The sequence below is a fragment of the Limanda limanda genome, chromosome 2 (assembly GCF_963576545.1).
Source record: "Limanda limanda chromosome 2, fLimLim1.1, whole genome shotgun sequence".
Lineage (NCBI taxonomy): Eukaryota > Metazoa > Chordata > Actinopteri > Pleuronectiformes > Pleuronectidae > Limanda > Limanda limanda.
Genome location: NC_083637.1, coordinates 26,095,705 through 26,167,644, shown reverse-complemented (window position 1 = coordinate 26,167,644; position 71,940 = coordinate 26,095,705). Strand labels below are relative to the sequence as shown.

General features: G+C 40.5%; 3 protein-coding genes across 4 annotated transcripts in view; 2 read left to right on the top strand and 1 right to left on the bottom strand.

The window, feature by feature from the left end:
* The window catches only part of c2h4orf33 (chromosome 2 C4orf33 homolog), a 5,690-nt gene extending 5,468 nt beyond the window's left edge, over positions 1 to 222 (bottom strand). The window contains exon 1 of one of the 2 annotated variants that reach the window (XM_061089219.1): positions 167 to 222. The gene's annotated coding sequence lies outside the window, so the exon portion shown is untranslated. Of the gene's footprint in view, positions 55 to 166 lie in introns of those variants that run through there. The other variant, XM_061089226.1, reaches the window with a different exon arrangement.
* Positions 223 to 306: 84 nt separating this feature from the next.
* On the top strand, positions 307 to 12,999 carry sclt1 (sodium channel and clathrin linker 1). The gene is made up of 22 exons (XM_061090794.1): positions 307 to 394; positions 739 to 808; positions 1,454 to 1,521; positions 1,837 to 1,889; positions 2,036 to 2,108; positions 2,653 to 2,708; positions 3,015 to 3,150; positions 3,881 to 4,003; positions 4,180 to 4,245; positions 5,026 to 5,096; positions 5,207 to 5,297; positions 5,877 to 5,968; positions 6,284 to 6,461; positions 6,663 to 6,761; positions 9,008 to 9,079; positions 9,232 to 9,306; positions 9,441 to 9,583; positions 9,783 to 9,975; positions 10,817 to 11,013; positions 11,690 to 11,768; positions 12,462 to 12,557; positions 12,690 to 12,999. The coding sequence occupies exons 1-22, from the start codon at positions 347 to 349 to the stop codon at positions 12,747 to 12,749; spliced, it is 2,139 nt and encodes a 712-aa protein (XP_060946777.1). The 5' UTR covers positions 307 to 346; the 3' UTR covers positions 12,750 to 12,999.
* Positions 13,000 to 16,579: 3,580 nt separating this feature from the next.
* dnah6 (dynein, axonemal, heavy chain 6) lies at positions 16,580 to 71,639 on the top strand. Its single transcript, XM_061085463.1, has 83 exons — positions 16,580 to 16,589; positions 16,674 to 16,753; positions 17,056 to 17,128; positions 17,258 to 17,343; positions 17,505 to 17,675; positions 18,040 to 18,387; positions 19,103 to 19,237; positions 19,350 to 19,452; positions 19,545 to 19,611; positions 19,878 to 20,064; positions 20,201 to 20,302; positions 20,418 to 20,525; positions 21,220 to 21,309; positions 21,414 to 21,534; positions 22,312 to 22,463; positions 22,744 to 22,896; positions 23,129 to 23,380; positions 23,518 to 23,646; positions 23,780 to 23,893; positions 24,015 to 24,158; positions 24,308 to 24,463; positions 24,559 to 24,609; positions 25,298 to 25,390; positions 25,481 to 25,600; positions 25,917 to 26,097; positions 26,194 to 26,290; positions 26,491 to 26,713; positions 27,189 to 27,353; positions 27,731 to 27,841; positions 27,997 to 28,122; positions 28,296 to 28,451; positions 28,714 to 28,875; positions 30,080 to 30,217; positions 30,602 to 30,769; positions 30,871 to 31,019; positions 32,057 to 32,164; positions 32,307 to 32,433; positions 33,031 to 33,243; positions 33,330 to 33,551; positions 33,725 to 33,847; positions 34,887 to 35,069; positions 35,518 to 35,661; positions 37,270 to 37,491; positions 38,044 to 38,191; positions 38,672 to 38,829; positions 40,629 to 40,760; positions 40,902 to 41,073; positions 47,877 to 48,023; positions 48,172 to 48,245; positions 48,369 to 48,523; positions 49,111 to 49,342; positions 49,436 to 49,588; positions 50,027 to 50,167; positions 51,137 to 51,379; positions 51,517 to 51,684; positions 51,806 to 52,041; positions 53,045 to 53,189; positions 53,465 to 53,581; positions 54,340 to 54,463; positions 54,643 to 54,839; positions 55,119 to 55,322; positions 55,853 to 55,978; positions 56,132 to 56,296; positions 56,912 to 56,979; positions 57,170 to 57,350; positions 57,919 to 58,098; positions 58,270 to 58,503; positions 61,497 to 61,632; positions 61,843 to 62,015; positions 62,402 to 62,592; positions 63,084 to 63,244; positions 63,943 to 64,031; positions 65,404 to 65,550; positions 65,693 to 65,831; positions 68,028 to 68,147; positions 68,263 to 68,384; positions 68,669 to 68,798; positions 68,921 to 69,048; positions 69,271 to 69,456; positions 69,963 to 70,035; positions 70,278 to 70,429; positions 70,924 to 71,146; positions 71,536 to 71,639. Exons 1-83 carry the CDS (start codon positions 16,580 to 16,582, stop codon positions 71,637 to 71,639), a joined length of 12,237 nt encoding a protein of 4,078 aa, XP_060941446.1.
* The last annotated feature ends 301 nt before the right edge of the window (positions 71,640 to 71,940 follow it).

Here is a 71,940-nt window from a genome sequence, read left to right as displayed (position 1 = left end):
ATAATTTATCAGGAAATCATAACAGAGAGCTGCCCGGCGCGTCTGATCCGAAAAGCGTTGTTCCTATCGAATCTAACCGTGTTTAAAAGCACATACTTTCACTTCCCAACAAGTCACATGTGATAACGTGACTAAAAGTGGAATTAAAATGAAGCAGCTGACTCACCTATCTACACAGACATGTCCAATGTATCCGACTGGGGCTATCCTGCTCAGAGCGGAACTTTTCTTCTGCCACTGCTGCACAAACGGAACTGCTTTAGCGAAGCACACCCTCATTGCCATTGGTTGCTGTTTGTTGCCTTCAAAACGGACGGCGCAACCGAGGAGAACAACAAACCCTCCCATGTCTCCGTGTTTCCCTCTATCTACACATAACACGCTCATACAACTCGTAAGTGTCACTTTACCCTCATGTAATTGTTGTGTCTTGCAAGTCGGACATTTAAACAACACTTTACAGGGTTTAGTAAGCCAAGCTTTAGCCGAGATTGATTAGCTGCGCCTGCTAATGCTAACAGCGACACCTAACAACACCATCTCATACACTAAGCAGCTTTATGTCGTCGTTAGCTCAAGTCACGTATTACCGACACACGGTTTGAAATCCTCCACTGAACTGAAAACAGCCACTGACTCATCGAGTGGGAGAGGTCGTACTTGTCTCTGCTTTAAATAAAAGGTTTATAGTGCTGATCGTTTTCAACCTGTCAACGACAACTGTCTGCTTCTGTTCAGAGCCCACCACCACTCACCATCACTCACCAGCACTCACCATCACTCACCATGGATGCAGACGTGGATCAAGGTAAGAACAAACCAGGCAGGGTAGTATTTATAAGTTGCCAAACGAAAACGACCCTATAGTGTTCAGATGGAGAGAATAAGATACCTTGATATGTATGAGACCATAGGACACCTCTCTTAGGACCTAACAGATCATAACTGCATGGATTCTAGTAACACAAACACACACACACACATTATATAAACTGATACTGCAGTAGTTATTTGTTGTCATCCAAGCTCTTCATTACACAGACAGATCTTCCATCAAACACACCTGCCTAATCATAGAACTGGTTGTTCATGTGCTCAAACTTTTGCTTTGGTTAAGATCAATGCTCCACGAAAGCTTATTGAATATGAACCCATCATATTTTCTATTTGTGTTTTTCCCTTCATGTGCTTAGTTGCTCACATGCATCTCAATCTCTTTCCTCACAAAGTGCTCATGTCACTCATGGATGACATATACTTAATCTGTCATACTTTAAAACGTCTTAATAAGATACATTTCTAACTTGTATTTTGGTTGTGCTGGCAAAGGCTCAATATGCCCAAGATGTTTCCAAGATGTTTGTGATTGCCTTACTCTGCTTTCACTAAACTTAATTAGTGAATGATACAATTTAAAAGTGCTGAAAAGTTGTAACTGTTTCTTTGTTTTCAGACCAAGGGTTAAATTCTGCTCTCAGTCAGCATCAGTACGGACACCACTTTCAGTCCACATCATCTCAGGTATAGAGGAATCACCAAAAACTTGTATCAAATGTCAAATATTTGACTTAACCAAAATGATTTTCTGGCATTTTTTGGTGTGTTGTATTTATATTATTATCAGTATGCTTTTCAATAAGACATACAGTATATATATATACTGTATACTGTATATATATATATACATACATATATGGGTATATATCAATGAACTATCTGTTCTCTGTAACCTTTTCAGTCGATATTTAGTTTTTTTTCATGAAGGAAACTAAATTAAGTGAATAGAAAACACCATGGGACTAACCTTTTGACCCCTGCATATCTTATGTCCATCAGGTTGAGGATGAAAGAAGAACGGGGTCTCCTTCTCACCGGATCTCAGACAGAAGGTCAGGCCTGACAAAAGTCTTTCTTGTATAGCAATGCACACATGACTGTTCTTAAGTCTGAGATACAGGGAAACAACCTTTTAGTGATTTCAACTCACTCTTGATGATTTTTTCCCTAAAGTGATTACCATTAATCTGTGTTACAGCATGATGGCTCCTCTGATCGCAGAGTATGATCGGCACATGGATGAAATGAATGAACAGTTACAGAGATATCAGGTAAAACACACTTTTAAAATAGGGTTCAGTTATGATTCAGTTATGACATTGATAATAAAATAGGGCCCTTTTAGTCAGACTGCTAGGTTGTTAATAAACATGGATAAATGCTAGTTTTATGATAAATGGGTAGAGAATGACAAGCACTTATGAAGGAAACTGCACTGTCTTTTAAACTTGGGACAATGGAGATCAAGGCAGTACAGTCAGATGGACACATTGCTTTGCATGGAACAAGTATATTTTCAATTCTGTTGTGTATTTCTATCAAAACTTTGGTTATAAATTAGATTTCAATTGGTATTCATACAGTCTTGCATTTAACTGCCCCAGACAAAAAAAATAAACCTGTGTGATGAATTTGTTATGATCTTGAAATTTCTCTTTTTCTCATGAATACTAAACCACTCATTTTTATTTATCAATTGTTACTTTCAAATGTAAAAACCTGAGCTCGGATTTGATTGCGGGGGCTCTAAAATCTACCAGCATGTCTGAACTGATTAATACTAGACAATTTCCCTCTTGTTTTTAAAATAAACAGGCGCTGATGACAGATGTCAAAGTGAAGTTGGAGAGGGTTGTCAAAGAGAACGAAAGGTAGCTATTGTCTACTGGTGTCAACATAGGAAGAATGGTGACACACCAGGAGACATTAGTGTGGATGTATCACAGCAATCAACAAGTTGTTATTAGACAGCATCAGATATTATGTTGTTTTCTTAGTTGGATTATTTTGCACTCATAAGATAAGGTTACAGCTAGTTGTTGAAACATTTACCTCACATCCTAGATCAAGATTGTGATATTTGATTGATAATCACAAGCTATTCACACATTTTTAACGTTTTTCTATGAATGACCCCTTAAATCAGATTCCTACGTATCAACACCTGTCTTTTCCAGGCTGCATGCCGAGCTAAGGGAGTCTGTAGAGAAGCAGCTGCATGGTCTTCCCGTGGCTCCAGGAGCGGAGGGCAGCACACTGGAGGAGGAGGCATTCATCAGGAACCTCCAAGAACAGATCCAGCTGTCGGAGCAGGTCTGCATAATTCCATATGTGACATCTAAATCTTTATAAATTAAGTCCACGATTGCAATTATGTGTTTATATAATCTGCATATTACTCGTCACAAAATAATGCTGGGGAAGGCGGTTGTTTGCTGTCTCGCAGCCCATGTACACACCATCTGGCTGCAGCATTGCATTCTGGCTCCGTCACGGCCATTGGAGACTTTCAAGCTCCGTTTTTCCTCATTCTGCTATCTTCACACAGCACGTCTTTTTTTTCAAGGGGTTGCAAGCTGCTCTAATTTTTTATGATACACTGCATTTGTACCTAACTTCGTCGTGACATGTCCACGGCAAACAACTACTGTTTTTGTGTTTGTAGTTAGTGTAAGAGCGAGACAGAGACGAAAAGCAAACAAAGGAAGGACGGAGACAGTTTTATCAGAAAAGACTCCATTTGAAGATTGAACAAATTTATTGCCATGCACAATAAGCATGCATGTTCCCACACTTGCTCACTTGCCAAGAAGAATCCATCTGAAAATAACACCAATTTGGAACTGGTTAGAAGACATTATTACTCTTTGAATGAGTCCAGCTGTTTACTATGCTTTGTCTTTCTGTCTTTGCTGAATGCACAAATGCTTTGGTTGCGTTCTTCTCATCTAACTCTAAGGAGGAAAGCAACAATTTCCTCAGCTTGAATGAATGCCTCTTGAGTGTGTGTATAAATGTGTGTGTTTGTGTTTATGTGCGTCAGGAGCGGCTGCAGGCCATGGAGCTGTGGCAGACGGCAGCCCAGGAGCTGGACCACCTCCAGCAGGTCTACCAGAAATCCAACTCGGATGGTCAGGTCCACGATGCTCACAGACGGCAGCTCAAGGTTCAGTTGTCGTACAATAACATGCAAAACAATTTTGGTTATTAGAACGTCATCGTTTCACCACTAGATGGCGCTTTTATTAATTAATTGCTGTAATTACAGTTAATGCTTGATATAGGCATGAGGTAATTACATGTAGTTACATTTTAGTGATGTCCCCTTTCCATTTGCCACAGGATCAGCTTGTTCAGTTCCAGCAGCACTCACACAAACTCGAAGTCACCAATCAGAAGCTGGAATCGGTAAGTGACGGTTAATTAAAAGTGTGTTAAATTATTGCCTCCTAATTAGCCATGGGATCGAAATGGTGTGGATTTCTCCGAAGTGAGCCCTGCTCTAATAATTACTCTTGCAACTAAGTGAATTGGTTTCTAAATCACTCTGGTAGTCAGCCAGAACTGTCTTGGTTGCATAATGGACTGTCATCTCGCTTGGTAATCCTCTAACTACCTTAGATTTTTCTTTTCCAAGCACTAGTATCTGTCTCTCTCCCTCACACACACACACACACACACACACACACACACACACACACACACACACACACACACACACACACACACACACACACACACACACACACACACACACACACACACACACACACACACACACACACACACACACACACACACACACACACACACACACACACACACACACACCTACACATACAACCCCCCCCCCACTTTCACACACACAGAGGTACGTATGCCTGGTGGTTATTTTGGAGCTAATACAACATGTGCAGGCAGAGTAATACTATATCCCTCTAATGCATTTTTAATGAGAGGACAACCCTTTTACTCCCCCCCTCTCTTCACTTATCACACATGCTGCCTTTTTCAGTCCCTGCATGTAGGAACAAGTGACTATGTAGCTGTGAATGACAGAGGCTCCATGGGGTTTGTTCTAAAAGTACATACAAAGCTCTGAGAGAAGTTTTGGGGAAAGTTGGTTTTGAGGTAAAGTTTGAAGTCATGCCGCATAAATGGCAGTCTTGTATTTGTTGCCACACTCAGACCAACCATCAGTTGCTGAAGACGGTGACAGAGCAGAGCACGGAGATGGAGGAGCAACACAGTCAGCTCAGGTGACGGAGCTCGCCGAATAAGGCGACTGTAAATTGGAAATGGCAGCCAGTTTTCTGTGTTGTTATATGTTTCGACTGTTGCTGTTTTTTCTCTCTCCTTCCTTCTGTAGACAAGCCAAAGCTGAACTGAGGACGGCCACAGCCAAAGTGGATGAGATGACCAAATTGCTGCAGAATGTCCAGAACCAGATGCAGAGACGGGTCAGGGAAGAAAAAAGTGCAAAAGAAAATTTGTTGTTAGTGTCCACCTAATGACAGTGGAATGGAATTCTGGTTTTTGGTTGCTTCCTCCGCCATGGAGGCTATGTTTTCATCCCTGTCCGCTTATTTACTAGTTGTTTGGTTTGTTTGTAAACAAGATTATACAGAAACACGATTTTTTTTTTATTACTTTCTTTAACTTTGCGCTTTTCAACATTTTCCTTAATTTCTCAAAGATTAATCAATGGATCTTGATGTAAATTATTCTGTGCATTATGGAGACTGATATATTTGAGTGTGTGGTGTAGATCCAAATATAAATACAGATCTAGTGAATTGTTAGGTTATTTTATAAGAACCTTACAATTTGCGCCTTGGCAGACTTATCCAGTCTCCTGAGTACCAATTTTAGATTTGGCTGATTGGCATCACTTTGGGCTTTCATAGCCACCTTTTTTCATTATATTGGAAATTTATTCTAAACATAACAACAAATTAGTTGTGTTACCCTGCAACGGAAATCCTGGTTTCCTGCAGCTCTGCTCTGACAGCCGCATCTGTGTGTTTGCGTGTATCTAGGAGGAGGATGTGGCAGAGGCTCAGGGCCGCGAAGATGCGGCCGACAGACGGCTCCATCAGCTCCAGGCAGCCTTGAGCCAGCTAGAGGCCAGGTGATTATTTTTAACTGTCAAGTATTTCAATTATTTCTCACATTTATGTTTCATAGAACTCTCAGATGTAGATTCCAGACTGATGAGGGGAGAAAACTGTGCATGTTATAGTGTAATTTAATGAATCACAATGGGCCTTAGAAGTCAGTCACAAGATATGATAATTTAAGTGACTTTAAATACATAACAGCAGCACAACAACATCAACAACAGTACAGAGAATATAGAGCGGCTTTGTGTTTGAACCTCAAAAGTCATGGTATTTCACATCAGAGATACAAGATTCTGTCTCTCACCCCTTTTCTGCGCTGCTAGGCTGAAGGCATCATCTCAGGAGGCAGAGTCCTTTCGCAGAGAGCAAACTGTGTGGGAGAGAAAGTTGGGGGAACTCCAGGGACGTTGCAGCACCCTAGAAGAGGAGAAGTATGAGGCCCTGGCCAAAGTTCGAGAGAGCGTTCAGGTGGCGGAGGAGGCTGCACTGCAGAAGGACCAGGTAACTGCTGTCGCTCGCTCTTTTTCTCTTCTTTTATCACGCTATCTCTTCTCCCTCTCTTTTAGTCTACTTCACTCGCCAAGCCTCCCCCTCAGTCTATTAAGCTCTACTATCCGCTGACAAGTGTCCAAATTCTTTCAGCAATAGAGAACTTTTCCACTGAAAAGTGAGTCTGTGTCTGCCTTTGCCCTCTCCCCTCAGGCCTTGTTAAGAGAGAAACAGAGGATGGAGGATCTAGAGAAGACGAAGGAGGCCATCAAACAGTTGATCCAGGACGCTGCGGTCCGCACCAGAAAAGAGGTTTGGAGGTTTGCATGGTTCTCAAGAGAAGAACACGAGCAAAGATTACAAACATCCTCCACAATAACACTGAAGAAAGAGAGGACAGAAAACAAAAGAAATACAGCTCAGAAAAATCTCTATCTCTTAAAAGCTTTGGATGATATAAAGCTATTTGTGCCAAACCTGTATATTAAAAAGAAATACGGTCGTACAAATCAAATATATTGAGAACAGCATGTTGCCTACGTTAAAATGAGGAATGTGGAGCATCTTGTTAAGTTACCATTTAATAAACTGTAGGTCCACAAATAACGCAATACCTCATATTTTGGCTCATCAGCCACACATTTTTGTGGTATCAGGACTTTGAAATGATTGTGTAAGACACTGAGTCTATTGCATAAAATAATCACACTCTCTTGAAGGAAAATGCCTCTTTTGTGGAGGTAGAAATGTGATATTCAAAGGGATTTCACAGTTTCACAATGAGGTTGGTTCAAGATTTGGATCCAGGAGGGAAACTCTGAGCATGTTTTTTTTTAGTTGTTTTTTCCTCATAAATTTGCTACATTTCCTCATCATATTACAATTTAAAAAAAAAACATGGTCAGAATACTCGTTGCACACATTAAACCAAAACCTCTAGCTGTACCATTTCCACAGCTCCAGTCTTTTTTTACCCAATAAGCCAAAAGCAAATTGCTCTTTCCTCCTGCCTAACCTCGGTTAGAGACATGGTGATTAATGCTCTATTAATGGGTCTTCTTCATCAAGCCCTTCAACTGTTTAATCCTGTTAATGAAGCCTTGAATAACTTCGGTGCTGGCTGTCATTTTAGGGTCTATCTAGCCTTCAACACAAGATGAAAATTTAGAGATTAACCATTGGTGCATACAACTTTCAGTAAATTATAAACCAGACCTTGGCTTTGATTTTTTTTTTTTACCTTCCAGGGTAGCAGGTAATTTGTCATATAGTTGGTGGTTAAAGTTGAACAATGCAGCCAAAGTGTTTTGAGCTTAATTTCCACTCGCCCTCAATTTCATTTAAAGCCAATCAATGTTGAGAATAAGCACGTGATTAAGAGTTAATCCCCAAACTGCTCCAGTCAGACCTCAGACTTACCTGAAGATTTGAGAACCACTCAGACGTTTATGCACGAGGGTTGAAGTCTCAAATAAATACCTGACAGTAGCATGGTGTTACTATGTATTTCCAAACTGGCCCCATTTTTGTTTGGATCTTGTAAACCTAAACAAGAGCACACAATCGTTCTTCCCGATTCCACGTCGTTGGTTGTAGTGGCATACATAGTTGTATTGTCAGTGAGTGTTGTAGTTTATTCTCAAAGTTAAAATGCTTTAATTAAGCTACAAGCAAGACCCATGTGTAACTTATAACTGAGTTTACCAACATCCTGGTCAGTACACTTTGCTTGGCTGCGAGAAACTATGGATACTTATATACTGTTACTTTTGTAGTTTGAGAGATAATGTTTAATGTCAAGGTTTATTCTCTTCTAGGCTACTCAACTTAATTTTCAGTTGTTGGGGAGTGCTATTTGATCATATCTGTCATAGTCGAAATGTCGTAAATTGAATTAATTGTGGTCTAAAGAATATTTTTATTTTAATTGTAACCAGTACAAACCTTTTTTTAGGACAGTGTAATGCTCTACAACAATAACAATATTTTAAATATAATGTTAAGATAACAGAGACTTCTGTGGGCTCATTCTAGGGTAAAGAATTATTAAATAAAGATAATTTGTGCAATTTAGATGAAGCACACTAGTGAAAACACCACCAAGATTATTTTATACACCAGCAATCTGCGGATTGACCCCTTTACACACTGAACCTTTAAGACTTTCTGCTTTTTTTTATTTCTCTGAATCTTTAGTATTAAGACATGTGCTCGCCTGGCACATTGAAGTAGCTCTTTCCTAAAAGCATGGTCCACAGTAGAAAATGATCAAAGCCTCAAAGGTGTCTCCTAGTAATTTTCTGATGATTTATATAATTTGTATGTGCTGCCCAGTCAAAGCAGAAGTCTGGAAATTGATCAATTACCTCACTCTCTTTATGCCTCAATTCAACTTTTGAACTTACGCTGCTGAGTTCAGTCTCCAAGTCAAGTGTCTGCTTCTTTGTTGGATAAAAGTTACCGTCTATCGAACTGAAAGAAGAATGCAAAGCAATTACACGTCTCAGATCCCTGCGGTCATTGCCCATATTTGAGCTGTGTGACTTTATCTTTAACAGGTAGAAAATGTGCGCAAGCAGTGCAACGCTCAAATCCACCGTATGGCCGAGGAGCTGTCTGCACTGCAGCTGGTAAGACCCCGTCCTCTAAGGACAAATTCCTTTCATAATCACACAAAATCCTTTTTTTTCAATCTCTACCTGACTACTCATCTTTTTTCATTCTATCTCCAACCCTCCCCTCTCCCCGACTCTCCTTGTTCTCTCTCTCCGCCTCTCTGTAGGAGTGTGCAGATAAAGAGTCTCAGATTGAAAGATCCCTGCGAGAGAGAAAAGCTGCAGAGGAGGAACTGGAGAAGGTTATTTCAATAAAAACCTTAAAACCATAGAAAAGCATCTGCTGAATCTTGGCCCAGAGTTTAGTGTTTGATTAGGTGGTTTCGTGAATTGGTTTAGGCAATACTATTGCTTGTTTTCATGTTCTTTGCTTCAGGTGTATAAGGAGGGCAGGGCAGAGCCAGAATACAGGAAGATTGAGGCTCTTCATCAGAGGTGTCTGAATGCAGAGAGGATGAAGGAAGACATGAGCTTGACTCTACAAAGCACCAAGAACAAATTAAAAACGATGGACATGGAGTAAGTGCAGTAGTTAATACTTTGTATTTAAGGCAGGAAGTTGAGTTCTCCACCTTTAATCACTTCCATCCCCGCACATCCACTGGCACTCAGAATGACAGCCGGTGTTGCTCCTGTGGCTCTATCTGCTGCCAATAATAATGGTAGTTGTCTCTTGTCTTTCTCCTCTTTCTCTCTCGATCTCTCGGTCCATCTGCAGCTACAGCGAGGAGCTGTCCCGGTGCCAAGAGGAGGTGAGGCGGCTGCAGGTCTCCCTGGCTGCAGCCCGGGACGACAGCGTTAATGTCAGTGAGGAGCGGCTCCAACTGCAACAGGAGAACTTGCAGCTCCGGAGGGAGATGGATGAGCTCCGCAAAGCCACCCTGCTGCTTCAAAAGAAGGCCAAACAACAGGTGACTTAATAATGGATAGTAACAGAAATGGTTGAAGGATTAGGTGCTTTCTACAAGAACAGCCAGAGGGTTTTAGATATATATAGCATATATATCCTTTAAAGTCATGTGACCTGATGACATTTTGTAGCGCTGGATGCAGTGGGATCAGTCAACTTCTTTCCAGCATGCATTGTGTGAGCAGAGCCGCATAAAGTCGAATGCACCTAATGGCTCCAAATGATCTAAATACCTGTCTTTGTATCTGGGAGATTTTGGCTTCATTTTTTGACAGTTGGAGTAAGTGGAGACATGTCGTCCATCTTTACATTGAGTCCCTGGAAAGCTAATTCTGAAACCAATATGGCACCCTGTAGAGTGCATACCTAGGCCAAGACTCAATAGTTGAAGTAAAATTAAATCAAGATGCACAAAATGTCACACTCATAGATCAGTTCGTTTTGTTATGCCTGACTTTTTCAACATTGGAAAAAATTACTGGATGTGCCCCTAACCCTGATCTGCAGTAATACTTTTTTTCCCTGACCCATACCACATCTCTCCACTAAGTTTCATGATAATCTACCCTGTACTCTTTGGGTAATCTTGCTAAATAAAGGAATAAATACTTGCATAGGGGGCATGGGGAAGTTAACACAGGTTAAAAACAGAGAGATGATGAATGAAAGACATGGTTGACACACAAGTCATGCTTGCTTAAAGTCAACCGGTAATGAAGAATTCACTTTTATTAGTTCACACAAGGTTGGATCGTGAGGAGTCTGCATCTATTTAAATGAATGTTGGATCAGAAGAGTGAACTCATGTCTTCTCACCTCCTCACTCCGCTGCCCTGCTCCAGGTGTCACAGGTGGAGCACGAGTACAGCCTGAAGGAACAGGGGCTCGACGCTCGGGTGAGGGAGCTGGAGGAGAGCAGCCGCAGCTCCACCATTGATCTGACGCGCCTCCTCACAGCACAGCAGAAGAGCACTCAGCGCTGGAAGGAAGAGGCCAAGAACCTAGTCCAGGCCTTTGAGTCTAAAATAACAGGCCTTAAGTAAGAGCCCATGAAAAGAGATGTAACATGACAAAAGAAAGGAAAGATGGATAGAAAATAGGATAAACTTCAAATAGATGTGGAACCTGAATGGATTTTTTTGTGCATACTCTGACAACAATTGTTAGTGTGGATTTAATGTGTACATAAATGTGAAGCAGTTTGGTGCTCAAAGAGAATAAGCAGGCTTAGCAAATGTTTACTGGTTTAATAAACAGCCCTTACATAACCAGTCTCATGGAAACCTGTGATTAAATGACAGACTGTTCAGACAACCGACGTAATGCTTCCCAAGATGAGACTATTTTAAAATACATGAAATATTAATTAACTTATAAGGGAGTGCTCTTTAAAGTTGGCATTAACTGTCTTTATTGAATAAGAAAACAATGCTTCTGATACTTTAGTGCCTGGAGACTTTTTTTTATTGTGAGTTTTATCAAAAAACAATGGATCAAAGATAAAACAACAGCTAAGGTGGCGAACCAAAACAAAAATTGACTTAGCACTTGAAGTTGTTTTGCCCTCAGCAACAGCTGTACAGTGCTGAGATTTATTGGAAATATTGAACCTTCTGAGACACTTGAAAATAAAGCTTTATAAATGTATTTTTTTGTCTATGAAAGGCCGTTCTGCTCTTATCTTTTTTTGGAAATTCTTTATACGTTTGTTTCAGGGGAGAGCTGAATCGGCAGAAGCAGCGTTCACACGATCTTGAGATGCAGCTGGAAACCGATCACAACACCATTACTGAGGTATGTGTCACAAAGTGTACCAATATGAGATGGTCACCATGAAAAAAAATGGTGATCTTATAAGGAGAAATGTAAGATGTTTGTCCTTCAGTGTAGGACACTGTCTTTTACCTGATGGGAAGAGCTGCCCTTTGCTGTCCAGGCCTTTTCAGCTGATCTTCGTCTCCGCAAATGTCAGGCCTCCTTTGTAATTGCACTCCTCAGACCAGCAGCTAAAAAAGGCAAGAAGCAGGAGGCATTTTACCAGAAACCTGCAAGATTAGCATGAAGTGGGGAGCATCTGGCAGCCTGACAGGGGGAGTTTGAAAAAGTTCAACTTCACACTGTCCATTCTATCTAGTTTACCTATTCGAGAAATACGACATAATTAGTTCAAAAGGTGGTTAAGTTAATGTGACAAGAATAATTGGAGCTCACACAGACGTCTGAGAGGTTAATTCTTAGGTTCAGAGAATGTATTATGATGCACAAGCACAAGACTGAGGCCAATTAATAATATGAAGATTCACAGTTTCCTGCATGTTTTCCACATCTGTAAATAACCGCCAGGAAAGCATGTCCACCATGATAGATGCCGATAATTGCACCATGTGTTCTCTCGTTGCTTGAGGACGTTGAAAACAAAAACTTCAACTCTGTAACTTTTGTGCACTTGACTTCATGGAACTAATTGATATGCGTGTGTTTGTGCAGTACGAGAGGCAGCTCGCAGAGTATCAAGAGAAGTCGAGTCGTCTCCAGAGACGACTGACACATGCGGAACAAAGGGCAACTACTGCAACACAGCAGGTATGGGTAACTACTGAGAGAAGTGGTGACATGGTGCGACTCATACACGGAGAGATCTATATTTTTCCTGTTCTCTTGTTATCCGATTGAACAATGAAGTTATTTATCACTTGCATTTTTTTTTTTTTACAGCTGAGTATGCTGGCATCGCAACGAAGGAAATTGGCCGTGGTGGATCCAGAGACTTTGTGATGTTTACTGGTCACTGTTTAGTAGGGGGGGAAATGTAGCCATGTTTTAGAGCACTTTGTTTTTTCTTTTTAAAATATGATATTAATGTACTGGCCAAAGGCATAAAACAGACATGCTGTTATTAATGCCCTGGTGGTGATATGACTACAATATGTCTTAATTTTAATAACCAATGTGTTTCCAATGGTTTTTTATCAAGCATTATTTAAATATATATGTCTGATACAGGTGCATCTAATAAAAATTGGATAACGTGGAAAAGTTTCAATATTTGTATTTCCGTATTTGATTTTTTTTTTTACTATTAATACAGTTTACAGTATATACTATCTCTTGGTCTAAATCAGTACACATAACCATAGTCATGAGGGAAACTGCTGATTATCGACAGCCTCCACAAAGAGGGTGAACCACAGCTGACTTAAAGCAATGGCTGTTGGCAGAGTCCTGCATCGATGCATATTCATGGAGGTGACTGGAAGGGATATGTATGGTAGGAAAGGGTGCACAACCAACAGGGATGACTGCAGCCTTGAGTAGTTTGTTAATCAAAGCCGAGTGGGAGAGCTTCACAAGGAGTTTTCTGAGGCTGGAGTCAGCATCGAGAGCCACCAGGCACAGGAAATCGTCCAAAGTCCTCTTTTCAGATGAATATAAGTTTTGCATTTCATTTGGAAATTAAGGTTCCAGGAACTGAAGGAGAAGTGGGGAGGCACAGAATCCCAGCTGCGTTAAGACCAGTGTATAGTTCTGCAGTCTGTGAGGATTTGGGATGCCATGTCCTCTGCTGCTGTTGGTACACCAGGTTTTAACAAGTCCAAAGTCGATGCCTGTCTACCAGAAGCTTTTAGAGCACTTCATACTTCCTCCTGTTTACAAGTTGAATGATCGACTCCATGCATTGATTCAGTAATTTGAGCTAAAGGAGCCCCGACCAAGTATTGAGTGAAGAAATGAAGATAGTTTTCAGAAGGTCGACATTTTGATTGATCCTAGGAAATATTATAATATTCTTTGTGATACAACAAAATATCCTTCAGGGATAAAAAATAAATAAATAAATAACCATTTCTTGACTTGATACAGGAGTTTTGACTTCCATGAGCTGTAAGCCGCAATCATAGAAATTAAAACATAGAATACTTATTTATTTAAGATGTATTTATTTATTTTATGTCAAATGGAACGAATATATGGAAGGTTCACGTTTTCAATTAAATTACTAAAAATACAACTTTTCCACAATATTGAATTGTTTTAAATGCACCAATATTATGTGATATTTTTTAGAATTTCAAAATAAACACCTATGAAATTAAGTGTGGTTTTTATTGTGTCCTCTCTTTGATGTGCTTTGTTGTTGTTGAACAAAAAATTCAAAATATAAGTTTTTATTAAACTCGGGGTGAAACCGGTGAAACCAACGTAAAACCAGCCACGTGCTCTTGTTTGGTTGCGGTGCATGCAGGGAAAGAGTGTTGTTGCTAGGAAACCGCAGACCCGAGCACTGCAACAGTAACTCCTGGACAAACAGAAGAGATGATTTAATGAAGTTTAAACCTTAAAGCTTGATTAACCCTACATTTTGGAGCTGGATATGATTCGGTCAGCAGGTCTGTACCGTTCTAATACAATGTTTACTCAATGACTAGATGTTCACAGACGTGAAACAAGTTGAGAAGGTTTGCGGGAGACAGAAGCTCAAAACTTGGCAGCGGCAGCTCGTAGAGGCACTTCCGGTGGCAGCAGAAACTGTCACTGATATGTAAAGGCAGATGCCACAGTTGCCACAGCTGTTTGGGGGAAACAACCGCTTTTTTTGACCTACACCCTAAATTCATAAATATTTTCTCTACTAAATATCCAGATATATTGGTTTTCATCTGAAAATGGGTTTAAGGGGTTTAGTTAAACTTTAATAAGATGTATTAAGACTTTTATGGGGCCAAGTATTGTGTCCTCATATTGCTGAGTAATTGTGTTTTTTTAACTGCATTTAAAAATTAAGTGATTTTACTGTTGGATACATGTATTAGATGTTCTGCTGTCAAATAACCTTTGAGGCCAGCATTATTACGTTGCACTGTAACAATGTGCAACAAGTGACAAGTGGACACTTCACTGCATTACCATCTGTACATTTTGGTATTTCCATATGAATATTTATGTAGCCTATAGTCAATAGAACATGATGCTTAATGACTGAAATTGGAACCCTGCTTTTATTTTAATGAGTTACATAAAAAGAGTAAATTTTGCTATGACTTTACTCCTCTGTCTGAATTGAAGATGGTGAGAAGCTGTTATAAGTCTATCATTAGCCAATTAATGTTTGTGCCTTGTGAAGATTTTTTTATATTAAAGTCACCTCAAACCCAGTCCTTACTACAATACCAGTAGCTGTTCTTCCAGATTGGGTGTAATGTTCATTTTGAGAGGAAATTTCTGGAAGGAGCCATACTTTTTATAACTTGCTCCCACTGTCACATTTTTTGATTTTAACCATAAAAAATATCTGTAGGTTCGAGAAAGTCTTGGGATTCTCACTGTGCTTTTATTTCACAGATTTATAGTTCTTGACTAATTGCACTTTGTTCGAGGGGTTTGCTAGAGGTTAACCTTTTCTTTACCAGTGTGTTAAGCCAGGAAAGATTCCAATGATGAGTCAGACGTAAACATAGAAAAATAAAACACATTTTGAATGTCTGTCATCAAAAGCAAGAAAAAACATATTTGTCAAGTTGTACTTGGTAACCTTGGTGGAGATCTACTTGGTTAGCCAGGAAAGTATAAATAACAGTTTGCTGTAATATCAGTACATTTCACTTTATTTTAACAGGATAAGCCAGCCTGTATCACTATTGCTGTTCATGGAGTCATTGTCAGTTAACTGAATTCATATAAATACTGAAGACATGAGAAAACTTGGTTAAAAAGCAACAGGTCAGTAGCTGTTCTTTGTGTACAGCTTCGTTCGTCATTTGTCTAGTATACATGCACTGATGCTTTTACACCAAAGAAGTTCGTCACTTATAAAAAATATTGAAGGAGTGACAAGAAGTCCAATTTGAATGTTCCTATGGATGTGGGTGTATTTAACTAAGAGTTCTTGGAGAATCCTTATGAGATCCTGTCATAAGGAAAACATTTGGGCCAAAGTCAACTTATGATAGTAAAAGTGTAAGTGTAAATGGAGAGTGAGCCTGTTCCTACCGTTACTAAACACTTTGTTGTGTTGAGGTATTTCCCTCTACTTTGGTCAAGTTGTAGTCAATACATAGCTACATGAGCAGTGGAATCTCTGTGCATCATTGCTTTCATGGAGTTATTCACCATCTTATGCAGAATTTGAGGCAAGGATAAAAATGTTAATTTCTCCTTTGGTTTATCACAGTCTACTAGTCCCACGTAGCTGATACTGGGAATACAGTCTTTGAGTTCCCACCTATCCATAGACACCAAGATCATGCTTATGGATCTGATAGATGTGCAACTCTTCTTGATTCATTTTGAGTCCAACCCCCCGAGAGCTATCAAGCTATCTAATAAACTTTCATAATCCAGTATATATCTCATGGAATAAAATCGGCCTCTCAAAAGTGTTGCATCAAAGGCAGCTAGGGTGGCTGCTTCCAAACAATGCAGCGTCAAAGCCTCTATGCCTCTAAACAGTGTAGCACAGTCTGGCATCAAAGGCAACTGCCTTTACATATCAGAAACCTGTTGCCACTGCCACGATTAGAGTTTGCCCTTACTGAAGTTTGCTGCTTTCACCGTTTAAAAATAACGTTAGACAGTTAACTTAGCTAACGTTAAGCAAGGTAACGCGAATGCCTGCATGTATTGTTTGCATCAATGTGTGGAAAACTATTTAAATGTAGAATAATTATGTATTAATGTACTTAAATTCCTTTTGACAAACAGACCCTGAGCGGCCTCACAAGCTCCCCAAACTGAGTGGCTCCACTGTCCCAAGGTCTACACTCCATGTTGAAGACCCAAAGGTATGACTTTAAAATAATACAACTCAACTTTAGTTAGGTACATGTGTCTTTTTGCTAAAACCCAGTGACTTTACTCTGATGTTACCACTGCACTTTAGCTTAGTCTCAGACCCGTGATTGTTTTTAAAGGACATTTTTAAAAGATAAAGTGAAATAATCTTCTGGAACAAAATCACAAAATAGACATCATACCTAGTTAGCAAAACATAACAACATAACGTGAGTATTCAGTAACATTAATTTACTTTCATTAACATGTCATTTCCACTGTGTTGTACTGCTCATCTGTCTCTGTCCCACAGCTTCGGTCAACCATGGCCTCTTCTTCTCCCAGAGACTCCCTGCAAAGTCCAAGCAAGGGAAATATGTCCAGCGGTAGGTCCGGCTAATACAAGCCTTTTTGATTTTATGGAAATGTGGTAATCAAGTCAAATAGTGTATAATCCAAAATTCTTGGTACGTCAACTCTTAAGTGTTAATGTACTTACATTCCTTTTGACACAGACGTCCCTGGACCGCCTCACAAGCTCCCTAAACTGGGCAACTCCTCCGTCTTCCCAAAGCCCCCACTCCATATTAAAGACCCAGAGGTATGACTTGGCAAACAAAGATGTAACTCAATGAGATATCATCCACTTAAAATTTGGTACCTCTCATATTATTAACATATATTAACCTTGTCTCAGACTCAGATTTGAAAGTATACAGGTATGAATCTTTTGTTAATGTCAGTTTCCTCTCCTCAATGTAGGCTGTGCTGAAGAGACATGTGAAACGAAAAGAACCCAGTCGCAAACACTTAGACAACCTAGAGCGGATGCATTTTCCGGGCTGGGCACCTTCACCTAAACAAATAGGGCAGCCACGTAGGCCCAAGAAACCGTCGTCTGTCCAGCTACCTCCTCTGCCTTCCACTTCGAAGGTCAGTGACTTGCAGGCACAAGAAGAAAATCAGCATTGCTTAAAAATGCCAATAGTATATATGAATGAACATGTCCCTGAAAAGTATATCTGCTCTGAATTAATTTCATAAATCAAAATCAGCGCTAAAACCTGTTAAATGAAAGCATTTTTCGTCATGTGATTTGTAATCAAGTTTTAATGCGTATCTTTTCGACTGCTTGAACAGTTGAAACAACATAGTATTAATCAAAATGGTTTTCAGAAAATCAAGCTTTTTCATGCAAATGGTTGAATTTTGTTAAAGGCATAAAGAATGTGGAGTTAATTTCCCTAAAATGAGCTGAATTCATCTTTCCTTGTACCTCTCAACTGCTCCTTCTCAGGCGCCGCAGGATGTGGCATCAACACCCAGTCTCCCCAGACGACCCTTTTCCATTAAGGATGGTAAACATGTGGTTCCTGGCGAAGTTAAACTTTATGAGTACAGCAAAGATGACTTCATGATGATCGATGAAGATGGTGTGGTAGTCGTACTTGGAGATGAGTATGAACATGTGACCCTCGACCGCTGGGAGGTGGAGAACAACTTCCACTGCAAGATGAGCGCCATCCGTTTCTTTGCCCTCTTCGAAAAATGGAAACCTTTCTATGTCTGGCGCACAAAAGTCCGCGCCAAGAAGTTCCATTTGGCCCGGGAGTCCCTGCAAAACCGCCTGTTCTTTGTCAATCCGGTATGTCACTGGGTTTATAAACCAAGGTCTACATCTAGTCACAAACTGCTTTAATGATTTGAATAAGGAACAGCATGTATTGCATATAGAGAAACAACAAACTCACTCTTTATCAACTTAAAACCCTAAAATGTAAGGATCTGGTTGACTTCAAAACTATCCAAATTGTATAAATCAAAAAAAAAAGATTATTAACCATCAGCATCCACAAGTTGTGTCAGGTGAGGGAAAATCAGCATGATCAAATAATTAGTGATAACCAACCAAAGTATCACTGTAAAATAATTCAAATTATGGAGTTATTGCACAGTGGAATGGAAAACATGCTGTACATTGAATAAGTTGAAATGAATGGTTAAAATTTACATTCTGAATGAATATATATAATAGAACAGGATGTTTAGTTTGTCCTGTTGCAAGTATGTCACATTTTTTCTTTATTTGGATTGCCCTTTTTTCTATTTGCTCGAAATGCTCTATTTCTTACTCTGTAGCTTTATTTGACTGACTTGTTTTGAGTGGTGAATGGTAACTGAAGCAGAAAGCTGTATTTTTCACATACATTTCGAAGACAAATTATAAAGTCTAATGCATAGATACACTTCAGAATCATTCATTCACTGTAAATATGGTCACTTCGATAAACAATCTTGGAATGAACATAAGAAGTATGGATATGATGTTTAATCTGTTAACATGTGTGTATCTCTTACAGTCTTTAAGTCCTGCACTGATAGACATCAGGAAAATGTCTCACCAAATCAGCCACACGAGCTTGTGTCACATGGAGAAAAAACACACTTACACACTCCAGGAGTTCCAGGAAACCCAGCTCAAACAACTGCAAAAGGTGCAATACTACATTCATACAGCACTTGGCTTAAATATTTGTCATATGTAAGTGCATTTTGTTTGCACGTGTCCTCAGGAACCCGTTGACTTCATGTTTTTATTCCCGTCAGATTTTGAATGACTTGGAGAAGTTTGAAATCCTGGTTAAGGAGGTGACACTAAGTGCCTGTCTCAACTTCTCGTTGGAACCTCAATCCAAGACGGATGACCCAAGTGCGTGTATACAGTGTACACATATGAACATGATTCAATGTACATACAAAGACTTCAGTATTGAATGTTTGATACAATTCTCTTTTTGACAGATGATCAAATAGACAAGAAACTGCTTATGGGAATCAACAAGACGTTTCTCTCTGGCCGCCTTGTCTGGTGCGTTATTTAATGAATTTACTTCCCTTTTATACTTCTTACTCTCTGTCTCTATTCATGTACAAGGCATACCCACTTCTCCTTTTTCCAAAATGATGAAAGATGTTTTGACATGTTGTTGGTGGAAAACAGGTTTCATGGAATTAATGACAACTAAATTCCACTTACCATTCTTCCTAACTAGCCTGGCAGATGATGTGCTCTTCTTAAATTGACATGTATATACCATGAACCCAGTCCAACCCGTCTGTCTCTCACATTCTCAGCTTCATCCGTCTTGTTGACTATATGGTCGTCAAGACCTTGCACTCCTTGGTGGTGAATGCAGTGGCCAAGCTTCTGGCTGTGCTCCAGGAGCAGGTAGATCTAACACCCGGCAGCGGCGTCAATCAGAACTTGAGTCAGCACTCTGAGACCACCACTGACCCTGTGGATCAAGAGATGGATGGGAAGGTAGGGTGTCGTTTCAGTGTTTTCACCAGTTGAACCATCACTTTTAGCAGACGTAGAGCATTTTCAGTTCTGTCTTGATGTGTGTGTGTGTGTGTGTGTGTGTGTGTGTGTGTGTGTGTGTGTGTGTCTTTAATAGTCTGCTGAGTCAGAAACCCCTCATGTCCAACCTTTGTTCATCTCTGAGTTGATGTTGGACACAAACGCTTTGACCTTCAAACCCAGTGAAGATAACTTTCAGGTGTGTTTCCCAAATTATCATGAATAATTATACTTTGGTTTATTTATGGACTCCCATATACAGCTACTCCTGTACAGATAGTGAATGTGTTTGTCCCTGTTTTTATATTTCAAAGGAGACTATTGCAGAGGTCATTGGGGAGTTTCAGAAGACAGTGCTGTCGGTTAATACATTTGCGACAGATCCTGATTTTGATTCAGTGACACAACCTGGAGAGTTTGAGGTAAGAAGAACTATGTATATTGAGAGTAACTTAGTTTGTATTTGAATGTTTATATTTGAAAATATTTCAATGTTATTTGATATGACACATTCTTGTGGTCTTATGCTTTCACTCAAAATCCTGCACTCACATGTAAGTGGCTCCTACTTTGGCTAAGATTTGCGCTGCTTGTGCTCAAATTCTGAGCTTGTACTCAGATTTCCTGCGCTCCATCTGCCAAGTGTAATGTTGACAAATTAAATGGTCTTACCCTCATTTTGGATGTTATACTTTTTCTTCTCTTAAAGTACTGTAGAGCTGCTTACTTTCATCAGGTCCATGCACTCCTACCCTCCATGGCTCTATTATAACACCGTCATGAAGCAGGAGTCCAGTAGATCCCTTGTCAACATGGGGCAGCAAAATCTATTATGTTATAACATTGTTGCTAACAACAACTATGACAACAAAATAGACGCTGCCCTGTTTTTTTGGGGAACGGTACCATCAGCAAAAGTAACCACAACAAGGGGTGGGACAATTAAATTTGTCCACGGTCCAAAGCGTTTTGATTGAAAGCATCACAAAATCTGAGCCTGAAAGCAATAAGTCCTGCTCTTAAACTGAAAGACATTGCTCTTGAATAAAGAGGCAGAAACCCATAGTAATAAGTGTGTAATCTCATCTCTGTGTCTGTGCGTTTGTTAACTTACAGATACTGGAGAACAAATATGAAGAAGGCCCCAGTTTGGAATTCATCATGGAAACTGACAGCTACCTTCAAAGCATCATCCGACAAATCATGGTAAACTTTAATTTTTCCTTGTGCTCCATCAATGCACAATGTACTTTGTCTATTAAGTACTGTTTGTGTGTGGACCTTATTTATTGTTTTTTTCTTCCTCTTAGGAATCACTGCAGGCTGCCTTTGATGCAGCAAAAGTATACTCACAAGAGTTTGAACGTTTCCGATTGTTCTATAAGGAGAACGAGAGTCTGGATCTGGATGAGATGCAACAACAGGAACAGGGTGATGCCCAGCATACATCAACATAGACATTATTTTTATAACACAACTCCCACTCACAACACAAAGAGCACTTCAGTTGAGAACAGTGCTGTGTTTTTTCTTTGTTCGTTAGCATGAAATATGCCTTTGTTACTGGCAAACAGAAGCATGTTTTGGACACTTGCAAGCACGTGACAAATTACCAACTGTAGATTTGTCAGAATGAAACCAGCTCGCAGAAGAATTTTCTTTTTGTCAGAAATATGATTATGTTTCCTTTTAACATTGTAATGCAACTGAGAGCAGCCTGTTAAAAACATCTCTTTGTTGGTTAATTCAACTTTTGTGGGAAGGTATGCATTCACAAGCACAAAATCAATCCTTACTTTATCACTATCACATAGATGATTCACTTTGCTTGTGGACCATAAATTACATCTTTTAGTTGTGCTTACAAGTGTAGCTCTAGGTATATGCATATATCTTTATCGAATCATATATAATCACTACAATTTGTATTATTACAATGGTTGTGGGTTTAACAAAGGGGGTAAGAGACATGTACAGCACTGCTGCACAGCAGGTTAGACAGATAAAAAGGCACAAGGAAAAGTGAGAGGGTGGAATGTTTTATCCGTGCTCTTGTGAACAGTTGGGGAAACATACTGGGAGACAAAAAAGGGAAAACCTGAAAGACAAACATTGAGTGAACACATAAGACTTGTAGTTAATGGACAGAGCAAGCAGAGTAACACGTGTGGCTTTGTTAGACTGACGACTCTTGTCTTAATTTCACAGGTTTGTCCTTCTTTGAAAACGCACTGAAGTTATACCACAGTGAATGTAGAGAGACCGAAGACATCCAGCAGAAGAAACCTCTGGGTTTACTGCTTGTGGACAAAACACAGCTCAAAGAGAAGCTTGTGGCTTCCCCCCTGCGCTGTCTGGAGGTGAGGACAAGCATACAGATGCACACAGACGCTGCACAGACACGTATAGTCCTATTTTATTGAGACGTATTGTCAGTGAGTTTAATTATTTGATCATGACGAACAAGTGATTCAAACAAAAGGGCAGTGAGGACTTTCAGTGTTATTTAAACATAACTGAAATGTGAATGTAAATGTAAAAGTCAGGTCCAGTGATCCAATGGAATAAGTACTATAAAATATTCAATAAACACTACAGAAAAAGTATTAAATACACAAAAATATTGAATCCATCCTGCAGGCCTTCAATGAGATGCTCACCAAGCTGGCCAAGAGGAAACTAGATGCCATCATCAGTGAGGCAAATGACGCCCAGTTTAAACTCGAGTTTAGTCCCACTACTACCGCTGAGTTGGCCAGCTCACTCATATTCCTGGATGAGATACAAGAGAGGGTAAGACTCAAATATCATGTTTGTTTATCGTATTTTCTTTTAACATTGCACTGCACAAATGTCCCCACCTATGACTGTAAACTTTCCGTGGCCAATAACATATGTCATACTGGACATATATCAAATTGTAAAGATCTTTGGTTCATATTGCACAGTTTCTGTAAATTTTCCTAACCACCTCCTCTACTTTTTCTATTTGACTTTTCCCTTTTCCTTTCCGTCCTCTAACCAGATCACCGAGCTAGACGAGGAGCAGGAGACTGTGTGTAAGATGTACAATCTGATTAACATGTACTCGGTTCCCACGCCACCCGAGGACATGATTGTTTTCGCCACCTTGCCATCTTCTATTAACTTTCTGCGTGTGCTCATTGATGAGGCAGTGCTTGAACGGGAGTCAAGCATGGAAAAGTTGCGCACTTCTCTAAGCAAGGCCATAAAGCAGCTGAACCGGGAGGTCTCGGAAACCAAGCTGAAGTCACAGGTACATGGAAAACCTTTGTGACCTATTTACACACTTTCAAACACAAACTTTGGGACTATACAGCGTTTTTTCCTTTCACTTATGACTGACTTATCACTCCATCTTTAATTGTTTGCCGTGTGCTTTCTCATGTGCAGGATCCACAAATCTTGGACATCAATGCAGATTCCTCCAGAGTGCGTATGCTGCTGGGAAAGATCCATCTTTCTATGGATGAGATGCAGACCCACGCTTCTACCTACACATCCTACCAGAAGAAATTCAAGGTGCTAAAATTCTTCAGATTCAATCTGTAAAAACATTCCCTTTTAAACACAGCAAGTCACAAAATATATGTGTTACAGTGTTCCCAAATAACAAGCCCACTAATCCAAACAAGTTTTCCTTCTCTACGTACAGATGGAGGTGACCAAGTTTGACACCTTGGAGGAGCTAACTGCAGATTTAAGGCTGAAGCAGCTGCTGTGGGACTCTCTCGAGGAATGGGACTCTCTCCAGGATGTGTGGCAGAAGGTGAGGTGCACGTAAAAAGACAGAATTGTATGTGTTAGCCTGGACAGGCATATGGTATATTAGACATGTATGCAGCTCCTTCTCTCTTTAAAGCTGTTCCTTCATGTGTTTTCCTCAATAGGGCACACTTGAGCAACTGGACTTAGAGCAGTTTAACACACAGATAACCAAATACGGCAAATACGTTGTCCAGCTGGAGAAGGGTCTGCCACGCAACAACCTAGTGCTAAGTCTGAAGGCCAAGGTGGAAGTTATGAAGCAAAGGGTGCGTTGGACAAAGTGTTTTGTAGTGGCTGACATCAATGACAACATGGCAACACGTTGAAATATTGACTGAAAGCAAGTAGTTGTGATGTTGCCAGACTGTTCTACACGACTGCTTTGACTAAATTATCCTCATGTGTTTTTCATCAGCTGCCTGTGATCACTGATCTGCGTAACCCATGTATGAAGCCAGAACACTGGACCAAACTGGAGTCTATTATGAACACCTCCCTGAATGTGGCAGAGCTCCCTGTGTCCGCTTTGGAGCAGCTCAAAATATTCTCCTATGGCACAGAGATCACAGAGGTATCATACAGATGGAGATTCACTCTGATATAGGCTACTCACCTATTTATACTTAAACGTTGATAAACAAGACTAACACAGCCCTTGACTTTCAGATGTCAGGACAGGCTTCGGGAGAGGCATCGGTGGAGACCATTATTACAAAGGTGTGTCGACTTCCTATGAATATATTATGCACCCATTTAGTTTTAAGACGCTGCAGCAGAATTTACCCACAACACCTGTTATTTGAATATGAGCTGGTAATCTTTATGCCCACAAATGCCAATGTGATGACTTCATTGATGACTTCTGCAAATACATGGATTTCTGTCTGTTAAAAAAAAATGATGACACTTTTATACACTCAAGTAATGTGGTGGCATGTGGTGTTTCCAGGTTTGCGACATTGCTTGATTTATGTAGTGGCAGCTGGCATTAATCATAGACAATTAAAATAGATTCTTGTGTTCTGCCCTCAACTATAGCACTTTCTTTCCCACTAGCTTCATGGTCAGTTTTCAATAAAAGCAGTACCCACAATTTCACTAAAATTTTAATTCTGTTAGATATACAAATATACAGTGTATTTCAGTATACAGGAGTTATGTGTACGCCACTGTGTGTAATGGGAATTAAACATGAAGACAGTGGACATAGATATTCTGTTGTATGGTTGCTGGAGTCCAGACTTTTCCCTTGTGACAAATCCCCTCTCACAATGAGTCCCGTGTCACTGGGTCGCCACTATTGAAATCACGCCTGTTCGAGGATTCACATGAGACACACACACGCATAAAGGTTACTTGTAGAATCCATGTTGTTTAACCTCTGCCCTTTGGATCGGCCTTGCAGGTGGAGGACTTGTGGAGGACCACAGAGTTGACTGTTCTATCTCATGGCGAAGCCCAAGACATGTTTATATTAGGAGGCACGGATGATATCCAGGTAGCAACATGCAGCATACACATCCACACTCTCTCTTACGGTACATCAGATTGTGTTTATTTGTGTTCACCACGTTTGTTTGCTGTGTAGGTACTCCTGGATGACAGCCTTATTAATGTGGGCACGGTAGCATCTTCTCGCTACGTAGCGCCCATCAAGGCCAGGGTGGACAAACTGCTGGAACAGCTGACTCTCCTCAACCAAACACTGGTGACAGCTTAGAACAGATCCCATACCACTGCACTGTTGATACCATTGAATAGAGTGATCTTGCATCTGGCTGCAAGTGACTGTTCTGACAGAGCTTTAATTGTAACACAGTAGCTCTCCCTACTGGCTGCAAAAGTAACTGTTCTCTGTTTATGTTTATTGATTCCTTTATTTCAGTTCATGTAAAAACTGAGTAACAGCGTCACATTCAAGACTGTGGTTTAATTACATAATTAATCTTGTTTGCCTCTTTAATTCTCCCTGGGCTCACATTTTCCCAATGGCCACTCTGCTGATTTTCACCCTTCTGTTACAGGATGAGTGGCTAACATGCCAAAGGAACTGGCTCTACCTGGAGAGTATTTTCTTAGCTCCAGATATCAAGAGGCAGCTGCCTGCGGAATCCAAGATGTTTCTTAAGGTGGACAAGACCTGGAAGGAGATCATGGGGAGGGTCAAAAAGATGCCCAATGCACTGAGAGCAGCCGTACAGCCTGGTAGGTGATGGTGCGGCGTGAGTGGAAAAATACTTTACTCACTCGGGTAAACACATTCTCACACAACATATAAACAACTCATTTCATCCTATACAGATCTGCTGGAGACCTTTCAGCACAACAATGCTCTCCTAGAGGAGATACAGAAGTGTCTGGAAGACTACCTTGAGTCAAAGAGAGTCATCTTTCCCAGGTACGCACATGCTTTGTTTATTGTCACACTTTACATCTTACATTTGAAACGTAAAAGTATAATTAACAAACCATGTTGCTTTGCATTTTCCCCCTTGACAGTTTTTACTGAACATCTCCTCCCAGAGAACACTGAGTGCTAACGACTATGGTCCTGTGTGTTGCCTGCTCTGATAATCTTTCTTTATCTGTCCCCTGCAGGTTCTGCTTCTTATCTAATGATGAGCTGCTAAAGATCTTGGCCCAGACAAGAAATCCTCAGGCTGTGCAACCACACCTTAGGAAGTGCTTTGATGCCATTACCCGGCTGGAGTTTGCTTTGCTGCCTAAAGACCCTGATGCTAAACAAGCAGCACCGGATGCGGAACAGGAGACCATATACAGCAAAGTGATCCTGTTTATGATCTCTCCTGAAGGAGAGAAGGTCTGTTCGAGTAACCTTAACACATTTGTTCTTGTCACACTCACTGATTGTATTTAATTCCCACTGTTGCTCTCTTGTCCTCACTGAGAATAAGAGAGGGCAAGTTTGAAGGAAAAAATACTCTCTTGCACTTCCTTTCTCTCCATACAAAACTGCAACACTATTTAACCTTGTCAGCCACTTAACAACCCTGAAGGAGAGCAAGAATAAAGTCGATTCAAACATTTTCGAAAAAACTTGTACAAGCAGTACTTGCCAAATGTACATGCCAAATTCTGAAAATGATACAGATTCAATTAATTGGGGCATCAAGGCAATTTTTTTTATAGAGCCCCTTCCATACACAGAGGTAGATTCAAAGGGCAAATAATTGCTGTGAGAACTGTTTCACAGTAAACCCTCAATTAAAGAAATGGATAAAACACATGTAGTCATGTCCATTACTGTAATCTTTCTCCTATGTGTGTACGTGAAGGTGGGTCTGACTAAAGGTCTGAAGGCACAAGGCAATGTGGAGGAGTGGCTTTGCAAGGTGGAAGAGGCGATGTTCTCCTCCCTGCGTAACCTCAGCAAGGCCGCCATTGAAGACTACCTGACAAAGACTAGGGAGGAGTGGGTGGTGGCTGGACATCCATCGCAGGTACACACACACACCCACACCCACACCCACACACAAACACACACACACACACACACACACACACACACACACACACACACACACGTAAGAGCTGGTCCTTTTCAATCTTTCAATCTCAGCCTTATGTGCTATTGTGTGTAGTATTACATATCTTAACATGTGGAAATGTCAAAACATCATTACATATTATTGCCAGTAAATGACACTTACTTTTAATCCTCCAAACAATTCTATAGTCATATTTTTGTATTTTTTTTTTGTATTTTTTTCTGACATTTAGATGATTATTCACTCACAGGAACCTGACTATCTCTCTCTCTTTTTTTTTAATGGAGGCATTTAATATTAGTTTGTGTGTGTATTTTTGTGTCCACCAGGTGGTGCTAACCATCTCACAGTTGATGTGGTGCAGGGATATGGACGGCTGCCTGGAGGGAGATCACGACCACTTTGCTGCCCTACAGGAATTTGAACTTGAGAACATTAATGTAATCCTAATAACCACAAATAACTCTTCAGCTTGCTGTTAATTCCTATTATTTGGTTTCAGATTTGGTGTGACAAATTAAATCTGCACTTTCTTCATGCCCAACTATTTTTAACTTTTTAACTCAAAGATCTTATGTGATTGCATGTATTCCAGAGGCTAATTTCCCTGGCGGCGTTGGTACGACAACCGCTCCCTGCTTTGCACCGAAATATCATCACTGCCCTCATCACCACTGATGTCCATGCCAGAGACATTGTCACAGATCTGGTCAAGCAGAAGGTACAGTTGTGAAGTATGAGTGCATTTGTGGAAATCCACACAAACACCATCAAGCAGATATTATGTCCTTGTCTGTTCTTGACTTGGTTTTATCGCAGCAGGAGCTGACTCAGATCTCCACGTGAGATTTCTACAACTCACCAACTTACAGTAACTTCACGTGTCTGTTTCAGGTGGACACCAGGTCTAACTTTGAATGGCAGAGACAGCTACGGTACTACTGGGACCTGGAAGTGGACAACTGTGTAGCCAAAATGGCTCTGTCCACGTACCTTTATGGCTACGAATACCTGGGAGCCTGTCCACGGCTGGTCATCACACCACTCACGGTAACATAATATATCAAATTAAAGCTGTGCAAGCAAACTGGAAAGACCCATTTTATAATCAGTTAGACAAGCTTCCACTCAGAATCTAATAAACACTGTGTGAGTTAATTTAGATTTCACATAAAGCCACAGACATGTTTGTCAATTGTGCAAGTACAGAACAGAGAAGACCACCTGTGTATTTGTTGTCTTGTTTAATTCTTCAGTTGTGTGGTAACATCCCCAAATCCCCCCCTCTCTTCCATACCTCTCTACTGTTCAGGATCGTTGCTACCTTTGTCTGATGGGGGCTCTCCAGTTGGATTTAGGAGGTGCTCCAGCCGGGCCAGCAGGGACAGGCAAAACAGAGACCACCAAGGACCTGGCCAAAGCACTGGCCATACAGTGTGTTGTCTTCAACTGCTCTGATGGACTTGACTATAAGGTCTTTGTGTTTCTTATACGCTCTCTTAGATTGATTTCATGCTCAGTATTTAATCATTTGTTCCCCTACTCCACATGTTCAGGAGTCTTTGGTTTACTGCAGCTTTTTGCCTCCACACTTGTTTGCTCTGTTTGAAATTGCTTGAGAATGCTCTCTCCCACTTTGACTGTACCGACTATATTAAGCCTTTAGATGGCACTATTGCTAAAGCAGTCAAGACTTCTATCCTGTGTTTGTGAAATCACTGATCAGACTTCACGGAGCCATAGTTGTGTGCTGTCAAAGCATCATCGTAATCCAAATTTAATCCTCTCCCTTTTATTCTGTTTAGATAATTTCCTGTAATTTATTCATTTGAGGAACATACTTTAGATGTGTGTTAAGGGACACTAATGTCAGGTGTCATACGGCTGATCACATCCTTAAATGTTTTGTCTGTATTATATATTGTATAAACATTTCAGTAGAAGTATGACTCATATCTAAACAAATTGAAACTTTATTATTATCAACACAGGATTGGATCCTTATATTTCTCCTCAGATATCTCTTATGATCCACGTGTTATTCACGGTGTCTGTTTGTGCAGATCGTTCACCTTCTATTAATTATGATCAGCTGACATTTAACTGAAATCAGTATGTCTGTATTTCATAACTCCCAAAACTTCCGATTGGTTCCTTGACCTTGAGAATTTGTAACTTTAAATAGTGCTGTGTCCTGTGCCTTGCAGTGCAATAAGGCTAGAACCAGTTCAGCTGAAAGAACCCAGTGACACGACAGCTGGAAAGCAATTCTCTCCTGTCTGCCGTAGTTAGTTATTGCCAGAAAACACCTGAAGTATATCAGAGCTGGATGGGGCATTGATTTAAAGGGTTTAGCAACACAGTCTTCTCTGCTTTTATGTGTGAATGCTTTGTTCAGGTCTGGCTCCAGTGTCAGTGTGAGCAGCATTTAATTGTAACATATAACACCACAGTCCATGAGATGTTAGAACCTTTGAACCAGCGCTTTTGTGCAGTGAAGTGCTTTTCATGTTACTCAGATACATGGTGCAGCTAATACAATGTAATGCAGGCATAATGGAAATAATTGATACCAATATTAAGAGCATGAGACGCATTCATATTGCTTCTTCATTTAGGAATTGAATTGGAATTACAATTTCTGTTACTATTTAACCAAACACAATTGTGTCTTCCAGATGATGGGCCGCTTCTTCAGTGGACTCGCTCAGTCAGGAGCCTGGTGCTGTTTTGACGAATTTAACCGAATCAACATCGAAGTGTTGTCTGTGATCGCTCAGCAGCTCATAACCATCAAAAATGCTAAAGCTGCTAAGGTATCCCTTCATAAACACACCATAACAGACCATTAACAGTGTTTACAAGGCATTATAAAGGCTTTAAGCCTCAATGATCTCCAGTCAGTCGACCATTTGACACCTGATTCCACTGGTTTAATGTGATTATGGGCTCCTATCACTTCTATACTGATGTGTGGACTAAATAATTTAAATAATCAAAAAAACAAGTGTCATACACTTTGCATAGCAGAAGCCAATTTGAGACCATTTGAAAATGTAGCCAGTCATCTACTATATTTACCATAGCTTGGACAGCACAGTAGAGTAGCACAGGTAACAGACAGGTCACTGCCACACATTCTTACCTTTGTAAATATTCAAGACATTAAGTCATCTCACTCAACTCTGCATGTTATTCAGCTGCAAAGATTCCGATTTGAGGGCCGTGAGATCAGACTTGTGAACACCTGCGCAGCCTTCATCACCATGAACCCAGGCTACGCTGGAAGAACAGAGCTCCCTGACAATCTTAAAGCTCTCTTCAGACCCATAGCCATGATGGTGCCAAACTATGCACTTATTGCTGAGGTAAGAGACTCCACACACTTGCATTGTCACATATGCTTGCTTTCTGAATTTTTTTCTCTATGCAACAGTTTGTATTCCCTCGCTTTTTACCCTCCCTCCAGGTTATTCTGTACTCTGAGGGATTTGAATCCAGTAAGACCCTGGCTAGGAAGATGACCCAGATGTACAAGCTGTGCTCTGAGCAGCTGTCTCAGCAGGACCACTACGACTTTGGCATGAGAGCAGTCAAGTCTGTCCTGGTCATGGCGGGGTCAGTGCGTCACACTCGTGCATTCACTGACACACATGTGCATTCAGTTGTAGGGGCATGCGGGCGCTCACCTTTGCAGGAGAGTCCCACCAGGACCACAGATGCACACATTGCAACACATTCTGTATATTTAGCATCAATGATTTGCTGTTAAAGATGCAGTGTTACATGGAAAATGTTTACCATCAGTGAGATGGCAATGTTTGGTGTCAATCTGTCATCGATGCAGGAAATTATAATTTTTTGCTGTTACTAAATCAGATAAAAGAAAAAAGTATCTTTCTCACTTGAGGACACATTTCCCCACGTGTCATCTGTGTGAAATTCCCTCACTTTGTCAAATCCACGTCACGAAGAGATGAGACACAGGAAGAGATGAGGAGCAAGATTAAGTAGACGAAATTGGAGACAGCAAAAGCACAGCTGGTCCTGGTGTGCGTGGGCGCATAAGTAGATTTAAATGGATGCTCCTGACCATACGTAGTGATAGTGAGACTTTTGCCTGTTGGTTATTAGCTGAAGCTCAGGGAACTGTTGTAATTGGCTTGTGATGAATTGTGTGTCTTTGCCTCGATATTACTCCTCTGTGTCTGCTTGTTCCATGCTAAACACACATTCATTATCACCTGCCTTAATGTCTCTGATGGTTTCGTTCCCTCCTTATTATAACTGAGTGGAGCCTGTTTGCTGCTGTATTAAAAATCCAGCTCACGATGACCACTTCTTATCTTTATTACGTCGGGATTTGTAATTTGTTTATTTTACAGTAATTAATTTGCCCATTATAACAATAATGTTGCAGTATATTCATTGTTTAGTTTATTGAAATGCTAACTACTTGGAGAGCTGGTTGTGTGGCCACCTTTTACGTCAAGTCCTTTTTTACCAGTTTTTTAATGTAATTAATAATAGCATAGGTTTTTAAATTGTAAAATATTTTTTTCAAACATGCATTACACAAATATGCTTTTTCCCCCTTGTAAGACCATTATGAAAGCTGTAAGTAACTGTATGTGTGTCTGTGTGTGTGTTCTTAGGTCTCTAAAGAGAGAAAACCCCCACCTGAGTGAAGATGTGGTTCTCATCAGAGCCCTGAGGGATGCCAACCTTCCAAAATTCCTCACTGATGATACTGTGCTCTTTGGGTAAACCTGAACTCTTACTTCTAACTATCCAAATGCACAAATACAACAAAAGATTACAAGCTTTTTGTTATTTTTGATGTTACATGTGAAAACATGTATTCTTATAGTGCATGTGTAATATCCACTCTACACACCCTTGCAGTGGTATCGTGTCAGACCTGTTTCCTGGTGTGAACATCCCTGAGCATGACTATGGTGTTCTGCATTCCACCATCCTGGAGTCTCTGGTTAAGCGAAACCTGCAGCCACTCGCTAGCATGACCAATAAGGTAGAGTACAAATGGGATAAGAAATTATTATTATTTTAATCTTTTATCTTAAAAAGAATTTGTTTAATTTTGTTAAACACTTTGAATGAAAATTAAGAATGGGGCTATTTCTCATTTACTTGATGTCAATAAATCCCATGAAAAGATTAGAATGGCAACCAGTATAGCACAAACTTCTGCCAAGGCCCAACAGTCCCCTTACATTCAATATATTCAATAATAACATAACATTAGTCCCCTAAATATACCTAATAATATGTTTCTTTCAGCAAGATCTATTTATTATTACTTGGAAAAATCAGTAAACATTTTGAAAAAATGCCCAATCTCACAAATATAGAAAATGCACAATATTTCCTGTCTCTGTTGACACCTATACATGCAGATATAGATATTTTAATTTTACTTGACGCGGTTTTGAGGTCCGTCCGATTTTTGCCACCACAGCAACACAATAGATGTGAATGGAAATTTGGTTGTATGGCTATGTCTCCTTTTAATGGCCAAACAATATTTGGATAGTTTGTTAGATACCCTGGATGTGTTGTCTTCACAGATCAGATTTTTCATCTTTTTCCTGTTTGTTCTTTTGACCAGGTGATTCAACTCTATGAGACCATGATAGTGCGTCATGGTGTGATGTTGGTAGGGCCAACTGGTGGAGGTAAGACCACCGTCTACACCATCCTGGCTGACACACTGGACACCCTCTATCGCAGCGTGCACAAAGAAAACAACCCTTTCTATCAGCCTGTCAACACCTATATCCTCAACCCTAAATCTGTCACTATGGGAGAGCTCTATGGAGAGGTACTCAAGATATGAGACTATATATAATACAACAGCTTCTTCACCTCTCTCTCTACGTACATTCATTATTTACCTCCACTCCTCAGATTAACACCTTGACTCTGGAGTGGCGCGACGGACTCATGGCGTTGAGTGTACGCAACGCAACCAACGACTACAGTGATGAGCACAAGTGGGTGATCTGCGACGGGCCAGTGGACGCCCTGTGGATCGAGAACATGAACACAGTGCTGGACGACAACAAGATGCTGTGTTTGGCCAACAGCGAGAGAATCAAACTGAGCGAATCCATCCATATGGTGTTCGAGGTTAGATCATTGTGTGTTTGTGTGGTCAATGCACAAGCAAGATTTCAAATTCCTATTCACAGTGTATATACCCATATAAATACATAATTCGAGGAGTAGTAGTTTTAATTTCCTTGTTCCTGTTTTCCCTCGTATGTCCATAAAAGTGATGTATGTAATGATTTGTTTTCCAGGTCCAGGACTTAGCAGTGGCATCTCCAGCCACAGTCAGTCGCTGTGGGATGGTTTATATTGATCCGGATGAGCTCAAGTGGATGCCCTATGTCCAAACATGGATCAGTGGACTTGGAGCCAAGGTTGTATATTATATACAATATATATATATATATATGTTTTTAAAGTAAACTGTTTACAGGGGTTGGCTAAAAGCAGGCTCGTTGTGATAGAGATTTTGTGCTTGAAATCTCAAGTTAGCCTCAAGTGTTTATTGGCTAGTGTTAATAGATTTGTTAATAGATTTGTTTTATAGATTTGTTTTACAGTTCTTCACTCTTTATCACAGTCCAGGTTGGCTAGTGTTAATAGATTTGTTTTACAGTTCTTCACTCTTTATCACAGTCCAGGTTGTGGGCATCAAAGACATAAACACACTTTATATCACTAACTACTAACGTTTCGTCTGTCCACATCATTGCTCTTATATTCTCTTTCTGTTAAACTGTGGCTGACTGTTCCTGACTCTCTGTGTGAGCTGCTATGTGAACGGTTAAGTCCCTTTTTTCCGACGGTACAAGCAGTAGAACCTTAACATCAGCATTAACTTTAATGACGGCACATCACATTAAAGTTTATAGCTTGCAACATTAGCCCTGAGTCTTTTAGGGTCAGTGAGAGTGAGTCATCTCTCCTGTCAACTCTTAGCTTTCTCTCTCTCTCTCGTTCATCGTGTGTCACTCCCTGTCTCAGTGTCTATCCATCTTTAAGTTGTCCGTTGCCTTAGCTGTCTTTTTTTTGTACTTTCTTTTTTCAGTTCAAGTTTCTAAGTTTTTGTGTAATTTCTTTTGCATTTGTTGGGGAAAGGTAATTGTTGCTTTGTTGGGGATAATTTTGATTACACTTTAAAAACATTTAGGCTCATTAGAGTTTGATCATTAGCATTTTTAATCAATTATGTATTGATTTCCACTTAGCAAATTTAACCAGGGGAGTCTGTCTCTCCCGGGAAGATCATTACCCCAGATTTAGTGTATTATCAGTATTTTCCTCTCCCCAAAACAGTTCTTTAAACCAAAATCTTGTGTTCCTGTCCAAGTTATTTTTATTGGTTGTGTAAAAAAGGTTTCCTCCTTCCTTTGCTCAATGTCATCTCTTTTCTTCCATCACTCTTTTCTTCAGCTGCCAGACGCAGTGCGCGGATACCTGCTGGAGCTCTTTGAGCAGTATGTTGAGAAGGGTCTCCGGTTTGTTGTGAAGCATTGCAATCAGGTGATTCGCCAGGTGGACATCAGTAAAGTCACCAGTCTGTGCTTCCTGCTCCAGACTCTGCTACTGGGCAAAGGAGGGCCCGACCTCAATATGGTAACTACCACTTCAGTTGATGCCACACAAGTCTATTAATAGAGATCGTAGTTTATCTGTGCAAAAAAAGTCAATGTATGGGCACTGAGAAGCATAACACTATGTTAAAGCTGTAGTGGGTGTGAGGATGTTAGTGATCGTTTGTGCAGTATGTGGGCCAGGAAGCATTTGCATTCAAACAGTAAAAAATATTTAGCCACATACATACAAGACCCCCTTTGAATCTGCTCTGAGTGATTGGATGCATTTACTTGTGATAAAATCAGTCAGGACATATGCTGATACCAGGTCCTAACAGGGTCTAATACCCTGCAGATAATTGGACCCCACCTAAACATTTACATTATCCAAAAGCACACTGTAGGCTGTGGCTACTTTATTTTTCTAATGTCATAACTTAATAAGTGAGCTTCTTCCTTTTTCTCTTTTATGTTTATGTTGGGGTTAGGATACCAAGACCATGAAGAGCGTAATATGTCAGACCTTCGTATTTTGCTACCTGTGGTCAGTCGGTGGCAACCTGAACGATTCTCACTGGGACGCGTTGGACGCCTTTGTCAGAGAGCAGTTTGCAGACAACAGCATAGCAAAGGTAATTTATTGCACACACACCCACGGTTACACACAGGATTCGATTAACTGAATGGTAAGCTTTTGCACATATTGGATCATTTGCAGACACCACACACTTTCATTACACCTATAAATACACAGAGGGCCTGATCTACTAGAGGGTTGCGCGTGTAAAAACGTGTGCAAACTTGATTTCACCCGCGGTGGTTTTGACTGCGTCTATATTTAATACGTTTTAGAGGTAGGTGCTAATTGGCAGGGCGATGCGCACGGATGGCTGCAGTTATTGTGGTGCGGAGGAGACGGCAGGAAGAAGAGGGTGAGAACGGGGTTTTCCTGCTCGTGTTAACGTGTTTGGATTGACAGAAGCAAAAATAATCCCTCTCTTGCCAGGGCACTGACGGCCATCGTCACACCAGATACAGCGCTGACCCGCCACCTGGTGTGCGCTCTGTTTGCGCCACAATGGCCTGAGTGTCGTGCCTGAGCTCTCGTGCCACAGAGGACACAGCTCTCACCTCTTGCACAATATTGGTCAAAGGCCTCTCTTCCTCACCTGTTTTATTGCAGAGGTTTCATTATGAGCTAGTTTTTCTTCTGTTCTTCTTCTTATGTCCTGCGATTTTCTCCTAATTTCATCCGTTGTCCTTCTGGTTTTACCTACAACATTAACTTTCTCGCAGATACTCTCCCATATCGCGTTCCTTTGAGTTATATTAATATTTCTTCGAAGTAGCTCAACCACATGTTCGTTTACCTCTTCCACTAACACCTCCAAATCCATTGCATTAATTTTATTTTCTGTGTCTAGCTGGAGCACCAACCAATCTGAGAGGGAATTCTCCTTGATCATGTCATTCACTCATGTGAATGAAGACATTGAGAAAGAGCATCCATATTGAACATTTTAGTAATAACTTCAATGGATTACAAAGAACACATGTCAATGATAGATCACATAAAAGGATAGGTGTAGATTCAAGGTTATGAAAGTCCATAAAGTATCATTATTCTACCTTTCCAACTCAAGAGAATTATGAAGCACGGGTTGTGAGAATTTAAAGTAATTTTAAATGTGTAAAGAATGAGGTGCAGGAATGTAAACGAATCAAGAGGAAACTGGAGACTGATATTATGAGTCCTTCAGCCCAACAGGATATGGAAAGCCATTTGTTTAAAGTGAAGTAAGCAACCATTCTGCCTTCATGAACTTATGTTCATGAAGGCAGAATATCATCTGGAGCATTTCATGTACTTCAAAATCTATTTATCTGCCTGTGCGTTAAGGGCTGATGACGCTGTTTGCATCGTCAGAAAATGGTTTATGTGTACAGTTTTGTGCCTTTACCATGACATAAATCCCGATGCATCCGGAACACAGCTGGGAGGCTTGAGGGGATACAAACTGCTCATGCATGCATACACACACACACACACACACACACACACACACACACACACACACACACACACACACACACACACACACACACACAAACACAGGGAAACCATTCATATTTGACATCTTATAGAAGACAGTATTCCAACACACTGCATATCAAAGGAAAACAAAGGAAAATGTGTTTGTATGTGTTTTAATTAACGTGCATCCATATGTGCTGTGTAGCTCCCGAAGAAAGGTACCCTGTGGAGCGTGTACATGAACTTTGTCAACAAGCGCTTGGAGTCATGGGAGACGATAATCCCTGTGTTCGAATACAACAACGAGCAGCCCTTTTTTGAGATGCTGGTTCCCACCACAGACACTGTCCGCTACGGATACCTAATGGAGAAACTGCTGTCTGTGCGACGTTCGGTGCTCTTCACTGGCAGCACTGGAGTGGGGAAGGTGAGGATTCCTGGACAGTCACAACAGTGTGGTGTACATATCTGTAGATAGAAACTGAGTGATATAATTGATGCAAGTAATTTAACGAGATTAATTGGCTACAAGGCAATGGTGATAATTTGCCCACGTATGTCCTTTCAAAGATACTAAAGGGACATCTGGGTTGCCTAGAGAAAGATCCTTTTAGGCGGCAGGGTTGAAATTAAAAGTAAAGAGTCAATTGGGAAAAAGAAAATGTCCTAATGGAAATATTGAATAATAAATTGTCTCCACCCACCTGAAACAAATCCTTGGTTCAAATCATTAAATTAGACAGATATTAACTGCAGTCATTCAGATAAACTATATTACAATCAATGCAGTATGTTTGTTGGAAAAGTAAATACAATTCAAAATCCCCAGTGATATGTGACTGCTTTGATACTTCGTTTTATTTTGAAAATGAATCTTTTGGTAATACAATTGAAGACAGTGTAGACCGCAAAAATAAGATCAGAAGCAAATTTGGTAGCAATGCTATTAAAGGATTTTCTGTGTGTCTGTTTGTTTCAGTCCGTGGTGGCTCGCGGCCTCCTCAACAGTATGCAAGAAAAGTCTGGATACCTTCCTGTCTTCATCAGCTTCTCCGCTCAGACCTCCTCCGCTTGCACGCAGGAGATCATTGAGTCCAAACTGGAGAAAAAGAGGAAAAACATAATGGGTAGGACATCTTGGAGGTTCCCCAAAACAAAATGTCTCTGTCTCAAATCAGATATTTAAGTCAGTATACTCACACGTCGTACACAGTTTACATGATGGCGTAGTGCATGTTTTCTGATAGGGCCCTTTCCGATGTGCTATCACCTGAAATGATGATCACAACATGTCACAGCAAATTGTCACCTGTTAAATATTTCAACAGTCTGCTTTTCTCACTTGACTTAAAAAGTAAATGTTGTTTTTTTTGCATCTTACATATTTACCAATTGCAAAATGTTTGGCTCTCAACTGCATTACGACACAATAATGCATTCACATGCTGTAATGTATGATGAAGTATGTGAATATATGTAACCAGTCACGTCGAAGTTCCTTGTTTCATACACAGTAGCCATCCATTCATCAGTTCTTACAGTTGTCCCTGTAGTTGTCTTTGATAACCCCTTTCTGCCTGTCTCCTCGCCCGTCTCCATCCCTGTAGGCGCTCCTGGCAACAAGAAGTTAGTGGTCTTCGTGGATGACCTGAATATGCCAAAGCTGGACAGTTACGGCTCTCAGCCGCCGATAGAGCTCCTGCGTCAGTTCCAAGACTTTTCGGGCTTCTATGACAGAACCAAGTTCTTCTGGAAGGAGATCCAGGTACAAATTAATATGACATACATAAAAGAAGCAGATTGTCCACGAAACTATTCATTTGCTGTCTGTTTCCTTTAGGAATATATTCTAGCAGTGGTGGCAGGACAGACCTGGCCCCACTCCATAGTGGTTCATACAGTCATTCAGTTTAAATTGTAGTAAGAACTCTCATTATAGAGTTTTCTGAATTAGGATGTCTCCTTCTGGATCCTTGGCAGTGCCACTACTTTGACACAAATATCTCCTAATTTCTGCTCCTCTGCTATTTTTAGATGCAGAGCTGATAGAGCTGATCTTTATAATAACCTTGCGAATTAACATGTATGTGTCGCTGGATAAGTGGAGTGTTGTGTCTTCTGCAACAATGAAGATAAAAGGAACACCGCGCTGTGTGATAATATGTGGGAAGTGTTTGTGGGAAATGTGTGCCTCAAATTCTACAGCAAATCAAACAAACACAAAGTAAACTTCAAGTACCAGACGGGTCCTGATAACATTCTGATTAGTTTGCGCAGGCTAGCGGGGGTGTGGGAAGGGAAGGCAAGGCACTCGAGTCACATATTCCAGGTGTAATGGGATCCTGAAGCAGTGCCGCTGTGCACAGGTATTCATGTTATTGAGCTGGTTCAGTTTTCTGTAGATGTTTTTGTCCCTTTTATGAATAGTCAGACTAGTCAAAGCTGCCATCAGTAGGAATTTAGAAAATATGTCTATTAGAGGCCGTTTATATATAAAGGAACATTCCAACATTTTGTTACGTAGTCTTGCTTGCTAAAAATTTGCTGTTAATTGACTAAATTGACAGAGCGTCAGAGGTGCTGCATGCCAGGATCCAGCAGTCATAGGACCAGACTATAGGACCAGAAATCTGTTTGCAAATGTGTTGTAACCTTCACTGTCTGTTTCTAAATGTGTCCATCCAGATGCTGGGGCTCACTCACAGAGCTAAAATTAATATTGATGTTCTAATCTACCTCAGTGAAAAACTGAACACAACTGTGTGTTTTTCTAAACAATGGAATGCCTTTTTTAATCTTTAGGATTTGTTTAAGATTGGTTTTCTGTTCAGGCACAAAGTGTAAATGCACTGTAGTTCCTTAGTTTTTGTTTTTACAAAGTCAGCACCAACTTAATTTGTCTTCTACTTGGAGTTTTAATGAAGACTGTCCGTTTCGGTTGGAAACCCATTCATCTTGTGGGCCTGTGTGGTTGTAGCTGTGGACCCAGATTCTGCAATAATAGAAAGTTTGCTTTGCAATAATGTACTTTCCATACAACAACACAGAGACACAGGAACTATTGTACATGCGACTGATATGATGTCTTATAATGTGGAGTGTGTGAGTATGAATATGAACGTGTGCGTGTGTGTCCTTGTGATAGGTTAAACGCAAGCTATAGATTCAGGAGAAACCATACCTGTATGAATGTGATTAATCCCGTGCGACGATACATTGCACCACAGACAGAAAACGTCACGTACGACCACATTCATGGATATGAGATTTTTCAGGGAGGAGTGTTTGTGACTTTCACCTGGAAACACAATCAAAGCAACCAACTTACTCATTTATTTAGTATACTTGTTTTTCGGTTCACCTTTACCTCACACTCACGTGCTTTATTGACATACCATATTTCAATGCGAGGATTTGATATCAAGTGTGGATTAAAAACCAGAGTGCTTCCAAAGTCAGTGCAGCAAAAGACAAATAAAGCTGGAGCATGATGTGCTTTCACTTTCACTCAATCTCCTTTTTAATATCCTGCCCCTTCTACTCTCCCTCGTTCCTTTCCTTCAGGAGATGACCATTGCAGCGGCCTGTGCTCCTCCAGGAGGGGGCCGCAACCCCGTGACCCCCAGATTCATCCGCCATTTCACAATCCTGTGTTTGCCCACACCCTCAGAGCACAGCCTCAAGCAGATCTTCAAAGTCAGAATACACACTCACACATACACAAACACTCACATTTAACAGACATCTCTCCCTTGCACCCATTTCTTTCAGTTTTCTGTAATCACATTTTACTCCATCTTTCATGCCTGTTACAAACTCTTGTGAACCTCCCTGCAGGCCATCCTGAGCGGTTTCCTCAACGACTTTGTCCAAGAGGTGAAGGACTGTGCTGGGAAGATAGTAGATGCAGCATTGGAGATTTACAACCGTTTAAGTGTGGATCTGCTCCCGACACCAGCCAAGTCCCACTATGTCTTCAATCTCAGAGACCTCTCCAAGTGTGTGCAAGGTGAGATGAGCGCCTGCCTTCTGTTAGTGTCCTTGTCTCACAAGGAAGGTCAATGGACACGCAGGATGTCGCACAAAACAGTCATAGATATTTACAATCTGTTGAGTTGTTGATGGATGAAAAGGTAAATGTTACTTTGAGACAGATGAAAGAACACCTACATCTATATAGAAATTCCACAAATGTCTCTCTGTGTGTGGAACTCAGTTCTTGTGAACCGATCATCTTATCCCATTCACACTGGGAATGTGTTTTGTAAATTGCCCGAGGAAGTTTAATGCCATTTTATTTTTTTTTATTTTTTTTTTACTTTTTATTTTAGTCTTTTCACATTTTTAAAGGACATACACACAATGCAAGTACAATAACATAACCAATAACGAGGGGGCGCACCGGTATAACAGTTTTATACATATTTTCTTTGATTGTCCAAAGCTTATCCTGATATTGAAGCGTCATCTAATTCTTCAATAAAGGTGGTCCATTTCTCCCATTTACTTGGGAAAATCGCTCCTCTGGATCTGAGAGAGAAAGTAATTTTTTCCATTGTCTTAATCTGATTTACTATGTCCATCCATTGTTTGAGGTTTGGAGTGTCCGCTCGATACCAGTTCTTAGTGATTGTTTTCTTACAGGCCATGAGCAATATTTTACACAGATACAAATCTTTTCCTGAGATGACATCCTTTAAAATACAGAAGTAAAGCACCTTTACATTGTTTGTGACTTCATATCCCAGAATCTTACTTAAAGACAGACATATTTTCCCCCAAAATACCTGAATTTTTGGGCATAGCCAAAAAATATGAGAGTGATGGGCGTTCGTGTTTCCGCACAACCTCCAGCACGGTTCCTTTAACTGAATTTGCTTACTTTTAATATGTGGTGTTATAAAATAACGAATTGAGTTCCTCCAACCAAATTCTCTCCACTTCCTTGAGCTTGTGGATGAATGCTGTGCTTTCCACATAGAACACCAATCCTCCTGTGATATTTCTATGTTTAATTCCTTCTCCCATTTTGCTTTAACATATCCTGTATTTTCTCCATTTTGTTTCTGTAGGCCCTGATATATTTTGGAAATAGTTTTATTACTCTTTTTTTTATAAGCTTCAACTAGGATTTCAACCACTGCATTACCCTCTACAGATAGTTCTGGTTTAATTTTTTTATCAAAGTAATCCCTAATTTGCAAATATCTGAAAAAATCTTTATTATCTAGATCAAATTCCTTTTGTAATTGTTCAAAACTCTTGAAGTGCCCACCCTGTGTGAGTGTACATATAGCTGTTATACCCTTGTCCCACCACTGTCTGAAGCCAATATCATTCGTTCCTGGTTTAAATTTGTGATCCAGGGCGGGCCAAGTCAAAATCCTTGCGTCTCCCTCCATTTTGTAGTCTTTCACCATCTTATTCCAAATACCCAGGGTCTGTTTGATAATATCATTGTTGCTTTCTTGGCGTATTTTATTCGCTGTGTCCCCTAACACTGCTTGGATTGGAGAGGTCTCTATGTTAACTTCAATGTCTTTCCATCTGGCTTCATATTGCGGGCAGCTTCCGCATACTACAAATCTAATTTGTGCTGCATAGAAATATTGTCTCAAGTTAGGCAGAGACACACCACCCTCCTCTTTATTTATTTGAAGTGTTTTATACCTGACCCTTGGTCTCTTGCCGGCCCAGATAAACCTAGAAATCAATTTGTCCCACAGCCTGAATTGTGCTTCTGGGATCATCTGTGGAATAGATTGAAACAGATATAGTAGTCTTGGTAGTATGTTCATTTTCACTATATCTATACGTGTCCCCATATCTAGGTTAAAGGCTGACCACCTCCTGAGATCTGTTCCAATATTTTCGTTGACCTGTTTATAGTTGATTTCAAACGTATTGCCAAGAGTTTTTGTTAATGTCACTCCAAGATATTTTAATACTTTAGCCTTCCATTTAATTTTGTATTTTTCTCTGGTTTCTTTATTAGGAGAGTAATTGAAAGTGAGGATTTGTGTTTTTGCCATGTTTAATTTATAGCCAGAGTATTTACCGAAGTCATCTAATATTGCCATCAGGTTAGAAAAGGTTTTATCTGGGTGCAGCAGGGTCACAATAACATCATCGGCGAAAAGTCCTATGATGTGTTCCTGTTTTCCTATTTGGATTCCCTTCAGACTGCTATCCTGTCTGATCAGCTGTGCTAAAGGTTCTATAAATATGGCAAATAGAGTGGGGCTAAGGCAACATCCCTGGCGAGTGCCTCTTTGTAGATTGAAACTATTGGTTAAGTGGCCGTTGATTTTTATCCTTGCTGTGGGTTCTTCGTAAAGGCTTTGAATACATTGTATTGACTGTTTCTGAAAACCTAATTTCTCCAGTACCTGATATAAAAATTCCCAATTGACACAATCAAAGGCCTTCTCGGCATCAAGGCTCACTAATACTGCTTCCAGTCCCTGTTTCTGGATGTGATCTATGATATGTAGAGTACGTCTAATATTGTCCTGAGTCTGTCGCCCCTTAATGAATCCTGATTGATCCTCATCGATCAAATCAGACATAACATTTTCAAACCTTTTAGAGATGATTGACGTGAAAATCTTATAATCTACATTTAAAATCGAGATAGGTCTATAAGATTCACATAATTCCTTTTCTTTACCTCCCTTTAGTATCACTGAGATCACCGCCACTTTCCAAGAGGGGGGCACTTTACCCTCTGTCAAAGTTACATTAAAGGAGTTCAGAAGAAGTGGAGACAATTCCTCTTTAAATGTTTTATACCACTCGCCCGGATAGCCATCACTGCCTGGTGATTTGTTCAATTTTAATCTGCTAATAGCACTGTCTAATTCCTTTTTAGTAATAGCAGAATTTAATTTTCTATTTTGATCTTCTCCAATAGCCGGTAAGTCCAATGAATTGAGAAGTTCTTTCATCTCGTGTTTTTCTTTTGCTGGGGGCTGAGAGTACAGGTTTTCATAGTATTCTTTGAAGACCTTTTCTATTTCCTCCGGTTTAAATAAAATTTATTTTGTTAAGGGGTCTCTGATCTTGTGTATCGTATTAGCAGCTTGCTGCACCTTAAGGCGTCTAGCCAAGTATTTAGCCGCTTTGGGGCCCGATTCATAATATGTTTGTTTAGTAAATCTCAGTTTTTTCTCAATCTCATTATTTAAACTGTCGTCTATCTGCCGTCTTGTAATGTTTATTTGATGCAGAAGGGCTCCACCCTCATGGTTTTTATGTTTCTGTTCCAGTATTCTTAATTGTTTAATCAAATTTTTATATTCTTCCTCTCTAATTTTCTTTTGGTATGCTGCCCTTGATATCAATCTCCCTCTCATAACCGCTTTAACCGTATCCCAAAGAATGGTATCATCAACAGGGCTGTCTATATTTTCTTCTATGCAGTTTTTAATTTCTTTTTAATTCCCTCTTTTGTGTCCCGATTATTTAACATACCTGCATTTAGTTTCCAGAGTGAATTTTTCTTCCTTGCCTCCAATTTGATGTTAAGATAGACTATACTATGGTCAGACAGATCAGCTATCCCAATACTACAATCTTGTATTCTATGTCTGTCTGCTGTATTCATAAAAAAGTAATCTATTCGAGAGTAAACGGAATGAGGAGCAGAATAATGCGTGTAGTCCTTCTCTAAAGGGTGGAGTTCCCTCCACACATCAAACATCCCCAGTTCAACTAGTGTGATATTGACAAGTTTTGATAATTGTGTCTTATTTCTTTTAGCATTGGTTGTATCAAGTTTAGGATTCAGGATCATATTAAAATCCCCTGCACAAATCAGGGTCCCTTCATTTTCCAAGACTATAATTTCAAACACTGATTTCAGAAAAGTTTTATCACTACCGGGTGGCACATAGACATTAACCAAAGTAACTATATTATTGTCAATTTTTCCTTTTACGATGACATATCTCCCCTCTTTGTCCCTTATTTCTTTAATGAATTCAAAGTTCACACAATTAGAGATTAATATGGCAACTCCTCTTTTGGGGCCATTCTTAAACGTACTATAAAAGGCATTTTTATATCCAAAAGACCCAAGCTTAGAATGCTCCTGCTGAGAGAGGTGAGTCTCTTGTAAATATATCAAGTGGATGTTTTCCCTCTTCATTTTGGTTATTACTTTTTTTCTTTTAATTGGATTATTTAAACCATTCACATTTAAGGACGCTATCCTCACATCACTAACGTGCATCACTTAAGGACAAATAAGAACATCAGTGGCCCCACTAACCTTGCCTGAACAGTGGCACAATACGAACTAAACAAATAAAACACTTCCAAAAGAAGGAGGGTCTTCTCGTCCTCCAGAATTCCGGTCCCGTTGGGGGGCCGAAGGGAAAGCCTCTCATTCGGAGAGGGCCCTAACTTAGTAATGCCATAATGGCCTATGGTACAGGCTTTCGTCATTCTAAGTGAGTCCAACGGATAAGAAAAAAAAAAAAAAACTATGAGAGAAAAAGAATAAAAAATAGGGTAACACTCAGGTCCCGATAGTCTTAATTATACTTACATAGGGCAAACGTGCTGATCAATATTCAACCTTTTGTAGACGTGGTTTAAAACGGAACATTCCTACCGGACAGGTCATCATGTTGTTTGCTTGATCCTACTTCAATCTCCAGATCTTCTGAATTCTTGTAGTTTATCCCTTGCGCGTGTCGTTGCCATGGTCGTTGCTGAAGCGGTGCTCCTCCGAGGTCCCTCTCTGCGCTGCCACTCCATCGCCGCGGAAAGCCGTGTCTCCAACCCGGTCTCCTCCGTGTCGCGAGCCGGTGTCGGTTCAATGAGTCCGCGTTTCATCAATTCCTCCTTCACTTCACTCGCGTCGTTGTAGGTTCGGGCTCCCGTGCTCCAGTGGACTCTCATCCTGGTGAATGGTGTCTGAAACCGGATGCCTTTTTCCTTCAGGACTCTTTTGGAAGCGTTGTATTCTTTCCTCTTTTGAACAACCTCTGTCGCATAATCGTGATCGAATGACAGAAGTTTGTTTCTCAGCTGTATTTTGGTTTTCCATGCGTCCCGTAAGACTCTCTCTTTGGTGGTGAATTCCAGGAAATTAACGATGATGGGTCTCGGCTGAGCGCCGGCTGCTGGCTTGGGTGCCAGCGATCGGTGCGCTCTTTGTATTTGGAGATTTAAGTCATCCGGCAGTTGCAGTTCACACCTGAGCATGTCTTGCAAAAACTTAGCTGTCGATTCGCCCTCTTCTCCCTCAGGGACCCCATAGATGCGGAGATTGTTTCTCCTCGACCTCGACTCCAAATCAGATAACTTGTCTTGCAGGGTTTTCCGTTCTTTCAAAGAGGTAATGAGAGCGTTGTTTGCCTCCAGTGCCCAAGATTCTAGCTTCTCCAGCCGCGTCTCTGCCTCGTTTAGCCTCCCGCTCTGCAGCTGCTGTTCAGTGCCAATTTTAGTGAACTCTTGGTTAATTCCTTTTTTGAAATCATCCAGGTCTCGTTTCACATCCCTCCTCAAATCTTCACAAAATGCGCGGAGTAAGGCTGTCATTTCTGTTTTTAAGTCCTTTATGTCCTTGCTAATGTTTGCCAGACCCGAGCGCACTCCAGCCTCGCTGTCGGCTAGTTCAGAGCAGGTAGTTTCATGGCAGCCATCTTCTTCCATCTCGAGGTCAGCTAGCGCGTTTTTAGCTTCGTCTTGCGCCGTAATTTCAGGCTGATTGATCGCAGTTTTCCTACCCTTAGAACCTCTCCCCCTTGACATTGCAGCAGAGATGATTTCTAGCTCTGAATATTCGAGTTTTCAGGGGTATTGCACCTGACTATCGGGAGCTCTGATACCGTGCGACCTATCCCTCCATGACGTCCTTCTTAATTAATTAATGCCATTTTAACACGCGGTACCTTCAAAAGATTTAATGAATTAAATAAACAGGAGACCAGTGCTCTATGGAAGTCAGAGGGGGCGGGCTGTAACAGTCAGTATGGTCCTAGTTAAACATGTCTTCTTCTAGGTCCTGGGATAAACTACAGCAGTGGTTGGTAACTGGGTCATGCCGCAGGTCAAAATGGCCACAATGTTCTGTTGCAGTGATGCTTCATGTTGAGCTGAATAACAGAGCTTTTATTTTGAAAAGTTTAGTTTTTTGGTGTAAACTAGGGTCTTGGCACAAACTCAGTCATGGACTTGCTAAGAGTGTGAATCTTTGTACCTCCACAGCATGCAACCCACTCCAATGTATCTCTTTATGCCACATTTGTTATATTTATAAGCTCTGTCTCATGCTCTTAAATTATCTACCCCATCATCTCAAATTATCTACCCCATCACCCCTTCTGCCTATTTTCCCTCTCCCCCTCACTTCTTTTAGCCAGCAGGCATCATCAGAGCACGGAGATGAACTGAAGTGTCTTCTACCACTGTTTCCTGCACACTGCTTGTTTAACACAGGGTGCATTTTTCAAACACACAGTGCCCCTTGGCAAAACACACAGTGCTGTTGGTGAGGGTTAATCAACCAGCGCCCAGTCTTTCCATCTTATCATATTGTTCATATCACATCACATTTGCATTCATATGTGTTTCTAACCATTATCTAAAAATTGTGAAAAGCAAAAACTTGCTTTTTCATATACACGGATGTCCTCAAACAGTCCCACACATTGCATTGTTTTCACAATTTCAACAATGTCCCACGTTTCTCTGCTTCTGTTTTTCCTTCTGTTTTTTTCTCTTGAGCTCTTCTTTCCATTCTTTTGTACTTATTTATTTGAATTAAAAATAAAACACGTATTTGTCTCTCTTCCTCCTCAGGCATATTGCAGTGTGAGCCGAGTCAAGTGAGAGATAACAACCAGATCTTCCGTCTTTTCTGCCACGAGTGTCAGCGGGTGTTCCACGATCGACTCATTAACAACCAAGATAAGACCTATTTCAACACCATCGTCTCTGAGATGGCCAGTAAGAACCCTCACTAAACATACACAAGCTTGTTTGTGTCCTGCTCATGTTGAACTGATAATGTCACTCTAGGTCCAGTCCACCTTATTTTGCATCATTACTGATTGAAGATTATCCCTCTTTTTGACCCTGTCTCTCATTCTGCCAGTCAAATATTTCAGTATCTCTTTGGAGCCCTCATACTTTGTGACTCAGCCCATCATATTCGGAGACTTCATCAAGGTCAGATCTTCTCATAACAATCACATGAGAGGTTCAGAGAACATTGGATTTCTGTGTTTACAATGAAATACCTCAAAACCCTTTATTTATTCCTTCTGCCTTCTTTCTCAAAAACCCTCTTAGATGGGTGCAGAAAAAGAGGACCGTCTGTATGAGGATCTGATGGACATCGATAAGATCCAGACTGTCCTCAAGGACTACCTCGATGATTACAACATGACCTTCTCCAAGGAGACCAAGCTGGTTTTCTTCCAGGATGCCATCGAGCATGTCTCCAGGTGTGTAGATGCTTGCAAACAAACCATTAAGTTTCAAATTGTTTTGCAAGGTTACTTAGTTGGTCGATGAATTTTACAAACTGTGAGATGAAAGTTACACCAAAGACGTTACTGCCACTGGATGATATCTGGAAAAACCTGGGCCAAGGTGATTTTGGGGGTATGAGGCCGGGATGCAAACTCCATTAAACCAAAATGACCCCAAAAAGCTTAAAAACCTGCCAATTTGGCCATTCCCACCACACCCTAAGAGAGAGAGAGAACTGCGTTTGCAGAGAAATCATTTATGAGTGCAGGTGAGAGCCCTAAAGATATCCAGATAAAAGATATCCAAAAACATTTTACTGCCCTCTGCAGGCAGAGATGATTCAGCATTAAGCAGGTAGACACAAGTAGCAACAAGTTAACTAGCATTTAACTAGCAGAGTAATATTGTCTTTTGCTTAAATACAAGTATACATGGTTCACATGGCGTTGAACCATGTGATATATATATATATATATATATATATAAATATTTCTAACCAGTGTTATAAGAGTGTTTTTTGTTACAAGTGTTGTCAGTTATTTGGCATCTCATCCTCTAGGATTGCCCGTATGATTCGCCAGGAGAGAGGCAATGCTCTGCTTGTAGGAGTGGGAGGTACAGGCAAGCAGTCACTCACCCGGTTAGCGGCCCACATATGTGGGTACACCTGCTTTCAAATTGAGTTGAGTCGAGGCTACAACTATGCCAGCTTCCATGAAGACTTGAGAAGACTCTGCAAAATGGCCGGTGTAGAGGGCAAAGATATGGTGTTCCTATTTACCGACACTCAGGTATGGAGGGAAGGTTGATGTGTATAGAGGGCAGGTTTATCTATTTGTTCGTCAGTATAACCACTGCTGTCCACTTTCTTTTACCTGTTGTAGATTGTGGTAGAGGAGTTTTTGGAGGATATCAACAACATGCTGAACTCGGGCGAGGTGCCCAACTTGTTTGAGAAAGATGAGCTGGAACAAGTGCTGGCTGCCACCCGCCCGAAAGCCAAAGATGCTGGAGTTAATGAGGAGAACAGGGATGAGGTATGCATAAACCCGTACAGTACTTCAGGAAGCACATGCCATTCAGGCTCGAAAAGGTATTGTTCAGTATGAAATTGCAACATGTGCAAATAAATAGATTAATTCAGAGTTGAGTCCATGATTGAATTGGACAGTCGCCTAAATTTATGTCTGCCATTGAGACTGGCGTGTTTAACACAGGAAAACATACACTCACACACATGTAGCAACAAAATGAGAAGTCAAACAAAGACTGTCCACTGTCAGTTGCTCAAAGAAACAACACACATACACTGTGCTTTTAACAGAGCTATAGACTCAGAGCGAGGGCTCTCTGTTAGAGTCAGTGCCCCCAGATGAGCTGTAGGAAAACATGAGCCTTTAATGTTTTCGGCCTGCTGAGACCAAAACTCAAAATTATAGAATCTTCTCTGCATGTGTGTGTGATCATTCCCCCAGGTGTTCCAGTATTTCATCTCTCGTGTGCGGGAGAAGCTGCACATTGTGCTGTGCATGAGTCCCGTGGGCGATTCCTTCAGGTCCCGGTGTCGCTTGTTTCCTTCACTGGTGAACTGCTGCACTATTGACTGGTTTGTGCAGGTATGCAAAGACAGCTTTTATTTTTCTGTCCTTGTATGTTAATGTATTCAACTCTGATTTAGTTGTGACACTACGGCTAGTGTTATCTAAATATTATGGATCAAAAGAAATAGAATTTAGGCACCATCATAAACAAGCACAAAACACCCATGTGAATGGTAGGAAAAATTACTTTCCTGGTCTTGAACCAGTCCAAAACACCCTTCTTCATTCAGTCTGTGTAACATTCTCACTGTGCAGCTGGTCCTGGATATAATATAATACCTCTGCACTGGCATTACTTTCCACCCTATTCATTTTATACCTTCAGTCCGTCAGTCCCGCTCCTGCAAATATGATATCTGAGGGATACCGTGAGGGAATTTACCTAATACTTGAATGCAAAGATTCATTTTGATTAAATTAGAATTATCTAATGACAATATATACGTATCATCTCCTCCTCCAATCTCCAGTAGGTCGGTTGATCGATCCCTGGCAATTTCAGTCTTCCAAAGTGCCCTTGGGCAAGATACCAAACCCCAAATTGCCTCTGACGGCTGTGCCGACTGTCTGTGAATGTTGTGTTATAGAAAAGTGCTGCATATAGCAGACACAGACATTGTCAAATGTGTATGAATGTGAATGGGTGAATGCGACTTGTACTGTAAAGTACAAAGTTTGAGTTGTTGATAAGACTGTAAAAGAACAATATTAATACATTACATTTAATACATCACTTTTGACTCACATATTTATATTCATGCCCTTCTTTAACATACCTAGAGTTATTTTATTTTACCTTTGTTTCAGAAGTTTGTAATTCACATCTTATTGAATTTCTCTATTATTGCATTTTGAATGTCTTTTATTGCTGCTCTGTGAAATCACTGTTCGAATAAGAGATAAAGCAAATTCCACATTTCATGCTCCTGCTGCAAACCTCATCTCTCCTTGTTCTCTTATCCTCTTGTACCATCTCGTGCTCAGTGGCCTCGGGAGGCGCTGCTCACTGTCTCTCAGGCCTTCTTCAAAGAGGTGGACTTTGGCAGTGATGAGCTGAAGCGGAATTTTTCAACCATGTGTGTGGAGATCCATGTTAGTGTCACAGACATGGCCGAGCGCTTCTTCTCGGAGCTAAGACGCAGATACTACACCACACCCACTTCCTACCTGGAGCTCATCAACCTCTACCTGGGCATGCTGAACGAGAAGAGAGAGCAGCTAGTGCTCGTATGTTTAACCATTTAAATGCATAATAATAATTTTCAGTGATAAGTTTCAGTTGTTGTTGGAATGTATTATCAGAAATCTTCTCTGTGGCCATAATCATAATAAAGTAATATATTTTGGGGGCTGTTTGGGAATAGGCCAGGGATCGGGTGAAGAACGGTCTGACCAAACTGCTGGAGACCAATGTGCTGGTGGACGAAATGAAAGTGAAACTTTCGGCTCTGGAGCCGATCCTGAAACAAAAGTCCATTGACGTTGATGCCCTCATGGAGAGACTGGCAGTGGACCAGGAGAGCGCTGACCAGGTCTGTGTTTGTCAGAGAGACCAAAAAGAAGGCTGTATTATTTTTAATATTTGAAGTTTAAGATGTTATAACATGCTGACAAAGCATGATGTGTATAATACAAAAACTATCTTCACCACAGGTGCGTAAAGTAGTGACAGAAGATGAGGCTTTAGCCAAGGTGAAAGCTGAAGACACACAGGCCATAGCCGATGATGCCCAGAGGGACGTGGATGAGGCGCTCCCGGCCCTGGAGGGCGCCACTCAGGCTCTGAATTCCCTCGACAAGGCTGACATCTCTGAGATCAAAGTTTTCTCCAAACCCCCAGACCTTGTCATGGTTGTCATGGAGGCTGTCTGCATCCTGCTCGGCACCAAGTCAGTTTGCCTCTCTCTGTCTCTAAAAACACAAAACCTTTCTTCATCAGACTTTTGATAAGAGTTGTATCTCTGCCTCTCTTATGACAAGTTCCCTTCTCTAAAACCTCACCTAGTTATGTGACATCCTATTTTATTCTATTCAGAAGGAAATAATCCTGAGGAATTTAGAGGAGCAGGAGAACAAACCAGACATTTAAGGTTTAATGAAATATAAAATATATGCTAAATATGATCTGTTCCATTTGTTCAGCAAAAGTAATAAACACTTAATTTTATACCAATGGTTAATGGTCATCTGCAGATTTTTTGTGGATACTTACGAGAAATCCTTATCTCAATTAATTTACCGTGATGTCTCATCATCATAATCCAAATAATTCCTGCTACATTATTACATCTTTGATGCAGGAGATTGGTAATGTTTACGCAAAAATGTTCTGAAAAATTATCAACATGTCATTCTTTTCAAAAAGAATCATCATCATTGTTGTTGTTTTATGGTGTTTCTGTAAACTGTGTGAGATTTGGGCCTATGTTTTAATCCCATATATTTTTAGTCAGCATCAGGGTGACTACAGGACTGTCTGGGAACTTGTCCCTGTGTCAACCCTAACGTGTCTTCAGTCATTAATATGCTGCACTAAATCCAACCATGTCCAATCTCCCATCTACTTTAAACGTTCACCACCTGTTCTCCCAGATCACACTGATGCTGTGTAGATATTTAACTTACTGCTTATAATATGAACAGTTACAATAATATGAATATTTTCTTGTCTTTTGTTACTCTACGTTCTTAGATTGTATTTGTCTTACTGTTGATGTGTGTCATGTGATTTTTAAACATTACAGGTATCTTAATCTTTCCGAAATCATGACTTGGGTGATCTTGTGCCTTTTACTCTGCATTTAATTCATCATTTTGTTCCCATATGTAGTACGGTATTACCTCAATTTCCTTTTTTCACTACACCTCACTTTCATGCCCTTTTCCTTACAGACCAGACTGGATCAGTGCCAAGCAAGTCTTGGGAGATCCCAATTTCCTCAAACGTCTCGCCGACTATGACAAGGACAATATCAAGCCTCAGCTCCTGCAGAAACTGCAAAAATACATCAACAACCCTGATTTCGTAGCTGAGAAGGTCTGTCTGGATTTATTTTCAAAAATACTGATAGAGGGCTTTGGAAGAAATTGGAGTTCCACAATCTAAGCTGTTTTAAAAAACATCTGGGTTGGAATGGAGCAAGGATAATTACTTCTTCAATTTGGATAATGATATTATAATACACAGGCTACACATATTAGCTTTATGCAAGTGTTGTGATTTCATAAACTGGCTTTAAATTATTAAACATGATACAGTTTGTTTCAGTTTATGTTGCTTGGTGTAAATCCTGATTGTTTTGCTGCTATTAGGTGGAGAGGGTGTCCAAAGCCTGTAAATCCATGTGCATGTGGGTCAGAGCCATGGACCTTTACAGCACAGTGCTGAAAGAAGTCGGCCCCAAGAGAGAAAGTCTGGCCAAGGCGCAGGTCAGTAAGAGTGCAGTATCATAATCTGCAATATATACAAAATTTCACTGCTGCTTTGTGTAATATATTACAATTAAGCCATTCACCCACAACAGACCAATCCGTTTTGTGTAAATATGTATAAATAAATATAATAAAACAATAACACATTTCGTTCTGCCAGAAGGACTCTGCTCACAAGTTATGAAACCCCCCAAACCCCGACGGGGATCCGATTCACCTCAACATAATTACATTTTTTATGATGAGTATTGTTGTCGTTATTGTAATTTATTTTAGTGATAATGCTCATAATAATGATTACTACTTACTGTAATTATAAATAACATTAGTGGCGGCAAGACTATATTATATTTAGGCACTTATTTCTGCATAATTATTATTAGCACAATTATTATTAATAGTTACAACCATAGCAACACTATCAGTAATAAAAATGGTGGTATATTACATTAATGCAATTCTTATTCTTGTTGTTTTTACATTATGTATTCTACCTCCCTCCTTATGCTCTCCGTCAATTTTTTGGTCATAGAAAACAACACAAACACATACTCTACTTTGACATTCCAATTCCATTCTGGTAACTGGCCTGTATTTAATGTTCTTGACCTCCTTGTATTTTTCTGTCAATGTCTTGTCTCTTATCCTGCAAAGATAAAGAAAAAAAGAAAAGAAAAATTTAAGGAAACTGTCCAATTGTGTGATTAATGTTTTTTTCCCTCCATCTCCTTCTCTCTCTATCCAAACCCATATAGAATGAGCTGGATATGACCATGGCGACCCTGATGGAGAAGCAAAACCAGCTTCAGGAGGTGGAGAAGCAGATCAAGGTCCTACAGGACCAGTTCGACAGCAGCGTGAATGAGAAGGAGGAACTGCGTTAGTGCTGCACCCTTAATGTGTTTCTACTTTAAATTCTCATTTAAATTTAAAAAAAGAAATTATCCCTCTCGTGGGGAAAACCCTTAAGATGGAGGATATCACCAGGAAGACAACTATTTGTATATATAACCTATTTGTAATGATTGTTTCTGTCTTTTTGACCCCTTCCAAAAAAGTGAACAACATGGCTCTGACACAGGCTCGGTTGACGAGGGCAGGGAAGCTAACTTCAGCTCTTGGGGATGAGCAGGTGCGCTGGGATGAAAGTGTCACTCTGTTTGAGCAAGAGATCATCAACGTCGTGGGAAACGTGTTCATCGCAGCTGCCTGTGTTGCGTACTATGGAGCATTCACTTCTCACTACAGAGAGCTGGTAGGTACCGTTGGCTGAGAGCTTTTAGGTTTACCATGGGAAAGAGTAGTGGATCCAATCCCACACCTCACTGAGAACAGTTTACCCCATGAAGATCAAACTGGGCTCATGCCTCTTGAATGTTCTGTTTTGTGATATGCAAGTCTCATTACAGCATTGACTTTTCACTGAGCTTGTATGTAAGATATTAAAACAAACAACCAAAGTGATCACATTTCCAGCATGACAAAAATATATGATAGCAACTTAAGAATACATGCATGTGCTCCCTCTCCCCAGCTAATTGAGCAGTGGATAAAACAGTGCCAGGCGTTGGACATCCCTATCAGTTCCAACTTCAGCCTGATCAACATCTTGGGCGAACCGTTTGTCATCCGCCAGTGGAACACAGAAGGCCTACCTCGGGACACCGTCTCAACAGAGAACGGGATCTTGGTGACCGAGGGCCGCCGCTGGCCTCTTATGATCGACCCTCAGGATCAGGTGAGAGGGGAAACCAGGACCAAGAGTGATTGGTTGTTAATCACTTCATTTTGTTTAACATTTCAAATGTTTATTCACCTACTGTGTCACTTTAGGGGCATTTTTAAACATTTAAAAACATTTAGATTTAAGCACATTGCTATACAGTTGCTGTATCAGCGTGAAGAGCAGAAACCTCTCAAAATAGGCCTTCCTGTCAGACACGATCAGACTAGATACAGACAGGTCACTGTTCCCAGGAAACACACACACACAATGTGCATCTTCCCAACATTAAATGACTCAAACCAGCTGAGCTCATTCAGACCCACACACATATACAGGATAGGAATATTGTCACAGCTTCATATTTTAGGACTGTTTGTCCTGACAACTGTGAAAGACGTATGTTTTCTCCTGCCGTGTTCGAGTTTTTCTCTTTAATCACGGTTACTCTCTTCATTGTTCCCTTTCATATATATAATGCACAAAATATACAGAGAGGAAATGATTTCATAACATTAGATAAAGGTTATTTCTTTCAAACTCAGGCCAACAGATGGATCCGCTCCAAGGAAGCCAAGAATGGTCTGCAGGTGATCAAGTTAACGGACCCAAACTTTCTACGTACCTTGGAGAACGCCATTCGCATGGGCATGCCTGTACTATTAGAGGAGGTAGGAACACTGTAGCCAAGCCATGGATAAATATGCTTAATCATAAAAAGTGTTGTTTTATGGTAAATTACAGGTTAATTGATTTAGCCGCTGTTCCAATGACCTTTATTAGATAGTAATTGTGTATATCATTGTATTCCTGTACTATGGTAGTTGAAGGAAACAGTGGATCCATCTCTGGAGCCCATCCTGCTGAAGCAAACATTTGTGTCTGGTGGACGGACATTGATCCGACTTGGAGACTCAGATATTGACTATGACAAAAACTTCAGGTTCTATATGACCACGAAGATGTCCAACCCGCACTACCTACCAGAGGTAAGAAACAACAAACAATCTCCTTTAAATCTGCAGATTGGGTTCATCTGGTATAAGAAAATGTATCAATCAACACCTGGTCACTATGGAGCTTTGAGAAAAAGTACACATGCACGCATAAAAATGAAAACCCCTCTGCCAGGGTTGCACGGTGTTGGTGATTACACTTATATGTTTGTCTCACTGAACAGCATTAGCTCAGCTATGCTCAGATTTTAGCAGACATTGTCAAAGAATGTAGTCCCCACCTAGATTTCCCACTGTGGTGTTACCTTTATTCTACACAGCCCAGGAGAGCAGCACCCTGCAAATATGAGCTGATGCTTCAATGTTAATTCAATCCAGAGGTGCATGAAAGAAACAACAGACAACATCAAAGCCTTCAGCATTTATCTGTAAAGCCCTTATGTTGATTATCAACTGTCAAATGCACAAAGTGTTCAAAGTGACATGGCATTCAAATCCTGCATGGTAGTTAAAGGTGTATGAGAATGATTAGGTGTTTATTGCAGATGCTGAATTGTAGCTGGATAAATGAATGATTGCTATTCAATCTGTAAAGGCATCTTGTTTAGTGTTGAACTAATGTCTCTGCGGATCTCTGTTACATTTCAGGTGTGTATCAAAGTTACAATCATCAATTTCACTGTGACCACGTCTGGCTTGGAAGACCAACTGCTCAGGTACAAAGACACGCATGGAGAACGGAAACTGCATCACATCCAAACCACACGACCATTCAAACCATCACTATATTAAAACTATATAAACCTCAGTGAGAGTATATTTGCACTATGTACTTAAATCATGTTAACTGATGTTTATATTTAAATACACGCATTTTCTCTTCCCAACCCCTCTAAATCTCCTCAGTGATGTGGTACGACTGGAAAGTCCACATCTTGAGATACAGAGGAACGAGCTGATTGTGCAAATCAACGCTGACCGCAATCAGCTGAAAGACATCGAAGACCGCATCCTCAAGCTTCTCTTCACCTCAGAGGGGAACATACTCGATAATGAGGAGCTCGTCGAGACTCTCCAGGAGTCAAAGGTAAATCCGGAAGAAGGCGAAGGAAACTTGGATGCCTGTCTTGGTCTGATATTAATAATGAATTTATTAAGATTGATGATGATGCACATGATTTGTAATCATCTACAATTATGATTTCTACCTTGTTAGCAATTTTCCTTGTTAAATGAGATTGAAATGAACCTACAGACATCCACAACCTTGTGGTGTACCATTGCAGCAGATGCAGCCGATTGAGCTCTCATTACTTTAACAATCTTACAAAACTCACTATAATGGTGTAATTTCACAAAATATAGTAATTAATCAATAGTAAAAGCAAGCGGTGCATTTTTTTGCAAATATTACACATTACACCAAACCGCATTTGTGACATGACTATTTTGCTCCAATCATAATCAGGTGATCATGCCTGCGTTAACAGTGAGGCAAGTTCAATTAGCTCAAGATGAACAATAAACCTGAGCTTGCAGACCTCACAGGGACGTTCAAGTCAGCAGTGTGGAAACATTGTGATTTTCCCAACCACCCAAAAAGAAAAGAGAGCAACGTTTATGGTGTTTTCCTTCCTGTCTCCGCTCTTCATCAGGTGACATCTGAGGCCATAAAGCACCGTCTGCAGGAGGCAGAAGCTACTGAGTTGATGATCAACGCGGCAAGGGAGCGCTACCGACCTGTGGCCACCAGAGGCTCCGTCCTGTACTTTGTCGTGGCCAGTCTCTCTGAGATAGACCCAATGTACCAGTTCTCGCTCAAGTACTTCAAACAGGTATTGTTATGTTTATTTCACAACCCCCACTCAAATATACATGTAAGTATTTTTTAAGCTTTGTTCAGGTTCACAACGAAGGTGCTTCAAATATCCATGTAACCTGATTGTTGACTTCGTGCTGCATACCTCGCTGTCCCATTCACTTACCTTTATTTTTTTTATTCCCAGCTATTTAACTCCACGATTGAGACGTCAGAGAAAAGCAATGAGTTAGAGAAGCGCCTGCAGATCCTGCTGGACCAGATCTTGCTAAACTCCTACATCAATGTGTCCCGAGGCCTCTTCGAGCAGCACAAGCTCATCTACAGCTTCATGCTGTGTGTCGAGATCATGAGGCAGAGCGGGGAGATTTCTAATGGGGAATGGCAACACTTCCTAAGAGGATCTGTTTCCTTAGAAAAGGTGAGGTGTGACAGATTGTTAACATTTGTCGAATGTTAACATGAGAAATGAGTGGTGTTCACGGTTAAATAATTGATAATAACTTATCAATCACTGTGTTTATACTTTGATGTTGTGGATGAAGTTATTAATCACATAAATAAATCCAGAAATAGTTATAAGCATCACATCAACTTAAGTCTCTGGAGTATTTTCATGTTTGGAAAAACAAGTCTGTTGAGGTTAAAATCATAACAGTAACTAGTTTCTGCTCCAAGTAACCAAGTGGTGTCAGCCACAATTCTTGTCTCAGATGAACGCAGCATCAAATCCCATTTGCTGCCACATTTTCACACCTTCTACTGTTAGATAAACATTGCGGCAGTACAACAAAGGAAAGTATATTTTATTAAAATAGATAGTTAATATTATCGTATTAGTATTATAATAACTCTAGACTGTATTGTTGCTAATTTATAATATGAAATCCATCAGGTTTTACAAGGGATAACTGATCCAACTTAGCTGCGGTTTTAACGACATGGACAGAGTTTGAATATACAGTACTAGAATGTCCAACTTGTAATAAGGAGATTTGACCACTGACGCCAGAACGAATCATAAGGAATGAGGCTTAATTGCCGGCAGGAGCAGAGAGATAACGACCCATATTTAACTGTCATGAGTTCCAAATGGAAAAAAACATATTTTTTGGTTCCCCCTTATTAAAATAATTACGGGAAATAGAGAAAACTGTCACAGTTTTTTGTCCGGATCCTTTAAGCTGGAAATAAACAAGGTGCCGATTTATTTTTCCCTTCGGAAATCCCCCAGGTTGGCCTGTGAGCAATGTCTTCATTCTCTCCCCCTCACTTGTCAGGATTGTGCTGGGGGGAAAAGTCCTTTGTCACAGTTAGGCTGTAGCCCTCTCTCTGCTCCTTCCTGAGGAACTAGAGACTGATGAAAAAGACAGACAGTAGGAGAGAGACAAAAGAGCATATAAGTCTTTTTGTGGAGAGGTTGACAAAATAAATATTTCTGTGTACGGGAGATAAGAAATGGAGAATATCTGTGTTTAGCCGGGCGACTCAAGGACAGTCAGTGTAGCCACTCACAGCATTGTCTTAGCTGTGTGCTCCTGTTCATTGTCGTGCTGAAATGTGGTGCCTCACAGCCGGGCTCGGGTAACTCTCACTCTGGAGCAGGTTCATGCTTCCTTCAGTTCTCTGTGGTGTCCCTGCCCCTACCAGTGAGAAGCCCCACCACTGCATAATGCCACCGCCACAGTGCTTCACCATGTGAGCAGTGCCTGCTATTCAGAGTTCTGCTCCAAAGATTCAGTTTTTCTCTCATCAGACCCCAGAGTTTTTTCCTCAACCTTTCATGGTCCTTTACATGCTGTTTGGAAGCGGGCTGCTCAATGCCTTTAACTTCAAAGTGGCTTCATTCTAGCCAATCATACAAAAGGGCCTGATTGACAGAGTGCTTCTGAGATGGTGGTCGTTCCCGCAGGACTTCTGAAGCTCTGTTAGAAGGATTGTTGGCTACTTGGGAAAGTTTAATTTTGAAAACATCCTTTCAGGGTCTTACTAAATTATTGAACACATATATTACACTAAGCCCTTTATTTGTAGCTGGAACTGCTTGTCTGTGGTGAGGCGTCAGATCTTGAATGGTAGGGATGATGGCACTGCAGCTTGTTTTCTTGAGTAGAACAAAGTCTTTGCAACAGTAATCTATGGGGAAAAAAATATATTCTGGTCAATGCAGTATGTTTCCACATCAGCGCATGTCTCTTCAGATGGAGAAAATCCTTAGGATGACATAAAATTAATATAAATACATGTTCAGCTCCTTTTGTTGCATAGTTTACTTTTTATGTCCTGAAACCTTTCACCAAATGTCTGAAGGAGTTTCATGAGCTAACAGCATTCAACAGCAACAATTCCTCCCTCACATCAAACGTGGCAGTAATCCCAGGCACTAAATTGTCAGTATTTGTTAAGTCACTTGTTTCATTATCGGCCAGAAAGAAAAGCTGAAAATGTCTAGTCTTGTCCCAGAGTGTTTTCGCAGTATCTTGTGCCACATCAGTAATCCACTCTGCAGCTATCCTTGGAACAAACTGACTCTTGATCTGGTTCTAGCAACTCCCCGGCAGCAACAAAGGCTCCTTTTTTTTTCTTGACAGTTGCTTTTGATGCTCGCCTGTAATGAGACATAACAGATGTGTGTTTGTTTGGTTCACACTTACAGGCGTTCAGCTGAAAGGGACCACCCTGAAGGACATGCTAGTTGCTTTTTTTTTTTTTTTTTTTGTCATAAATCTGCAAAAAGTTCTCAAAAAACTAAACAAAACACATATACAGCAAAGGATTTTCCTAACTAAGCTAGTTTGTGTATTTGCCATCTGCCTCTCTTTTCCTTCTCACTCTATACCACATTCTCTTTCAAACCCCAGTGGGGCAGGGTGCAGCCAAGGCCCCATCGGTTTGGGCAATACATTAGGGGAAAGGTTAGTGGAGCCATGAATAAAAAGACCTTTGAGATTTATTTTTGGTTCAGATGGTTTTGAGACCACAGGACAGATCAGTCAATGCCATCCAGGGGTGTGTTGCTTTTTTCACCCACCATTTTGTCTCATTTATATGGCATTACTTAGGCTGGAGGTGCTGCCTGTCAGCCGCCATCATCCTCATGCTGATGCCGTCCGTCCTTCTTTTTCCTTCACCTCTGTGTTTCTGTCTCCTGTCTTTTGCATCACAGTTTCATGACATCCATCACATTACCATCCATTGCAAGTTCATAGTGCTTTTCAAATTAGTTTTTGCATGTCCATGCCACCACCTCTCATCTGTGATGTCCACCTTTTCGATCTTATTCTCTTTACACTTGTATTGATGTCCCGTAATTCTTCTTGACTGCCTCTCTCCTCAAGGTCTGTCCTCCAACTTGTCCCCATCTCCCTCCTTTATTGTTGTAATTGGGTCCTTTTATATTTTCCCATCTTACAGGACGTTGTGGAGCGGCCAGATGTGCCATGGCTTACTGATTTTGACTGGCAGACATGTTGCGAGCTGGACGACACACTGCCTTGCTTCAAGGACCTCTCCAAGGAAATCACCCGAACCCATATCCACATCCAGATGGGTAATGTAACACAATATATGTACTGCATGGTGTTTATGCTAAATACAAGAACAAGAATGATTGTAGCAGATACAGCTTCACTCTTCTTATTATTCTTCTACCATTCTGTGATCAGAAAGTGTACAAATCTGTTGGTACACTACTATTAAGATCTACAAAATTCACCCATAAAGATTTGTGTGGCATTAAATGAAAGTCGCCTCCCTTTAGGACGTTTTGAAGCATCTATTAATCCAAAGACCTGGGAAGACTACGTGTCAGAGTTGCCTCCGCTTACGGAGTCCAAAAAGGTGAAGAAGGAGGGAGACATCACAGGTTACTGGAACGAGAGGTTAGGAGCCTTCCAGAAGCTGATCCTCATCAAGAGCCTCATGGAAGAGGAGGTGAGCCCATAGAAAGACGCAGTATTCATCATTTTTTGTCAATGCTACTTTTATTTTTAAACCAAGCAAGGATTTTGCTTATTGCACAAATGTACAATAATGCTGGTCTCCGGCCCCTTAGCAAGACCCTGCCAAAACATTATCCAGGGTTTTGTTCTCACATAGTAAACTAGACATGTCAGAAACTGGATCTGGAAATGAAGCCTTCTGGTGGGTGCAGTCAGGTTCTGCCCACTTTTTGATTAAAACAACTTGTTTATCTATTACATTTGATTTATTTTTATGTCCCCATAATGTCATTGTTCGCCACTCCCCTGGAGTATATTTATATCAGATTTGCTTTTTTATCACACAATACTTCCTTTCCCCTTTTCCCCTTTTCCCAGGTGGTGTTTGCTGCAACAGAGTTTGTGATTGTCAGCCTGGGGAAGCAGTTTGTGGAAAACCCTCCACTTGACCTGGCTATTCTTTACAACGACTTGTCTTCCTCCACCCCACTGGTCTTCATTCTTAGCACAGGATCTGACCCTATGGGTGCCTTCCAACGTTTTGCAAAAGACAGAGGATGTCTCGACAGGTAAAACAAATTGTTATAAATGGAAGGTAGCTGAAGTGGAACAATGGATACATTTTAAGGGATGTTGTCTTTACAGAAGTAATAATGTCTTAAGACCCAAATCAAGTAAGGTTAATTAGAACAGATTGGTCTCTCAAACTTTTAACTTGACTAAAGCCCATGTGATTCATTAAAAGTAAAGGTGTAAAAGATTATTTAAATGTATCATCGTAACATACAATGATGAGCGGTAGGACCCAAAATGATTCAAGGATCACAATCCTCTTCTTTTCTTTTTTTGAATGCTTTTTTCCCACGGTCTGGTATTAGTGAGCACAATACATTTTAACAATAAATGGAAATATTTTTATACCAATACTAAACAGTCTTAATGGAAATGGTCGGCCAAGTATCATGAGGGCATGTATTTTCCAAGCCATACAATTAATCATTAACATGATCCCATGTATTAGTTCTGTATAGGTAATTGCTGTTTTTTCCCTGTCTATCAGCGTTGAATCCATCTCATTGGGTCAGGGCCAGGGGCCGATAGCCGAGAAGATGATCCATGAGGCCCTGAAAAGTGGCAAGTGGGTCTTTCTGCAGAACTGCCATCTGGCTGTGTCCTGGTTGTTAGCCATGGAGGAGCTCATCAAGACCTTCACTGAGCCTGGTGTGGTAACATTAGCATATACACACGTACATGCATGCATGAACACATAAGGGCTGACCATCCTTCAGTTTCAAAAATGTCATTATTCATTATATTTCGTACCTGAAAAGAAGGGCTTAAAAGATCAATCCATTGTAGTTTTGCAACTTCCAATTAAGAGTAATCTCTGAATATATGTCATTAAGCAGGGGTAAACACAGTACTAATCCTGAATTTTTAAATATGAAATGAAACGAGAAACAAAATTACCCCCCGGAGTCCCAAATAGTTGGGTTACCAGATCCAAGCAGCAATTTAAAGGATACATGTAAATGAAGCTAAATCATGATCACACCAGTGATACCCAATACAAAGTAATATTTATGACTTATATTTGATATTATTAAATACTGCCCTAAAATATGCCATTATAGTTGACTCTTCATGATGTGCATTTGAGTTATGAGATTATCAATGTACAAGAAAAGCTGTTGGCTCCAGGTTAGTTCCATGCTTGACAGGTTGACAAATATTTGTCGGATATGCAACTTTGCAGGGTATTAAAAAGAAGCAATTGGAGAGAGTTGTGTGCTTTTGAATGTCACTTTAGGATTTGCCAAATAAAATTAGTTTAATATATGCTTTTCATAGAGAGAACCATTCATTTTTTTTTTCTTCATGTATGGCTGTGAATAATATTCCTGTCTGTTCCTATGCAGATACGGTGATACACGAGGAATTCCGTTTGTTTCTCAGTTCCATGCCAACAAACGTGTTTCCTGTTACCGTGCTGCAGAACTCCGTCAAGGTAACAACACACACACACACACACACACACGCACACACACACACACACACACACACACACACACACACACAAAGCTATGTAGAACCTCTCTGCTGATTTCAGTATATTTTTGCATCACATTAAGGTGCACAAAAACTCATTTAGTGGTGGAGCAGCGCGATTAGAAGTAAAATAGTGCTGCTGTGTGGAAACATGTAAACATATATGTAAAAATGCATCCTGGATTTGGCTGTAGGTACGTAAGGGCTCCATTCAAAGCAATTTGTCTGAGATCTAATCTGTTTTAAATATTATTCTATTATACACACACACTGGGAAATAAATATGTTGTACAATAATCCATGATTGTATTCTTTTGGTGGAATGTTGATCTGGCCCTGAGGTTATTTACTAACTAAACAAATGTTCTCTCTCTCAAGAAAGTAAGATGTAAATGGTAAGGGTTTCTTCTCAGTGTACAATGTCACTGGATGTGTCCCTATTCAGTGGCCATTTCCTTCAGAGGACACGGTTTATGTGGCCCACACTCTTTCCTTCATGCGACACAGAGACCACGAAGGTCAAACTTAAATGAGACGATATGGTCTAGGGAGTATTTCCAGGATTTGCGACACCAACTTTTATGGCCCTTACCCCCGCCGCCTGGCAACAGAGCTGCATTGAACTGGACAAAAAAGTTTGAATGCCCTTTGGTTTTTTAAGATGTGTACCATTAGCTGCTTGGAGTTGAATCATGATACTTAGAAAGTATGAGAGGATCATGAGAAGGTAAAAGTACAAGAGTCTGATGTTTTGGTCTTTTTACTTGCCTTATCTCTTTAAAAAGCGATTCTTCACGTGTTATGAACCCTGGGACAGATTAGCCTGTGAAGGACCCAACCATTGAAACCATTGTTGCTCAGAAATTAAAGGAAACATTTGTCCGCCGTATTTGGAGGAACCTTCAAATAGGACAGCCTAGTTGCTCCAATGTGACATAATCAGTATTCAAATGCATTCTCTAAAGGAGGGGGCCCCTGATTTGGGACACAGCATTTGAGTCATGTAACCGTTGATAATATCAATTAAATATAAATGTATTGCTGAACAGTGCTCTCACTAATTACCACATTTTAATATAATTGATGTAGAGTGTGATTTGACTTGTCTTTGCAGATCCGCAGGGATCAGGTTTTGTCCGACTTAAGATGACAGTTGACTTTCCAGGGTTCAGATTTGGCAAGAAAACACTTGTACACATGTTTTTCTATGTGGGAAAACGATAAAGACATGTAGGAAAAGCCTTATCCCAGGATTTTTCTCAGTCTGAACAGGACTCAACTTTCAATAATAGCATGATTAACCCTGTGTGTTTGTGTTTTCTTGTGTCCAGGTGACCAATGAGCCTCCCAAAGGCCTGCGAGCAAACATGCGACGGGCCTTCACAGAGATCTCCAGCAATTCCTTTGAGGAGCACGTTCTGGGACGACAGTGGAGGAAGATTGTCTTTGGGATCTGCTTTTTCCATGCAATCATCCAGGTCACAAACAGCCTAGACCATACTTGATCATTTCTGCTTTGTGCGCATAGATATGTTTCACTTTCTTGTTGTTCTTTACACACTGTTTGATGTGTTTGCATCGTTTCTGCTTGTTCATGTGTCTCGTCTGTGTGTGTCTTAGGAGAGAAAGAAGTTTGGCCCTCTGGGCTGGAACATCCCCTATGATTTTACTGACAGCGACAGGGAGTGTGCTCTTCTCAACCTCAACCTCTACTGCAAAGATGGCGTCATCCCATGGGATGCTCTCATCTACATCACCGGTAAGAAAGCTTACACTCTGGTGTTTGTGTGTGTGTGTGTGTGCGTCCTTTCGAAATAAAACATCACAAATTGCAATATGCAAAACAGTACATGAAACTTGAGATGGTTCGGCGTTAACCAGGGCAGGAAGTGTGAATGTCTCTTTTTATCACCATGTTTGCCAGTGTGTTGCAAAAACAGCCCTTGTGGTTTTATCAACCACACACACATATAAAGCACCAAGTGAAACAGGGTAAAGCCAAATATTTGCAGATTTCTCGTAGCAGGACAGTTCTCTAACAGGATTTCACTCCGTTCTGCAGCTGTGGACTTTGGCTGCTCTGTTCCTCTCAACTGTGGCTTTATGGAAATAAAATGAAAAGAACAGATGTTCCCAAAACACACACCAGATAAAGAAATAAATTGAACCGTTGTGCTACTGACGTCATGTAATATTAAATATGTTGTCAAGGTACCTGGAGGTGTCCTCCCAAAACCAAAATAGTTTGATTAACATCTTTCTGAAAGAGTTTCAATAAAACTAAAAATAGCCATCAAAAAGAATGGATATTTTCCCCCTCCATTTAAAAATCAATGTTTTACAAAATATATTTTTATATAAATTATACAAATTAAAATATTTGTTCTGTCCAGTACCGCTGTAGAACCCTCTGGACTATGTGACTATTTTAATCCCCAAACATAATATAGATTATATCTTGTTTACATAAAGAAGTCAACATAAAAACACATTTTCACACATGAACTCCTGACACTGTCTGCCCATTTTGGCCCAGACTTTTTCTGGAGTTTGTCTTTCACATATGAAAAAGGCAGAAGGACATTCTCTACTCAGACACAGAAATATACAGAGCGTGTTGTTGTTGGGTGCTGCATCGAGCAGGAGCAGACGTAAACGCATTATTTAAGGTCATGGGATTTTGTTTACAGCACATCAACAAGGACGTCGGCTCTTATCACCAAAAGCTCTCTTGACATCTTCGTCATTCTGTTCTATGTGAATAGCACCGCTTTTTCCTCTTTAGATATTTAAAATCAAATTATTTGAAATATTATTATTATTAACCTGTTTTCTTATATCGGCACAAGCAGACATTTTGTGAAGTTATATAATAATGTCAAGAAAGTCCAGAGTATCTCACTTGGTCATTTGCGTAGTCACATACAGTTCTTTTGGCGAGTCTCTGGATATCAGTGCATGTCTGAAAGCAAATTTTGCTTTGTGAACCATTGAGTAGCTCATAATTCTAATTCATATCATATCATTTCAAATTAAGTCTTAAACAAAATTATATTCCATATTGTTAATAATATTGTAATGAGAGTAAATGGAATATAAAGCACAGCAATACTATTTGCCATTGCCCTCGGGATGACAGTTTTTTACCAAAGCTTCTTTATCTCTCTGAAACATACTGTCGGTTAAAATAAGAACGCAGTATAAAGACAACAAATCAGTATAGAAAGAATGATGGCAAATACAATTTTTTTTTGTTTTTACATATATTATATCAAATGTAGCTAATATACAATATTTGAGGAAAAGTTAAACACAAGATAAAGACTAGACAGTCTAAAGGCAGATATTACTGTTAACACCATATTTTTAAGGGTCACAGATCAATTACTTAATTCAGTGAGACTACAAATGTTCCCACATATTCTTCATTTTTTATATATATATCCATATTCAGATTTCATAAACATTTCATGTCTTCTTCCAAGTTTCGCTGAATCTGAATTTATTTTTAAATAATTAAGTGTGTGGCACTGTGGCTTGAAGCCAAGCTGAGACAGAGGCAGGTTTTACGACCAAATGTGAAGGACGCAGGATGATGGAAGATGGGGAGTTGTTTATTTAAAAATAACATAAAATAATTAACATTAGCATGAATTGCAGATACTGAGGGATGTGTTCATTAGTAAAGTCAGTGTTGAGAGTGCGTGCAGAATGAGAAAGATGTTGGATGCATTAACACAAAATGACTTGCCAAGGTCATCAACAAGACTCCGCCCTCTAGATACCTGCCACACAAAGGGGAACACAACATGAGAATGAGCTGCTTATGAAAAGAACAAACAAAGATGGGCCGAGGGACCGTCTCTAGGCATAGTCCTTGTTTACCTCTTAAAGTTACATAGCAAAGTTGATGCGGCTTGTTGACGTCCTGTGGCGTTTGGGTCTGTGTCCGCAGGTGAGATCACGTACGGGGGCAGAGTGACCGATGCCTGGGACCAGCGCTGCCTCAGGACAGTCCTGCGAGGCTTCTTTTCCCCTCGGTCTGTGGAACACGGCTACACCTACTCAACCTCAGGTAGTTTCCAATGCCAAGCTTTACGCAATATGTGTATATTTTATACAATATAATGGGATATAATACAAGGTGTGTGAGTCCATGTGTTTTAATGATCACACACTTTATTTTTTAGGTGTTTACTACGCTCCAGAGAATGAGGAACTGGAGCAATATAAGATGTATATTGAGGGTCTTCCCATCCTGGATGATCCTGAAGTCTTTGGAATGCATATGAACGCCAACTTGGCCTTCCAGGTGAGGAACAGTACTAAACTTACTGGTGGTCTGATGGTCATTCCAGAATCATATTATGAACTAATCAACTATGTTTTTATCATTTGTTTGTGTGTTTTTTTAGAAATAATGAGTTAATCGTCTTGTATTTATGATTGAATCTAGAGTTCCTCGCACAATTTACTGCCAGTTATACAAGCATTTCTGTTTGGAGACAATGAGAGTGGAATGGTACAATGAAAAAAAATTATATATTCCGTAATATGTGTGGGTAAAGGTGTTTGTCTGTGTCTTTGTCCCCGCAGCGCAAAGAAACCATGGGTCTAATCACCACCATACTGGAAGTTAATCCTCGCTCGTCAGCAATGGATGGAGCCAAAAGTAGTGATGAGATAGTCTGTGAGCTGGCTGAAGCTATACTAGCCAAGCTTCCTGGTAAAAACACACACACACAAATAAACATCCATGTGCATTTCGGTCATTGTTGTGAATGTGTATCATCATAACCTTAATCTCTTATGCTGTGTTTTCTATCCTGTGTGTGTGTGTGTGTGCAGAGCAACTCGACATGGATGAAGCATTGGAAGCTCTGTTTATACGAGACGAAAATGGCCGCCTTAACTCCCTCACAACTGTTTTGGGGCAGGAAGTAGACCGATTCAACCGCCTGCTGAGAGTGCTCAGGGTGACACATATGACACAGACACGTTTAAATTGTACTATAGATCATTGAATTATAACTGTGCTGCCTGGACACAGCTCTGATCAAAGCGAATACCCTGGCAGCTGTTGGTATTAGTTACTTTGGAACCAATAAAAATGATGTTTTATTTATCTAAAACAAACATCGCTGTTTCGCTCTTTTCACTCCCTTATTCTCATGTGGGATTCTGTTTGTGTCGCCCAGGTGTCTCTTATCACGCTGCAGAAGGCCATAGCAGGTCTGGTGGTGATGTCAGAAGAAATGGATCGTATCTACACAAGCTTCTTGAGCAACCAGGTCCCCAGCCACTGGGCCAACTCTTCCTACCCTTCTCTCAAAACCCTGGCATCCTGGGTCAGGGACCTGGCCCTCAGGACTTCCTTCATCCAGGTTATTCACTTCACTCATGTCAAACTTTTTTATTTTTTAAACACTAATAATACATCAACATGCACCCTGTCTCTTTCTCTCCGTGCGTCCCTCCCTTGCTTCCCTCTTTCAGCGTTTTGTTCATCTAACCTGACTTAAACTGTTCTTCCGTAAGATTGGTTTTGAACATCTGTGTTGCAAAATCACCAAAACTCACTCTCACCCCTCTCTCTTGCACACAGACACACAAAGGGGACTAACAGGGGGAGCGTCAAATTAGTTTATTAGGTGGCGATGCGTAGCCGCTGAGTCAGACTGCACATGTTCACTATCTCAAAAGAGAGAATGTGTCTCACTCTGCCAGCACAAGTCTGAGTCACTTTCAGGTCCCATCAGTGACAGTGCTGGCTGTAATGCACCATGGCTTGTTTAACACCCAAACTAACAAATTAAAAGAGTTTAGCTATTTAAAGAAACAGACCTTTGCATTTCTCACTGTCTTTTTCTCTTGACTCCTCTCCCGCTAGGCATGGATCATACATGGTCTGCCCAAATCTTACTGGATCTCAGGATTCTTCTTCCCTCAAGGCTTTCTCACTGGTAAAACACTGCAGCGCCAAAATTTCATCCATGTTTTTAATTCACAAGAGCTAAAGCACAATACAAAGCTCACATGATATATACTGGAATTATGGTAACCATTCTCTCAATTATGCATGAGATAAGTGTGATTAGCTCTGAACTGCTTGTCCGTTGTTGCCACTATTTTTAATTTGTAAGATCTTGCTAAAGAATGTGAAAAAACCTGTTGCTTTTGTCCTCCTCTGCCATCTGCACTCTAGGGGTTCTGCAGAATCATGCAAGGTTCTACAAGTTGCCCATTGATGAGCTGACCTTCCGCTTTAACATGGTGCCAGTGTACAGGGACCAGGCAGAAGTCTGCGAGGCTATGGAAAATCTACCCAGCAATGGTTGCCTGGCTATGGATGAGGAGGTACGTGAAGAGAGATGTTGATTTTTAAAATGTGATGCTTTAAGATGCTTGTCTCTCACTTATGGCTGTTGGTTTTGTCCACTGGAATTGAACCTAAAGACATTAGACAGTTCATAGCTACATAGCTACCACAATTTGTATGGATGACAGCAGGAGAAGTAATATAAACATTGCAAGCTGACATTAAGTAAACACAAAATTGGAGTGTCATTGCAAAATTATTCCCTGGTTTATTTGTAATCCATCAATTCAGCTGAACTTTCACTGCAGAATTTATAATTCCTCTTGTTCATAATCCTCGATCAACTATTTCACACAGATTTTCTTTCCTCTCATCGTTTTTGCCTCATCTGCACTAAACACTGTGAGATAAAACTGGTTGACTCTGGTCCACAAAGGTTCTTTACCATCACACAGGAGGACGATTTGGATGGGCTGATTTGGTGTGTTCATTTTGTTCACCATTGTCTTCATCTCATTTGTGGAAACAACAGTTACCAGAGCCTGAGAATGGCGTGCTAGTGCACGGCATGTACATGGATGCCAGTCGCTGGGACGATGACAACATGGTGATAGAGGATGCGTTGCCTCGAATGATGAACGGCGTGCTGCCGGTGGTGCACTTCGAGCCACAGCAGAACTACGAGCCTGAGCCTGAGCTGTACCAGGCTCCTCTGTACAAGACCTCCGCCAGAGCCGGGACACTGTCCACCACCGGTACAGTCTCCATCTAAACATACTGGCTAGATTTAGAAGTTTTACAATTTAAGATAATTTATCTGAAATGTTTCATATTTACTGAACAGACAGCGACTTGTTTCTTTTTTGAGAGTATCGATGTGTTGGGGCCTGATCTACTAAAGGTTTGCGTGTGTAAAAATGTGTGCAAACTTGATTTCACCCACTTAAAACATGCAAGCTGATCTACTAATGCACTTTTCCCCCTTTTTATTTGGGATCTTTAGTAGATCAGGCCCTCAGAGTATTGTAGGGACTTTTTTGGTGTGTGTACAGAGAAGGTCTTTGAACACAAATCAATGTAATAGATTTGAAATGTTATTTTGTTTAAAATGTGTTCCTCACCCTTACTTTCTGTCTTCTTGCAGGTCACTCTACTAATTTTGTGGTGACGGTTATGCTTCCCTCCAAACGACCCAGCGATTATTGGATATCAAAAGCCTCTGCTCTCCTGTGCCAGTTGAATGATTAAATTGAAATTCAAGGACAAAAACGAACATTCACTGCTATATACAACCTTTAATTTAGTTAGTTAATGTTAAGCTAATGTTGCTTCTTTCTGAATTGATGATGGAGAATTTCACAGACATCACTTGCGCTGAAAGTTGGGTTACTTCATTTTTCTCTACAGTGTAATAAACATCTTGTTGAGTTATCCCATATTGATACCCTCTTCCTTCCAAGACTCGAGTATCAGTTGTATGCAGCAATACATTTTTTATCCTGCTGACACATGGTGAGAGCATTGCTGTATATACAGGTGTCTGAGGATG

Excerpts from the sequence above, each read along its gene's own strand:
- sclt1 (XM_061090794.1), top strand. The coding sequence starts at position 347 with ATGTCTCCGTGTTTCCCTCTATCTACACATAACACGCTCATACAACTC. Across the intron at positions 809-1,453 it reads GGATGCAGACGTGGATCAAG|ACCAAGGGTTAAATTCTGCT; the intron begins GTAAGAACAAAC and ends CTTTGTTTTCAG. Across the intron at positions 4,246-5,025 it reads CCAATCAGAAGCTGGAATCG|ACCAACCATCAGTTGCTGAA; the intron begins GTAAGTGACGGT and ends TGCCACACTCAG.
- dnah6 (XM_061085463.1), top strand. Across the intron at positions 26,098-26,193 it reads GAGAGCAGCCGTACAGCCTG|ATCTGCTGGAGACCTTTCAG; the intron begins GTAGGTGATGGT and ends CATCCTATACAG. Across the intron at positions 33,552-33,724 it reads CCATCCATATGGTGTTCGAG|GTCCAGGACTTAGCAGTGGC; the intron begins GTTAGATCATTG and ends TTTGTTTTCCAG.